This window comes from Bufo bufo, chromosome 2 (assembly GCF_905171765.1).
Source record: "Bufo bufo chromosome 2, aBufBuf1.1, whole genome shotgun sequence".
NCBI lineage: Eukaryota > Metazoa > Chordata > Amphibia > Anura > Bufonidae > Bufo > Bufo bufo.
Genome location: NC_053390.1, coordinates 27,667,340 through 27,739,428, shown reverse-complemented (window position 1 = coordinate 27,739,428; position 72,089 = coordinate 27,667,340). Strand labels below are relative to the sequence as shown.

General features: G+C 44.5%; 1 pseudogene; it reads left to right on the top strand.

Annotated features, from left to right (window-relative positions):
• The first annotated feature begins 43,145 nt into the window (after positions 1 to 43,145).
• On the top strand, positions 43,146 to 64,927 carry LOC120991228 (annotated as a pseudogene).
• The last annotated feature ends 7,162 nt before the right edge of the window (positions 64,928 to 72,089 follow it).

Genomic DNA, 72,089 nt, shown 5'->3' with positions numbered 1-72,089 from the left:
GAGGACCCAGCACTGAACCAGGACCATTCTGAATAGAAATCATAAACACAACTCTCTGGACACGGTCCTTCAGCCAGTTTTCAATCCAATTACAAACTATACTTTCCAAGCCTATAGACCTTACATTACCTATTAACCACCTCAGCCCCCCTAGCTTAAACACCCTTAATGACCAGGCCACTTTTTACACTTCTGACCTACACTACTTTAACCGTTTATTGCTCGGTCATGCAACTTACCACCCAAATGAATTTTACCTCCTTTTCTTCTCACTAATAGAGCTTTCATTTGGTGGTATTTCATTGCTGCTGACATTTTTACTTTTTTTGTTATTAATCGAAATTTAACGATTTTTTTGCAAAAAAATGACATTTGTGACAAAAAATATAAAATTCTAGGAACTCACCATGCCCCTCACGGAATACCTTGGGGTGTCTTCTTTCCAAAATGGGGTCACTTGTGGGGTAGTTATACTGCCCTGGCATTCTAGGGCCCTAATGTGTGGTAAGTAGGTAAATGACCTGTGAAATCCGAAAGGTGCTCTTTGGAATGTGGGCCCCTTTGCCCACCTAGGCTGCAAAAAAGTGTCACACATGTGGTATCGCCGTATTCAGGAGAAGTTGGGCAATGTGTTTTGGGGTGTCTTTTTACATATACTCATGCTGGGTGAGAGAAATATCTCGGCAAAAGACAACTTTTCCCATTTTTTATACAAAGTTGGGATTTGACCAAGATATTTATCTCACCCAGCATGGGTATATGTAAAATGACACCCTAAAACACATTGCCCAACTTCTCCTGAGTACGGCGATACCAGATGTGTGACACTTTTTTGCAGCCTAGATGCGCAAAGGGGCCCACATTCCTTTTATGAGGGCATTTTTAGACATTTGGATCCCAGACTTCTTCTCATGCTTTAGGGCCCCTAGAATGCCAGGGCAGTATAAATACCCCACATGTGACCCCATTTTGTAAAGAAGACACCCCAAGGTATTCAATGAGGGGCATGGCGAGTTCATCAAAAAAAATTTTTTTTGGCACAAGTTAGCGGAAATTTATATATTTTTTTTTTTTTCTCACAAAGTCTCCCTTTCCGCTAACTTGGGACAAAAATTTCAATCTTTCATGGACTCAATATGCCCCTCACGGAATACCTTGGGGTGTCTTCTTTCCGAAATGGGGTCACATGTGGGGTATTTATACTGCCCTGGCATTCTAGGGGCCCTAAAGCGTGAGAAGAAGTCTGGAATATAAATGTCTAAAAAATTTTACGCATTTGGATTCCGTGAGGGGTATGGTGAGTTCATGTGAGATTTTATTTTTTGACACAAGTTAGTGGAATATGAGACTTTGTAAGAAAAAAAAAAATAATTTCCGCTAACTTGGGCCAAAAAAATGTCTGAATGGAGCCTTACAGGGGGGGGTGATCAATGACAGGGGGGTGATCAATGACAGGGGGGTGATCAGGGAGTCTATATGGGGTGATCACCCCCCTGTCATTGATCACACCCCTATAAGGCTCCATTCAGATGTCCGTATGTGTTTTGCGGATCCGATCCATGTATCAGTGGATCCGTAAAATCATACGGACATCTGAATGCAGCCTTACAGGGGGGTGATCAATGACAGGGGGGTGAAAAATGACAGGGGGGTGATCAGGGAGTCTATATGGGGTGATGACCCCCCTGTCATTGATCACCCCCCTATAAGGCTCCATTCAGATATCCGTATGTGTTTTGCGGATCCGATCCATGTATCCGTGGATCCGTAAAAAACATACAGACATCTGAATGCAGCCTTACAGGGGGGTGATCAATGACAGGGGGGTGATCAGGGAGTCTATATGGGGTGATCACCCCCGTCATTGATCACCCCACTGTAAGGCTCCATTCAGACGTCCGTACGTGTTTTTTGCGGATCCGATCCATCTATCAGTGGATCCGTAAAAATCATACGGACCTCTGAATGGAGCCTTACAGGGGGGTGATCAATGACAGGGGGGTGATCAGGGAGTCTATATGGGGTGATCAGTGGTTGATAAGGGGTTAATAAGTGACAGGGGGGGTGTAGTGTAGTGTAGTGGTGTTTGGTGCTACTTTACAGAGCTGCCTGTGTCCTCTGGTGGTCGATCCAAACAAAAGGGACCACCAGAGGACCAGGTAGCAGGTATATTAGACGCTGTTATCAAAACAGCGTCTAATATACCTGTTAGGGGTTAAAAAAATCACATCTCCAGCCTACCAGCGAACAATCGCCGCTGGCAGGCTGGAGATCCACTCGCTTACCTCCCGTTCCTGTGAGCGCGCGCGCCTGTGTGCGCGCGTTCACAGGAAATCTCGGCTATCGCGAGAGGACGCGTATATGCGTCCACCCAGAAGAGCAGGGCCGCCGCCAGGACGCAATCCTGCGTACGGCGGTCCTGAGGAGGTTAAACGTCTATGAGGGACAGTATCAAAAGCCTTTGAAAAATCCAGAAACATTACATCCACAGCCCCCGCTCTGTCCAGGCTCCAACTAACCTCACTACATCCACAGCCACCCCTCTGTCCAGGCTTTTACTCACCTCACAACATCCACAGTCGTCCATCTGTCCAGGCTTCTACTCACCTCCTCATAAAAACAAATCAGGTTAGTCTGACAACTTCTGTCCTTAGAAAACCCATGTTGGTTATCACTTATAATATTATTTACAGTAACATACTCCTGTATATAGTCCCTTAAGAGTCCTTCAAACATTTTCCCACAGCATAAGTTAAACTAACTGGTCTATAATTACCTGTGGAAGACCTAGATCCTTTTTTGAATATGGGCACATCATTTGCGCCAATCACTTGGCATTGTACCAGTACCTAAAAAGTCTTTAAAAATTGTAAACAGGGGCACTTTAAAAACTCTTGTGTGTAATCCATCTGGACCTGGAGCCTTGTTTTGTACATACTAGGGCTGCAACAATTAATCGACGTTATCGAAAATATTCGATAACAGGATTCGTTGTCAACGAATCCCGTTATCGAATAATCGGCCGATTCGTTGCTATGCGGGCGGGAGCGGGCGGTCGGGCGCTACGCCTGCGGGTCCTTGAACGTTAGATCACCGCATCTTTATTACCTTACAATGAAGCTCCAGTAACAGGCAGAGCGGGCGGCGGTGTAACGTCACTTACTCCCGTGACGCGCATGGTCCGCCTACTTCATTCATAAAGTAGGTGGAGTAGGTGTGTCACGTGAGTAAGTGACGTTACACCGCCGCCCGCTCTGCCTGTTACTGGAGCTTCATTGTAAGGTAAAAGAAGATGCAGTGATTTAAAGTAAAAGTTACTGCCGGTTAAGGAATACTGCTGTGAGCGGCGGGGCCGGGGCTGTTATGGGGAGGGGGATCTGTGTATGACACTGTTTTGGGGAGGGGGATCTGTGGATGACACTGCTATGGGGGAGATCTGTGGATGACACACATAGCATAAGATGCTATATAGTGTCATCCATAGATCCCCCCATAGCATAGTCATCCACAGATCCCCCTCCTCACAACAGTGCCATCCACAGATCCCCCTCCCCATAGCAGTGCCATCCACAGAACCCCTCCATAACAGTGCCACCCACAGAACCCCTCCATAACAGTGCCACCCACAGAACCCCTCCATAACAGTGCCACCCACAGAACCCCTCCATAACAGTGCCATCCACAGATCCCCCCATAATAGTGCCATTCACAGATCCCCCCATAATAGTGCCATCCACAGATCCCCCCATAATAGTGCCATCCACAGATCCCCCCATAATAGTGCCATCCACAGATCCCTCATAAGTGTCATCCACAGATCCCCCATAACAGTGTCATCCACAGATCCCCCCATAACAGCGCCATCCACAGATCCCCATCACAATGCCATCCACAGAACCCCTCCATAACAGTGCCATCCACAGAACCCCTCCATAACAGTGTCATCCACAGAACCCCTCCATAACAGTGCCATCCACAGAACCCCTCCATAACAGTGCCATCCACAGAACCCCTCCATAACAGTGCCATCCACAGATCCCCCATAACAGTGCCAATCACAATTTGTTTTAATATGGCCTTTGAACATAATTTTTCAAGTAAAATCATACAAAACCCCTTTTTTTGTCATTTTGGTGTTTTTTCCCGATTAATCGATGAAATTATCGACAACTAATCGATTATTCAAATAATCGTTAGATGCAGCCCTAGTATACAAAGCTTTTCCTTATCTTCAGTGACTAACTCCCCTTTACCATTATTTAGGGGGACCTACTTTTTTTAAGCATTTATATATTTAACCCCTTATGGACTGGGCTCATTTTCACATTAAGGACCAGGCCATTTTTTGCAAATCTGACCAGTGTCACTTTATGTGTGAATAACTTTAAAACGCTTTTACTTATCCAGGCCATTCTGAGATTGTTTTTTCATCACGTATTGTACTTCATGACACTGGTAAAATTGAGTAAAAAAAAAATTTTTTATTTATAAAAAAATTACAAAATTTACCCAAAATTTTAAAAAATTTGCTAATTTCCAAATTTCTATTTCTCTACTTCTATAATACATAGTAATACCTCGAAAAATAGTTATTAATTTATATTCCCCATATGTCTACTTTATGTTTGGATCATTTTGAGAATGCCATTTTATTTTTTGGGGACGTTAGAAGGCTTAGAAGTTTAGAAGCAAATCTTGAAATTTTTATGAAAATTTCTAAAACCCACTTTTTCAGGACCAGTTCAGGTCTGAAGTCACTTTGTGAGGCTTACATAATAGAAACCACCCAAAAATGACCCCTCAAGGTATTCAAAACAGATTTTACTAACTTTGTTAACCCTTTAGGTGTTCCACAAGAATTAATGGAAAATAGAGATAAAATTTCTAAATTTCACTTTTTTGGCAGATTTTCCATTTGAATCCATTTCTTCTAGTTACAAAGCAAGGGTTAACAGCCAAACAAAACTCAATATTTATGGCCCTGATTCTGTAGTTTACAGAAACACCCCATATATGGTCATAAACTGCTGTACCGGCACACAGCAGGGCGCAGAAGGAAAGAAATGCCATACTGTTTTTGGAAGGCAAATTTTGCTGGACTGGTTTTTTGACACCATGTCCCATTTGAAGCCCCCCTGATGCACCCCTAGAGTAGAAACTCCAAAAAAGTGACACCATTTTGGAAACTACGGGATAGGGTGGCAGTTTTGTTGGTACTATTTTAGAGTACATATGATTTTTGGTTGCTCTATATTACACTTTTTGTGAGGCAAGGTAACAAGAAATAGCTGTTTTGGCACCGTTTTTATTTTTTGTCATTTACAACATTCATCTGACAGGTTAGATCATGTGGTATTTTTATAGAGCAGGTTATTACGGACGTGGCGATACCTAATATGTCTACTTTTTTATTTATTTATTTAAGTTTTACACAATTATTTAATTTTTGAAACAAAAAAAATCATGTTTTAGTGTCTCAATAGTCAGAGAGCCATAGTTATTTCAGTTTTTGGGCGATTATCTCGGGTATGATTTTTGCGGGATGAGATGACGGTTTGATTGGGACTAATTTGGGGTGCGTATTACTTTTTGATCGCTTGCTATTATACTTTTTGTGATGTAAGGTTACAAAAAAATTGCTTTTTTTCCACCGTTTTTTTTTTTTTACGGTATTCACCTGAGAGGTTAGGTCATGTTATATTTTTATAGAGCAGGTTATTATGGACGCGGCAATACCTAATATGTGTAGTGCATTTTATTTTATTTTTTTTATCAGTGATAAATGTGTTTTTTTATTTTTACATTTTTTTCACTTTTTTTAAACATTTTTTTGACCCAGACCCACTTGGTTCTTGAAGATCCAGTGGGTCTGATGTCTGTATAATACAGTACAGTACACTATATAGTGTACTGTACTGTATTTTCACTTTACACTTAGTCTGATCAGACTTCTGCCTTTAGCAGAAGTCTGATCAGCACCATGGAAAGCCTGTGAAGGCGTCCGGTTGCTATGGTAACAATCACCCGCTGCCCCCTCCCTCTGTGATCCCGTCAAGAATCGGGGGTTGAAATGGCACAGCAGCCCCCGATGGGAGAGGGAGGGAGCTCCCTCCTTGTTAACCCCTTCCATACAGCGGTCCCTACGGACCGCGGCATGGAAGGGGTTAAACGGCTGACATTTTCCTTTGGGAAAATACAACTGGCAAGCATTCCCAATCATAACAAGTCTGTCCTCCTTCTCCTGGTCCTTTTTGTGGCAGCCAACCCAGATCCCCAAGCAATACAGTGTCCTTGTCATCATAATCATTACTGTCTTCTTCTCTTGCTAAGACTCCTCCTCTTCCTTGTCTTCTGCTCCATCGTGAGACGTCCGTAACAGAATGTTTGGCAATGAAAAAAAAAACTTTTCTCAACCGGCAATTGGCTTGTTTACAAGCTGAACCTCCACATGGCCAAGTTGCTGGTGGTGCAGTCGCACCTGTGCTTTGTATTCTTACGTGGCTTACATGGCCATTCCTTGCAATTCTCAGCGTGCAGCAAGCTGCAGATCACAGTGCACACCTGGAGTAGATGTTATGGGCAGGGACAGTACATATCTAGCACCCCAGCAACATGGGCAAGTCATTTTGATGCCCCCCCCCCCGCACTAGGCACTTATTCACCTCCTCCATAGACACGCTGCCATCCCCAACAGCAGCAGGGAACAGCGTTGCCCCCACTCTCCCTTCTTCCTATCACATGTGTCAAGTCACATGTGACAGCTACTACCTTGATCTACTACCTTGTATGTTCCATGCTATGCTGCCACTAATATTGAGGCCACATGCCACTATATCCGTAACCTTTCCAAATCCACATTGCACTGCTCCCAATTAAAAGGGAGAATTTTTATAGGCTTCTTCTGACAATCAACACTTGTCGTATGGGCAGACAAACAACGCGTGTTGTATGGGCAGGTGTTCAGACCCTGTCAAGGCATAATTTTTGAACGATTGGTCCTCCACCAAGCCACAGTTTATTCTTTAGTTTTCCCATAACACCGTGTGTGTTTAAACATCATCTGCTCCCGATAAGGAGGATAAAGAGCTGGGGGGGGGTCAAAAAATTATAAAACAAAAAGAGCAAAAAGAGATATGCTTTCCTAAAACTTCTGAGTCTTAGGAGACTAGAGGGTATTATATACCAATTTCCAGGGCAATTGGGGCCAATCTGGTTCGGTCCAGACTGAACTTTTTAAACAATTCAGCGAACCTGAACTGAACCTCGACAGGTTTGCTCAGTTGATTTATTTATTTTGTCTGCTCTGAGGTCAGCGGGTCTGCAATATGTGGGCACTGGCAGTGTGCACCCCACATCACGGATGCAAACCCATTCACTTGAATGAGTCCGTAATCCGGAGCTGCGGTGCAAAACGGAGGCACGGAACCCCACGGCACGGTCCCCAATGCACAGAACGGACGTGTGCATAAGCCTTAGCATTGGAGGTCTGAGTTATGGACTAATTAACATTGGGAGGTCTGACTGTTTTTTTTTTTTTATATTTTCTTCCTCAAAAACCTAGGTGTGTCTTATGGGAAGGTTCATCTTTTTGGGCAAAATATAGTATACATAGTGTGTTTATTTTAATTTATTTTGCTCCATAAAATTTTTGCGATTGCTAATAAATTAAACATTTGCTGTCCTGGTATACAGAGATGAGGCAGTAACTAATACTTGCCTGCTCCCCAATGCTCCTTTCCAGCTCCCTAGCTCTCTCCACTGGTCTCTCAGTTCCTGAGTAATGTGTGCTGCTACAGCCAATGACTGGCCACAGAGGTGACATGTCTACAAGTGACACAAGACCCAGAGGTGACATAATGCTTGTCAAAACTGAGACAAGTCATTAGATGCGGTGGCAAATATGACCACATCTGTCCCGGAGTTTACAGAATGGGGACGGTAAGACCACTCGAGGGAGCTGGAACAGAGTGTGTTCTGGCAGGGCTTAATAGGAGGAGGCGATAGCAGCCATGGGGGCCGTTAGCAGCCCCTGGCTGCCATAGTAACCATCATGTCACAAGGAGACGATGGCCTTGACACCTTTCCTGTGAAACCCCTTTTACGAGTGAAGATTGTGACTACAGGATCTAAGGGGTTAAACGGACAGAATCTGCATTGCAGTGACTGTGTATCACACATGGCTTCATCCCAATGTAAATGGTGGTCACAGCTTCTAGGTCATCCAATGAACATAACTGTACATCCATTTGTGGAAGGGGTTGAAAAACCTTGAAATTCACTTTCTCCATTCATGATTCCATACCTGTGATGACATCTCCTGCAATGTCCTCCTCCACCTCACTCCTACACAGGGGATCGCCCATCATCCTCTTTTCTTCATCCTCCACTTTAATATCAGTCAGATCTTCCCCCTGATTTGTCATCTGTAACAATTCAGTACAATAGGAAATCTAACAGATCCACATAAGAGACCCCCACAATCTATGACCCCTCTATGACTGCAGGACCCCCTATATAGATGTGTATAGGGTTCAGCTCCATCTACCTGAGGATTCCCTGGGACCTTCTCCTCTGGACAGTCCTGGGAATACAGAGGACGAGGACATCTCTCTGGTGGATTTCTCCTCCTGGATCCATCTGTGGAGACACAAGCACACAGTGACTGAATACATGGCCTCCTGTAGATCTGTCTATAGACCAGACACTTCTCTCAGCTCCTTCACTTCTAGGTTTAGATATCAGGGGAAATAACAATATTCTGCTCCTCATCACCTGTGCCGAGGTCCCAGCACCTAGCAGGCCATGAGTAACCTCTGTAGTATAAGAGCGAATGGCGGGCAGTCTGTCACGAATTTACTCAAGACCACCTGGATGGAGTTTGGAGCTGGTAGATCTGGCATCATGGTTTGAGGTTGCACTGTTGCCCATTATCTCGATACCATGTGATCACTAGATGAATAATGAGGTAAAGTTACTAATCCAGTCTACAGATGTGACGCATTAATCACAGTGGCTCAGGCTGAATGATAAATCCGCTGCACGTCTACTAAGTCCAAATCACCTAGTGATCGGCTGTTGTGTCACAGTGGTGCATCTTAATTTCCACCCCTGCAGAACTTGCCTGTTGTGTGCTGCTTCCCTATGGCAGAACCTTACAATCCCCGCGATGGACAGATTATAAGAGCAGCACAGATCAGCCACTGGTTATCTAAGAGCACGTTCACACATGGCAGATCAGCTGCAGACATTTCTGTGACTGTCCCGCTCCTCTGAATGTGGCTTGTAATAAGGGGGGGATCCGACCTCCTCCTCCAGTCACGTGTAGCAGGTTGTATCTTCTCTGCTTGTGGAGTGACTAGAGGATACCAGACATAAAGGGCAGGAGAACGACTGGAAAGTGACTATGATGGACTCTCCTTATAAAAGTAAGGACCTGTTCACACCACGTCTGAGCCTCCAGCAGAACATATGTGCGTAGGGTTTCCCAATATCTCCCTCTGACAGAATCTCCGACATCAGGCTCTATACAGCCCCACAGGGGCGGACACTGCCCATAAGCACCATGTATGATCTACAGTCGTGGCCAAAAGTTTTGAGAATTACATAAATATTGGAAATTGGAAAAGTTGCTGCTTAAGTTTTTATAATAGCAATTTGCATATACTCCAGAATGTTATGAAGAGTGATCAGATGAATTGCATAGTCCTTCTTTGCCATGAAAATGAACTTAATCCCCAAAAAAACTTTCCACTGCATTTCATTGCTGTAATTAAAGGACCTACTGAGATCATTTCAGTAATCGTCTTGTTAAGGCCTCTTTCACACTACAGTATGTCCATTTCAGTGTTTTGCGTTCCGTTTTTAACGGATCCGTTGTTCCGTTTTCTTGGTTCCGTTGTGTTTCCGTTTCCGTTCCGTTTTTCCGTATGGCATATACAGTATACAGTAATTACATTGAAAAAATTGGGCTGGCCATAACATTTTCAATAGATGGTTCAGAAAAAACGGAACGGAAACGGAAGACATACGGATGCATTTCCGTATGTGTTCCGTTTTTTTTGCGGACCCATTGACTTTAATGGAGCCACGGAACGTGATTTGCGGCCAAATATAGGACATGTTCTATCTTTCAACGGAACGGAAAAATGGAAATACGGAAACAGAATGCATACGGAACACATTCCGTTTTTTTTGCGGAACCATTGAATTGAATGGTTCCGTATACGGACCGCAAAAAACGGACCGCAAAACATAAAAAAAAAACGGTAGTGTGAAAGAGGCCTAACTCAGGTGAGAATGTTGACGAGCACAAGGCTGGAGATCATTATGTCAGGCTGATTGGGTTAAAATGGCAGACTTGACATGTTAAAAGGAGGGTGATGCTTGAAATCATTGTTCTTCCATTGTTAACCATGGTGACCTGCAAAGAAACGTGTGCAGCCATCATTGCGTTGCATAAAAATGGCTTCACAGGCAAGGATATTGTGGCTACTAAGATTGCACCTCAATCAACAATTTATAGGATCATCAAGAACTTCAAGGAAAGAGGTTCAATTCTTGTTAAGAAGGCTTCAGGGCATCCAAGAAAGTCCAGCAAGCGCCAGGATCGTCTCCTAAAGAGGATTCAGCTGCGGGATCGGAGTACCACCAGTGCAGAGCTTGCTCAGGAATGGCAGCAGGCAGGTGTGAGCGCATCTGCACGCACAGTGAGGCCAAGACTTTTGGATAGGGATGAGCGAACCCGAACTGTATAGTTCGGGTTCGTACTGAATTTTGGGGTGTCCGTGACACGGACCCGAACATTTTCGTAAAAGTCTGGGTTCGGGTTCGGTGTTCGGCGCTTTCTTGGCGCTTTTTGAAAGGCTGCAAAGCAGCCAATCAACAAGCGTCATACTACTTGGCGCCAAGAGGCCATCACAGCCATGCCTACTATTGGCATGGCTGTGATTGGCCAGTGCACCATGTGACCCAGCCTCTATTTAAGCTGGAGTCACGTAGCGCCGCACGTCACTCTGCTATGATCAGTATAGGGAGAGGTTGCAGCTGCGACGTTAGGGCGAGATTAGGCAGATTAACTCCTCCAAAAGACTTCATTCTGTGATCGATCTGCATCTGTGGATCATTGAAGTGCTATTTTTGACTTGCTCACTTTTTTGAGGCTGCCCAGAGCGTTTTTAGATCACTTTTTTTCTGGGGTGATCGGCGGCCATTTTGTGACTTGTGGTGCGCCAGCACGAGCTATCACCAAGTGTATTTAACCATCGATAGTGTGGTTATTTTGTGCTATATCCTACATCAGCTGCAGGCTGAGCCTGTGTCACCCAAGTGCATTTAACCATCAACAGTCTGGTTATTTTGTGCTATATCCTACATCAGCTGCAGGCTGAGCCTGTGTCACCCAAGTGCATTTAACCATCAACAGTCTGGTTATTTTTTGGCCATATACTACATCTGGTGCAGGCTGAGGCTGTGTCACCCAAGTGCATTTAACCATCAACAGTCTGATTATTTTTTGGCCATATACTACATCTGGTGCAGGCTGAGCCTGTGTCACCCAAGTGCATTTAACCATCAACAGTCTGGTTATTTTTTGGCCATATATTACATCAGGGGCAAGTTGAGCCTGTCAACCAGCGCCTAAAAAATAGACCTGACCTTTCTATTCAACCAAATCTGTACTGTTTTAGCTGGTCAAGTTATTTGTATTGACCGTAAAAGCACACTTTTTTTTCTGGGTTGAAAAAGCATTCCCAAATTTGCCATTCTCAAAATAACTAGTTTCTGGTATTTGAGGCCTACTTGAAATCTATCCCAAAAAGAAAATCTTACATTGAAGGTATTGATAGTGTCATTCAGAAAAACCTAAGACACACGCTAGCGTGCTGATAGAAGTGTGATTCTGTGATTAAACCTATACCTGTCACACAGCGCAAAAAAAAACAGGTCTCACATCTCTATTCAACCAAATCTGCACTGTTTTAGCTGGTCAAGTTATTTGTAGTGACCGTAAAAGCACACTTTTTGTTCTGGGTTGAAAAAGCATTCCCAAATTTGCCATTCTCAAAATAACTAGTTTCTGGTATTTGAGGCCTACTTGAAATCTATCCCAAAAAGAAAATCTTACATTGAAGGTATTGATAGTGTCATTCAGAAAAACCTAAGACACACGCTAGCGTGCTGATAGAAGTGTGATTCTGTGATTAAACCTATACCTGTCACACAGCGCAAAAAAAAACAGGTCTCACATCTCTATTCAACCAAATCTGCACTGTTTTAGCTGGTCAAGTTATTTGTAGTGACCGTAAAAGCACACTTTTTTTTCTGGGTTGAAAAAGCATTCCCAAATTTGCCATTCTCAAAATTGTGGTGAACGGGAACAATGAGGAAAACATCTAATAAGGGACGCGGACGTGGACATGGTCGTGGTGGTGTTAGTGGACCCTCTGGTGCTGGGAGAGGACGTGGCCGTTCTGCCACAGCCACACGTCCTAGTGAACCAACTACCTCAGGTCCCAGTAGCCAGCAGAATTTACAGCGATATTTGGTGGGGCCCAATGCCGTTCTAAAGATGGTAAGGCCTGAGCAGGTACAGGCATTAGTCAATTGGGTGGCCGACAGTGGATCCAGCACGTTCACATTATCTCCCACCCAGTCTTCTGCAGAAAGCGCACAGATGGCGCATGAAAACCAAGCCCATCGGTCTGTCACATCACCCCCATGCATATCAGGGAAACTGTCTGAGCCTCAAGTTATGCAGCAGTCTCTTATGCTGTTTGAAGACTCTGCTGCCAGGGTTTCCCAAGGGCATCCACCTAGCCCTTCCCCAGGGGTGGAAGAGATAGAATGCACTAACGCACAACCACTTATTTTTCCTGATGATGAGGACATGGGAATACCACCTCAGCACGTCTCTGATGATGACGAAACACAGGTGCCAACTGCTGCGTCTTTCTGCAGTGTGCAGACTGAACGGGAGGTCAGGGATCAAGACTGGGTGGAAGACGATGCAGGGGACGATGAGGTCCTAGACCCCACATGGAATGAAGGTCGTGCCACTGACTTTCACAGTTCGGACGAAGAGGCAGTAGTGAGACCGAGCCAACAGCGTAGCAAAAGAGGGAGCAGTGGGCAAAATCAGAACACCCGCCGCCAAGAGACTCCGCCTGCTACTGACCGCCGCCATCTGGGACCGAGCACCCCAAAGGCAGCTTCAAGGAGTTCCCTGGCATGGCACTTCTTCAAACAATGTGCTGACGACAAGACCCGAGTGGTTTGCACGCTGTGCCATCAGAGCCTGAAGCGAGGCATTAACGTTCTGAACCTTAGCACAACCTGCATGACCAGGCACCTGCATGCAAAGCATGAACTGCAGTGGAGTAAACACCTTAAAAACAAGGAAGTCACTCAGGCTCCCCCTGCTACCTCTTCTGCTGCTGCCGCCTCGGCCTCTTCTGCTGCTGCTGCCGCCGCCTCGGCCTCTTCCTCCGCCTCTGGAGGAACGTTGGCACCTGCCGCCCAGCAAACATGGGATGTACCACCAACACCACCACCTGCGTCACCAAGCATCTCAACCATGTCACACGGCAGCGTTCAGCTCTCCATCTCACAAACATTTGAGAGAAAGCGTAAATTCCCACCTAGCCACCCTCGATCCCTGGCCCTGAATGCCAGCATTTCTAAACTACTGGCCTATGAAATGCTGTCATTTAGGCTGGTGGACACACACAGCTTCAAACAGCTCATGTCACTTGCTGTCCCACAGTATGTTGTTCCCAGCCGCCACTACTTCTCCAAGAGAGCCGTGCCTTCCCTGCACAAACAAGTGTCCGATAAAATCAAGTGTGCACTGCGCAAGGTCCACCTAACCACAGATACGTGGACCAGTAAGCACGGCCAGGGACGCTATATCTCCCTAACTGCACACTGGGTAAATGTAGTGGCGGCTGGGCCCCAGGCGGAGAGCTGTTTGGCGCACGTCCTTCCGCCGCCAAGGATCGCAGGGCAACATTCTTTGCCTCCTGTCTCCTCCTCCTCAGCTTCCTCCTCCTCTTCTTCCACCTGCTCATCCAGTCAGCCACACACCTTCACCACCAACTTCAGCACAGCACGGGGTAAACGTCAGCAGGCCATTCTGAAACTCATATGTTTGGGGGACAGGCCCCACACCGCACAGGAGTTGTGGCGGGGTATAGAACAACAGACCGACGAGTGGTTGCTGCCGGTGAGCCTCAAGCCCGGCCTGGTGGTGTGCGATAATGGGCGAAATCTCGTTGCAGCTCTGGGACTAGCCGGTTTGACGCACATCCCTTGCCTGGCGCATGTGCTGAATTTGGTGGTGCAGAAGTTCATTCGCAACTACCCCGACATGTCAGAGCTGCTGCATAAAGTGCGGGCCGTCTGTTCGCGCTTCCGGCGTTCACACCCTGCCGCTGCTCGCCTGTCTGCGCTACAGCGTAACTTCGGCCTTCCCGCTCACCGCCTCATATGCGACGTGCCCACCAGGTGGAACTCCACCTTGCATATGCTGGACAGACTGTTCGAGCAGCAGCAGGCCATAGTGGAGTTTCAGCTGCAGCACGCACGGGTCAGTCGCACTGTGGATCAGACCCACTTCACCACCAATGACTGGGCCTCCATGCGAGACCTGTGTGCCCTGTTGCGCTGTTTCGAGTACTCCACCAACATGGCCAGTGGCGATGACCCCGTTATCAGCGTTACAATACCACTTCTATGTCTCCTTGAGAAAACACTTAGGGCGATGATGGAAGAGGAGGTGGCTCAGGAGGAAGAGGGGTCATTTTTAGCACTTTCAGGCCAGTCTCTTCGAAGTGACTCAGAGGGAGGTTTTTTGCAACACCAGAGGCCAGGTACAAATGTGGCCAGACAGGGCCCACTACTGGAGGACGAGGTGGAGGAGGATGAGGATGAAGCATGTTCACAGCGGGGTGGCACCCAAAGCAGCTCGGGCCCATCACTGGTGCGTGGCTGGGGGGAAACACAGGACGATGACGATACGCCTCCCACAGAGGACAGCTTGTCCTTACCTCTGGGCAGCCTGGCACACATGAGCGACTACATGCTGCAGTGCCTGCGCAACGACAGCAGAGTTGCCCACATTTTAACGTGTGCGGACTACTGGGTTGCCACCCTGCTGGATCCCCGGTACAAAGACAATGTGCCCACCTTACTTCCTACACTGGAGCGTGATAGGAAGATGCGCGAGTACAAGCGCACGTTGGTAGACGCGCTACTGAGAGCATTCCCAAATGTCACAGGGGAACCAGTGGAAGCCCAAGGCGAAGGCAGAGGAGGAGCAAGAGGTCGCCAACGCAGCTGTGTCACGCCCAGCTCCTCTGAGGGCAGGGTTAGCATGGCAGAGATGTGGAAAAGTTTTGTCAACCCGCCACAGCTAAGTGCACCACGACCTGATACGGAACGTGTTAGCAGGAGGCAACATTTCACTAACATGGTAGAACAGTACCTGTGCACACCCCTCCACGTACTGACTGATGGTTTGGCCCCATTCAACTTCTGGGTCTCCAAATTGTCCACGTGGCCAGAGCTAGCCTTTTATGCCTTGGAGGTGCTGGCCTGCCCGGCGGCCAGCGTTTTGTCTGAACGTGTATTCAGCACGGCAGGGGGCGTCATTACAGACAAACGCAGCCGCCTGTCTACAGCCAATGTGGACAAGCTGACGTTCATAAAAATGAACCAGGCATGGATCCCACAGGACCTGTCCCTAATCTGCATCCCTTGTGCAGATTAGATATTAACTACCACCCCTTAACAATATATTATTCTACTCCAGGGCACTTCCTCATTCAATACTATTTTTAATTTCATTTTACCATTATATTGCGGGGCAACCCAAAGTTGAATGAACCTCTCCTCTGTCTGGGTGCCGGGGCCTAAATGTGTGACAGTGGCCTGTTCCAGTGGTGGGTGACGTGAAGCCTGATTCTCTGCTATGACATGAATACAGATTCTGCGCTGACATAAGGCCAGATTCTCTGTTACGGGACCGCTCTCCTCTGTCTGGGTGCCGGGGCCTAAATGTGTAACAGTGGCCTGTTCCAGTGGTGGGTGACGTGAAGCCTGATTCTCTGCTATGACATGAATACAGATTCTGCGCTGACATAAGGCCAGATTCTCTGTTACGGGACCTCTCTCCTCTGCCTGGGTGCCTGGGCCTAAATGTGTGACAGTGGCCTGTTCCAGTGGTGGGTGACGTGAAGCCTGATTCTCTGCTATGACATGAAGACAGATTCTGCGCTGACATAAGGCCAGATTCTCTGTTACGGGACCGCTCTCCTCTGTCTGGGTGCCGGGGCCTAAATGTGTGACAGTGGCCTGTTCCAGTGGTGGGTGACGTGAAGCCTGATTCTCTGCTATGACATGAATACAGATTCTGCGCTGACATAAGGCCAGATTCTCTGTTACGGGACCTCTCTCCTCTGCCTGGGTGCCTGGGCCTAAATGTGTGACAGTGGCCTGTTCCAGTGGTGGGTGACGTGAAGCCTGATTCTCTGCTATGACATGAAGACAGATTCTGCGCTGACATAAGGCCAGATTCTCTGTTACGGGACCGCTCTCCTCTGTCTGGGTGCCGGGGCCTAAATGTGTGACAGTGGCCTGTTCCAGTGGTGGGTAACGTGAAGCCTGATTCTCTGCTATGACATGAATACAGATTCTGCGCTGACATAAGGCCAGATTCTCTGTTACAGGACCTCTCTCTTCTGCCTGGGTGCCTGGGCCTAAATGTGTGACAGTGGCCTGTTCCAGTGGTGGGTGACGTGAAGCCTGATTCTCTGCTATGACATGAAGACAGATTCTGCGCTGACATAAGGCCAGATTCTCTGTTACGGGACCTCTCTCCTCTGCCTGGGTGCCTGGGCCTAAATGTGTGACAGTGGCCTGTTCCAGTGGTGGGTGACGTGAAGCCTGATTCTCTGCTATGACATGAATACAGATTCTGCGCTGACATAAGGCCAGATTCTCTGTTACGGGACCTCTCTCCTTTGCCTGGGTGCCTGGGCCTAAATGTGTGACAGTGGCCTGTTCCAGTGGTGGGTGACGTGAAGCCTGATTCTCTGCTATGACATGAAGACAGATTCTGCGCTGACATAAGGCCAGATTCTCTGTTACGGGACCGCTCTCCTCTGTCTGGGTGCCGGGGCCTAAATGTGTGACAGTGGCCTGTTCCAGTGGTGGGTGACGTGAAGCCTGATTCTCTGCTATGACATGAATACAGATTCTGCGCTGACATAAGGCCAGATTCTCTGTTACGGGACCTCTCTCCTCTGCCTGGGTGCCTGGGCCTAAATGTGTGACAGTGGCCTGTTCCAGTGGTGGGTGACGTGAAGCCTGATTCTCTGCTATGACATGAAGACAGATTCTGCGCTGACATAAGGCCAGATTCTCTGTTACGGGACCGCTCTCCTCTGTCTGGGTGCCGGGGCCTAAATGTGTGACAGTGGCCTGTTCCAGTGGTGGGTAACGTGAAGCCTGATTCTCTGCTATGACATGAATACAGATTCTGCGCTGACATAAGGCCAGATTCTCTGTTACGGGACCTCTCTCCTCTGCCTGGGTGCATGGGCCTAAATGTGTGACAGTGGCCTGTTCCAGTGGTGGGTGACGTGAAGCCTGATTCTCTGCTATGACATGAAGACAGATTCTGCGCTGACATAAGGCCAGATTCTCTGTTACGGGACCTCTCTCCTCTGCCTGGGTGCCTGGGCCTAAATGTGTGACAGTGGCCTGTTCCAGTGGTGGGTGACGTGAAGCCTGATTCTCTGCTATGACATGAATACAGATTCTGCGCTGACATAAGGCCAGATTCTCTGTTACGGGACCTCTCTCCTTTGCCTGGGTGCCTGGGCCTAAATGTGTGACAGTGGCCTGTTCCAGTGGTGGGTGACGTGAAGCCTGATTCTCTGCTATGACATGAAGACAGATTCTGCGCTGACATAAGGCCAGATTCTCTGTTACGGGACCGCTCTCCTCTGTCTGGGTGCCGGGGCCTAAATGTGTGACAGTGGCCTGTTCCAGTGGTGGGTGACGTGAAGCCTGATTCTCTGCTATGACATGAATACAGATTCTGCGCTGACATAAGGCCAGATTCTCTGTTACGGGACCTCTCTCCTCTGCCTGGGTGCCTGGGCCTAAATGTGTGACAGTGGCCTGTTCCAGTGGTGGGTGACGTGAAGCCTGATTCTCTGCTATGACATGAAGACAGATTCTGCGCTGACATAAGGCTAGATTCTGTTACGGGACCGCTCTCCTCTGTCTGGGTGCCGAGGCCTAAATGTGTGACAGTGGCCTGTTCCAGTTGTGGGTGACGTAAAGCCTGATTCTCTGCTATGACATGAATACAGATTCTGCGCTGACATAAGGCCAGATTCTCTGTTACGGGACCTCTCTCCTCTGCCTGGGTGCCTGGGCCTAAATGTGTGACAGTGGCCTGTTCCAGTGGTGGGTGACGTGAAGCCTGATTCTCTGCTATGACATGAAGACAGATTCTGCGCTGACATAAGGCCAGATTCTCTGTTACGGGACCTCTCTCATCTGCCTAGGTGCCTGGGCCTAAATGTGTGACAGTGGCCTGTTCCAGTGGTGGGTGACGTGAAGCCTGATTCTCTGCTATGACATGAATACAGATTCTGCGCTGACATAAGGCCAGATTCTCTGTTACAGGACCTCTCCTCTGCCTGGGTGCCTGGGCCTAAATGTGTGACAGTGGCCTGTTCCAGTGGTGGGTGACGTGAAGCCTGATTCTCTGATATGACATGAAGACTGATTCTGCGCTGACATGAAGCCAGATTCTCTGCTATGGCATGAAGAGACTGATTCTCTGCTGACATGAAGCCAGATTCTTTGCTATGGCATGAAGAGACTGATTCTCTGCTGACGTGAAGCCAGATTCTCTGCTATGGGACCTCTGTCCAATTGATATTGGTTCATTTTTATTTTTTTAATTTTAATTTTAATTCATTTCCCTATCCACATTTGTTTGCAGGGGATTTACCTGGGCTGTTTTACTGCCTTTTTAGTGCCCAAAAGTTCGGGTCCACATTGACTTCAATGGGGTTCGGGTTCGGGACGAAGTTCGGATCGGGTTCGGATCCCGAACCCGAACATTTCCGGGAAGTTCGGCCGAACTTCTCGAACCCGAACATCCAGGTGTTCGCTCAACTCTACTTTTGGAAGATGGCCTGGTGTCAAGAAGGGCAGCAAAGAAGCCACTTCTCTCCAAAAAAAACATCAAGGACAGATTGATCTTCTGCAGAAAGTATGGTGAATGGACTGCTGAGGACTGGGGCAAAGTCATATTCTCCAATGAAGCCTCTTTCCGATTGTTTGGGGCATCTGTAAAAAGGCTTGTCCGGAGAAAAAAAGGTGAGCGCTGCCATCAGTCCTGTGTCATGCCAACAGTAAAGCATCATGAGACCATTCATGTGTGGGGTTGCTTCTCATCCAAGGGAGTGGGCTCACTCACAATTTTGCCCAAAAACACAGCCATGAATAAAGGATGGTACCAAAACACCCTCCAACAGCAACTTCTTCCAACAATCTAACAACAGTTTGGTGAAGAACAATGCATTTTCCAGCACAATGGAGCACCGTGCCATAAGGCAAAAGTGATAACTAAGTGGCTCGGGGACCAAAACGTTGACATTTTGGGTCCATGGCCTGGAAACTCCCCAGATCTTAATCCCATTGAGAACTTGTGGTCAATCCTCAAGAGGCGGGTGGGTGGACAAACAAAAACCCACTAATTCTGACAAACTCCAAGAAGTGATTATGAAAGAATGGGTTGCTATCAGTCAGGAATTGGCCCAGAAGTTGATTGAGAGCATGCCCAGTCGCATTGCAGAGGTCCTGAAAAAGAACACTGCAAATACTGACTCTTTGCATAAATGTCATGTAATTGTCGATAAAAGCCTTTGAAAAGTATGAAGTGCGTGTAATTATATTTCACTACATCACAGGAACAACTGAAACAAAGATCTAAAAGCAGTTTAGCAGCAAACTTTGTGAAAACTAATATTTGTGTCATTCTCAAAACTTTTGGCCACGACTGTACACTGTATACGCTGCGGAACATGGATTTTACAGGACGTCTCTGATAGAGCAGTGTAGTCTACTATACCGGTCCGACGGAGGCAGAAGGACACGCTCCCATCATGTGACTGGAGCTCTATGGATATGACTGACATATAAAGAACACGGAGCCTCTCATGTAATGTGAGAAGAAACTGTGGAGCTCCTCCATTACATGTCACTGCACACACGTGTACACACTGCACATGACGGCTCTTACCTTGTGATATAAGAGGCTGGTGCTCCTCCATTACATGTCACTGTACACACGTGTACACACTGCACATGACGGCTCTTACCTTGTGATATAAGAGGCTGGTGCTCCTCCATTACATGTCACTGCACACACGTGTACACACTGCACATGACGGCTCTTACCTTGTGATATAAGAGGCTGGTGCTCCTCCATTACATGTCACTGCACACACGTGTATACACTGCACATGACGGCTCTTACCTTGTAATATAAGAGGCTGGTGCTCCTCCATCATGGCCTCCTTGTACAGATCCTTGTGTCCTTCTATATACTCCCACTCCTCCATAGAGAAATAGACAGTGACATCCTGACACCTTATAGGAACCTGACAACACAATGACACCGTCATCACCCAGACCCCTCCAGTGCTGTTACTGGAGAATTTCCCAGCATTCCCAGCAGTGTCACCTCTCCAGTCAGCAGCTCCATCATCTTGTGGGTGAGTTCTAGGATCTTTTGCTCGTGTATCAGGGGGTGAGGGGGAGGCTCTGTGATGGGGTGAGGGGTCCTGCTCCGCCCTCCTGACTCCTGGAGATGGATGATGGGAGTCACACAGTCCCCCGATGTCTTCTTCACTATTGTGTACTCCTGTGGATGGAGAGTGACACTTAGAGAATAAACCCTTCAGGGGCCATGTGCTCTCCCCCGGCCCTTTCCTCCTGGGTACAACGTGCCTACTTACCTTCTCATGGCTCCTACAACATGACTATTGGTCACTGGTCACATGATACATCACTCACCATATTGGGGGCTGATCTTCAGGTTCCCCATCATTTGGAAGGTCTGGAGGCCGTTCTACAGGACCCTGGACTCTTCCTATCATTTCCTATGATGGATTCTCCTTCCCGATGTATGACTTGTTACAGAATACAATAAAGAGGAGAGAAATCTAGAAACGTTTACCTCTCCGCTCAGCAGGGAGATGATCTCCAAGGTGAGGTCTAATATTCTTCTGCTGATCTCCTTCCTGTCCATCCTTGGTGGCTCATTCAGGAGAAGAGGAGAGAACTGGAGGAGCTGGAGGCTTCTAGTACTGAAGGCGCCTTTATGAGAAGAGGAGAGGAAATCATCCAGGGGACAAGACCAGATGTCACCTCCAGAACCACACTCCCTGAGCCTGGAGGGGCCCCGCTTCTCAGAGCCTCCACCACATGGATTCCAGGGGCCCCAACATATAGATTTCTGGTGGATCCACAGGAGATCCATAAATGTCTGATAGATGCAGGTCCCACCCATCTCCATTCATTCTTCTCCTGGTTGCAGGGACCCATTACCAGGAAAGTTTCAGCGGCAGCGCTGGGCGGCCTAGCTATGGCCATCCCAGTGCCACAGGCTACGTGCTGGACGCTATGCACCAGAGCGTGTCAACATATTTGTTTGTGTTTGTATGTGTCCACAGCGCTCCTGATGAATTGGTGGCACCGCTAATAGCCACCAAAGTAACTCGTCGAGCGGGCTAGGCTGCTCATCCTTAACTACAGAGGGGATAGCCTCAATCTGATAGGAGACACATTTAAGTAGCCGATCTTTATAGCCTTAAAAGGGTGTGCAGACCAATACATGGTGTTGTTGGGTGACTGATTACCAGCTGGGGTAGATGGAGGAGTGTACACTACAATAAATCCATCCCCCCTATGTTCAGTCACTGTTCTGCTCCCCTGGCTCTATACACAGTCCTGGGTTTGGCCGGTACCATACTCATATCTGAAGTTTGTCCCACCCTGGACAGTCTATATGTCTTGTTTGTACATGTAGTTGAGAATCTCCACAATTTTTAAATGATTTAATAAAAGTTACATTTTAGCGACGACATTTGTAATAGTGAAACGTTATCGGCCAGGTAGTCACCTACAACGCACAATACTATTTAGTGACCCCTCATCTGGACAGTCGGGGGCCACCGAATGATGACAACCCCCACTATACCCCATCCACTGCCCCCTGTACCCCATCTGCTCCTCTCACACCACCACTGACTGTGTCTACATATGTCATGTGATTTCCCGCCGATTTAACCCTTTACATCACAATTCATATTCGCCACTTAATAATGGAAGAAATCCCTTTCTAAGGAACACTTTATCACCTACAAATTATCCCTCCTCAATTTCAAGTCGGCACTCGCTGCTGCTCCCGAACAGGCCTACTGCACATCTCTCATATCTTCCCTGTCTCACAACCCTAAACAACTTTTTAACACATCTCTTTTCTCCAACCCCTGGTGCCCCTTTCCCTCCTCACCTCTCATCTCAGCTGAGGACTTTGCCACATACTTCAAACAAAAGATGACATCAGAAAAAGGCTCTGTGGAAAGGGTTAATGATCACACAGAGACCTTTTAGCTAGTAATGAGAAGTTAATAATTTTGCACAGCTACCATAAGGTTTAAAGAGGAGCAAGAATTGTTTACCCCCAAAACCAGACAGACTGACCTTTTGAATTCCAGGTGTAGCTGGCCAGCTAAGACTTGTCCTAGGTTGCTAATATAGCTTATATGTATATACAGCTAAACCTGCTAATAACCTTAATACAGTTCCTATGTTTGTGTGGTAAAGACAAAAGCAGAGTTATTTACAGTGACTTCATGTTTGGATGTCATATAACTGTTAAATAGATTGTGTTCACAGAAGCAGAAAAGATAATATGTCTTTAAGATTCATTATATGAATGTGAGGTAAGCTCAATGCACAGCAGAAACAACAGAAAGCATAGAGTTAATCTGTTGTTGCTGGGCTGGAGTCTAGACCAATCACAGCCAGCCTCACACAGCTCAGGAGTTTTGACCAATCACAGCCAGCCTCACACAGCTCAGGAGTTTTGACCAATCACAGCCAGCCTCACACACAGCTTGTGTGGGAAATCCCCTAGCAGGAGCTGCTGGAATCATTATTCACCAGGAGAGAAGCTGAACAGACATACACTCCACTAAGAGCTGTGTTTTATGGAAGCAGAGAGGCCAAAATGTGTATTTAAAACAGTTATATAATGTTCCTACTGTTAGTATAGTGATAAGAACTGTATACTGAACCAGTTATATGTGTGTTTACTTACAGTTCCACCAATTGCAAATACTATACAATTGCAAACCACAAATTCAATTGCAAACTACAAAGTTCACAATCCAAATTCAAATTCCATATTGCAATCCAAATTGCATACAACCATACCAGATCATACTCAACCAATCTGCAAATAGTTACTGCTAACTGCATACTGCAAATTGCGACCAAATTCAGCAAGTAGAACTATTACTTAGACTTCAGATATACCTCTCAGAGCGATCATAAAGTGCTTAAATAACTTAAAGTGAGAGAGCAGATACTGAAGAGAGAAATATATCCACCATTTTATGTTGAATGACAAGATTGAACAGTTGAACCACCATCTTATGCATACTGCCATTTTGTCATATATTTTCAACACATGTTTTGTACATGGACTATCTGCTGCGGAGGCGGCAGTGTTATATATGAAGAAAAGTTGAAGTTAATAAAGAAGTTATTTCAAGCATTTGTTGTGCTCTTTAAACCTACTGTTTCCATAGAACGGCGCTAGAGGAAGTACAGAGTAATAGACAGTCTGGTTAGACTAAAAGTCAGAGATATCAAAATTCTTCTAATGCCATAGCGCAAAAGGCACTTCATAGTGCTGACCTGCCACACCAGGTGCTGCTATGTTATTATGTCGGCACAATTTTCTGGGCGCAGTGATTTTAGGGTACTGTGTGCCAATAATTATTGAAGGGCACTATCTGTGTGGTACTAGTATTATCAGGGGGTTTATCTGTTTCTGCAGTATAGTATTGGGGAGCACAGCGGAACAGTATTGGGGGCGGTAGGATGATTTGTCCAGAAGGTGGGAGGATGATGGAAAACTAGGAAAGATGTCTTTTTGTCAAACTGCAGAGACAAGAGATGGGTCAAAAATCATCATGGTGGTCTGGTCTGAATGGAGAAGACGAGGAAGAGAACATGTACATCAAAGGAGACGTCACTGGATAGAGGTATGTGGCGCTGTATTACCCTGTATGTTCTGTAGTGATATATGTTATGTTAGGAGGGAAGGGGTTAGGTTGAGAATTTGGTATGGGGTGTGTGTGTGTGTGGGGGGGGGGGCTGTTTCAATTTTCGCATCGGCGGCAGAAAGGCTAGGTGCACCCCTCATGCTAACTGGCAAAGCCAAATAACATTGCTCTGTCCTCCTCGATCTGTCCTCTGCCATCTGCATTATTCTGTCCTCCTCCTTGACTTATCCTCCGGCTTTGACACCATTGACCACTCCCTTCTGTTACAAATTCTCTCATGTCTTGGAGCCACAGACTTGGCCCTCCTCTGGATCACCTAATACCTTGCGGACCGGACATTTAGTGTCTCCCATTCACATACCACCTCCTCATCTCCTCTGTGTTGGTGTCCCTTTAGGCCCTGTCCTAGCACCCCTTCTCAATCCACACCTTTGGCCTGGAACAGCTCATAGAGTCCCATGGCTTTCAGTATTACTTCTATGCTGATGTTATGGAAACCCTCTGTTCTGGAAATTGGGAGAGACTTTAAAGGGCCTCCAAGTCTGTCAGCGTGGCTCAAATTAAGTCCTTTATGATGCACCAAAGAGAAAGAAGAACATAGATACGATGTTTCCAAGTATCTTTTCTTGGGGAACAATGTCCTGCAGAGTATTTTATTATCAGCAGACGTGATTAGGCGGATTATATTCCTCAAATCAGTGTAAACCAGAACCGCACCGGACATGATGGAAATGACATCAGGTACAGGAAACATTGCACATATATGTCCATCCAGAAGTTCTTCTGGCCCCCAATACTATACCAGTATGAACTGGTTTAGGCTACTTTCACACTAGTATTTTTGATGGATCTGGGAGGGTTCAGCAAAAACGCTTCCGTTCTGATAATACAACCATCTGCATCCGTTATGAACGGATCCGGTTGTATTATCTTTAACATTGCCAAGACGGATCCGTCATGAACTCCATTGAAAGTCAATGGGGACGGATCCATTTTCTATTGTGTCAGAGAAGACGTCCCCATTGACTTGCATTGTGGGTCATGACGGATCAGGTTTGCCCCGCATCTCATGACGGAAAGAAAACCGCAGCATGCTGCGGTTTGCTCTCCGGTACTGGAACGCAACCAAATGGAACGGAATGCATTTTGGTGCATCCTGTTCTGTTCCGTTACGTTTTGTCCCCATAGTCAATGAATGCGGACGCTAGTGTGAAAGTAGCCTTAGTCCAGTTTGAACCATCCTATGAACAAAGCTTATGAACAACCCTACAATAAGAGAGATGAAAGGGATTGTGTGAGATGTAAATGCGGAACTCATGTTAATCATTGACAACGCACAAATGTACCTTTCTGGCCCAGATATCACCTCCTTACTATCCCGAATCCCACAATGCCTATCTTCTATATCGTCCTCCTTCTCTTCTCTCTTTTTAACACTTAACATAGAGATAACAGAATTTATCATCTTTCTGTCATCTTACTCATCCACCCCATCAGATACATCCCTTCAAACCACACATCCAAGCCCTTTCCACCTCCTGGCTGCTGCTTCCAATTTAAAAATAGCTCCAGGATCTGCTCATTCCTCGAGCAGGAGTTTGCAAAAATGCTTGTACATGCCCCCATCTTCTCCTGTCTAGACTACTGTAACATCCTCCTCTGTGGGCTCCCATCTAGCACTCTTGCTCCCCTCCAATCTATCCTCAACTCTGCTGCCTGAGTTTATCCACCTCTCACCCCATTACTCCTCTGCCAATCCCTTCACTGGCTCCCCATTGCCCAGCAAATTCAGTTAAAAATACTAACAAATACATACAAGGCTGCCCACAACCTGTCCCCTCCCTACATCTCTGAGCTATTTTCCCGATACATCCCCACACGTAATCTCCGATCCTCACAAGACCTCCTTCTCTCCTCTTATCACCTCTTCCCACAATCGCTTCCAAGATTTCTCACGTGCATCCCCCATACTCTGGAACTCGCTGCCCCAACATATCAGTCTCTCATCTACAGTGGAATCCTTCAAAAGAAACCTGAAAACCCACCTCTTCAGACAAGCCTACAACCAGTGACCCTGCTGCCTCTATACCGCCATGACCAACTTTCACCTACTGTGTCCTCCCTTATCATTTAGATTGTAAGCCCTCCGGGCAGGGCCCTCTCTCCTTCTGTACCAGTTTGTAACTCGTCTTGTTGATGCTTATTGCAGTTGTCTGTATTATGTATGTATACCCCTTATCATATGTACAGTGCTATGGAATGAATGGCGCTATAATAATAAATAATAATCCTAAACTGAGGAGCGGAGAAGGATTCCTTGTGTGTAATGGAGGAGAATCTCCAGAGGTGACATGTCTGAGCTCTCCACCACACTGTCTCCTCACAGCTCATCTTACCTGCAGGCTGGAGGAATGGCTGATACCAGAGAGAACAAGAGCCCTGACTACCGACCAGGACCTGCCCAGTATCTGCTGCACTGCCAGAGCTGAAGGACCTGCGGTGACGTCACCGGCATGTGATCAGTGCAGGGGGCGGGGTCAGCAGTAAAAAGGAGAAGAGGTGGTGAAGGACCTGGGGTGATGTCACCATCATGTGATCAATGCAGGGGGCGGAGCTCAGAACTAGAGAGCATAAGAGGTGGTAAAGGACCTTTGATGACATCACCATCATGTGATCAATGCCTCAACTGCCTAGCTCCGCCCCTGAACTGATCACATGATAGTTACATCATCAAAGGTCATGCACCATCACTTATTTTCTCCATGACTAAGCCCCGCCCCCTGCACCGATCACATGACGGTGACATCATCCCAGGTCCCAGTGCAGCAGATACTGGGCAGGTCCTGGTCGGTAGTCAGGGCCTTTGTTCTCTCTGGTATCAGCCATTCCTCCAGCCTGCAGGTAAGATGAGCTGTGAGGAGACAGTGTGGTGGAGAGCTCAGACATGTCACCTCTGGAGATTCTCCTCCATTACACACAGGACATCCTCATCATTTCTATTATTATAGCGCCATTCATCCCACGGCGCTGTACATATGAGGAGCGGTGCACATACATAATATAAATATAAAGCATGAAGAAGACGAGTTATAAACTGGTAAAGAAGGAGAGAGGGCTTCCAATCTACGAGGTATGGAGGAAGGACACAGTATTGGAGGGTGAAGCTGGTCATGGCGGTATAGAGGCAGCAGGGTCACGGGTTGTAGGCTTGATAAGATGATAAATTCAGAAGCCAGTTAAAGAGGGAGCATGAAGAGAGATGAGAGGACAGTTCAAGGTGAACATGATGTTCAAGTAACTTTAAGGCATATAGGAGAAGTGATATGGGGCGATAACTGGACAAAGAAGATGGGTCAAGGGAAGACCACCAGTGGTTAGTGAGAGGTTGAAGAGATGGGTTAGGGGTAAACACTGTGGTGAAGTTGGTGATGAGATGGGATTGGGTCCAGTGCCCAGGTGGTTAGATGTGATCTGGAGAGTAGGGTGGAAAGGTTTTCCTCTATAATGGTGGAGAAACATAGAATGTGTCGGCAGATAAGAACCATTTGGCCCATCTAGTCTGCCCAACGCAGGTTTTGGGGAAGAAGATTGAAGCTTTGTGTAGAGGGCTGTGGGTACTGTAGGCTGAAACTTTCTCTAATGTCAATCTTTTGTTTGAAGTATGTGGCAAAGTCCTTGGCTGAGATGGGGGGGGGGGGGGGGCATCAGGGAACGGCAAAGAGAGAGAAGTGTTAAAAGTTGTTTGAGTTGGATTGTGAGACAGGGAAGATATGAGAGATGTGAAGTCTGCAGCAGCAAGCGCGGACTTAAACTTGAGAAGAAATTGTTTGTATGTGACAAATTGCTCCTTAGAAAGGCATTTCTTCCATTATTAAGTGGCGAATATGAATTGTGATGTTAAGGGTTAAATCGTCAGTAGAAGGTCTGAAATCACACAACAATTGTAGACACAGTCAGTGGTGGTTTGAGAGGAGCAAATGGAGTACAGGGGGCAGTGGAGGGTGGCGTAGTAATGGTGAAAGTGGGGGGTTGTTAACATTCGGTGGCCCTTGACTGTCCAGGTGAGGGACCCCTGGAGGGGAATGAGTGCAGCAGGGGCCCGGCCTGAGCTCAGCTCTCTCCAGTATCTTCTCTAGGAGTTCTGGACACAGCTGAGCACAGCCCAGAGGTGGGACCTGCATCTATCAGACATTTATCTCCTATGGATCTACCAGAAATCTCCATGTTGGGGCCCCTGGAATCCATGTGATGGGGGCTCTGAGAAGCGGGGCCCCTCCAGGCTCATGAAGTGCGGTTCTGGAGGTGACATCTGGTCTTGTCCCCTGGATGATTTCCTCTCCTCTTCTCATAAAGGCTCCTGCAGTACTAGAAGGCTCCAGCTCCTCCAGTTCTCTCCTCTTCTCCTGAATGACCACCAAGGATGGACAGGAAGGAGATCAGCAGAAGAATATTAGACCTCACCTTGGAGATCATCTCCCTGCTGAGCGGAGAGGTAAACTTTTCTAGATTTCTCTCCTCTTTATTGTATTCTGTAACAAGTCAGACATCGGTAAGGAGAATCCATCATAGGAAGTGATAGGAAGAGTCCAGGGTCCTGGAGAATGGCCTCCAGACCTTCCAAGTGATGGAGAACCTGAAGATCAGCCCCCAATATGGTGAGTGATGTATCATGTGACCAGTGACCAATAGTCATGTTGTAGGAGCCATAAGAAGGTAAGTAGGCACGTTGTACCCAGGAGGAAAGGGCCGGAGGAGAGCACATGGCCCCTGAAGGGTTTATTCCCGAAGTATAACAGTACACATCAGGTGATCATCCCTCCCTTCTTCTAGCTTGTGGGCCAATGAGAAGGCTTTGTCACAGCTTAGCAACATCCCTAGCAACCAATAGAAAAGTTGCCTACCCCACGCCGGTATTTTGCGGGCATTAGGCGAATAATACATTGCCGATTTTCGTAATTAAGTATATTATCTCGAATTCACGAATATATGACGAATATTCTACAAAATTATCGCGAGTTTGAATATTGCACCTGCCGCTCATCACTGGTAGGCACGTTGTACCCAGGAGGAAAGGGCCGGAGGAGAGCACATGGCCCCTGAAGGGTTTATTCCCTAAGTGTCTCTCTCCATCCACAGGAGTACACAATAGTGAAGAAGACATCGGGGGACTGTGTGACTCCCATCATCCATCTCCAGGAGTCAGGAGGGCGGAGCAGGACCCCTCACCCCATCACAGAGCCTCCCCCTCACCCCCTGATACATGAGCAGAAGATCCTAGAACTCACCCACAAGATGATGGAGCTGCTGACTGGAGAGGTGACACTGCTGGGAATACTGGGAAATTCTCCAGTAACAGCACTGGAGGGGTCTGGGTGATGACGGTGTCATTGTGTTGTCAGGTTCCTATAAGGTGTCAGGATGTCACTGTCTATTTCTCCATGGAGGAGTGGGAGTATATAGAAGGACACAAGGATCTGTACAAGGAGGCCATGATGGAGGAGCACCAGCCTCTTATATCACAAGGTAAGAGCCGTCATGTGCAGTGTATACACGTGTGTGCAGTGACATATAATGGAGGAGCACCAGCCTCTTATATCACAAGGTAAGAGCCGTCATGTGCAGTGTATACACGTGTGTGCAGTGACAAGTAATGGAGGAGCACCAGCCTCTTATATCACAAGGTAAGAGCCGTCATGTGCAGTGTATACACGTGTGTGCAGTGACAAGTAATGGAGGAGCACCAGCCTCTTATATCACAAGGTAAGAGCCGTCATGTGCAGTGTATACACGTGTGTGCAGTGACATGTAATGGAGGAGCACCAGCCTCTTATATCACAAGGTAAGAGCCGTCATGTGCAGTGTATACACGTGTGTGCAGTGACATGTAATGGAGGAGCACCAGCCTCTTATATCACAAGGTAAGACCCGTCATGTGCAGTGTATACACGTGTGTGCAGTGACATGTAATGGAGGAGCACCAGCCTCTTATATCACAAGGTAAGAGCCGTCATGTGCAGTGTATACACGTGTGTGCAGTGACATGTAATGGAGGAGCACCAGCCTCTTATATCACAAGGTAAGAGCCGTCATGTGCAGTGTATACACGTGTGTGCAGTGACATGTAATGGAGGAGCACCAGCCTCGTATATCGCAAGGTCAGACCCGTCATGTGCAGTGTGTACACGTGTGTGCAGTGACATGTAATGGAGGAGCACCAGCCTCTTATATCACAAGGTAAGAGCCGTCATGTGCAGTGTATACACGTGTGTGCAGTGACATGTAATGGAGGAGCACCAGCCTCTTATATCACAAGGTAAGAGCCGTCATGTGCAGTGTATACACGTGTGTGCAGTGACATGTAATGGAGGAGCACCAGCCTCTTATATCACAAGGTAAGAGCCGTCATGTGCAGTGTGTACACGTGTGTGCAGTGACATGTAATGGAGGAGTTCCACAGTTTCTTCTCACATTACCTGAGAGGCTCCGTGTTCTTTATATGTCGGTCATAGCTATAGAGCTCCAGTCACATGATGGGAGCGTGTCCTTCTGGCCTCCGTCGGGCCGGTATAGTAGACTACACTGCTCTATCAGAGACGTCCTGTAATATCAGTGTTCCGCAGCGTATACAGTGTAGATCATACATGGGGCTGATGGGCAATGTCCGCCCCGTGTGACTGTATAGAGCCTGACGTCGGAGCTTCTGTCAGAGGAAGATATTGGGAAACTCTCCGCACATATGTTCTGCTGGAGGCTCAGACGTGGTGTGAACAGGGCCTTACTTTTATAAGGAGAGTCCATCATAGTCACTTTCCAGTCGTTCTCCTGCCCTTTATGTCTGGGATCCTCTAGTCACTCCACAAGCAGAGAAGATACAATCTGCCATACGTGACTGGAGGAGGAGGTTGAATCCCCCTGCAGCAGGTGCATGGATTATTACAAGCCACATTCTGAAGAGCGGGACAGATAAGATTAGTAAATCTGTCTCATTGTTCATTAAGTGATTGCAGGTGTAGTGCTCTGGTTTGAGGTGGCTCCAACGCTACGCTGGGTCCCCCGAAAAACCTTCAAGGTGTCAACAAGGGTTGCTGCTTTCTGGAATGGATGGTAAGGCATGGTGCATCCCAATGGGCATTAAAGGGAACCTGTCACCAGGATTTTGTGTATAGAGCTGAGGACATGGGTTGCTAGATCGCCGCTAGCACATCCGCAATACCCAGTCCCCATAGCTCTGTGTGCTTTTATTGTTGAAAAAACCCGATTTGATACATATGCAAATTACCTTGAAATGTGTCCTGTCCCTGACTCATCTCACGTACAGGACTCATCTTGTTTCCTGAGGCGATATGAGGTAATTCAACAAACTTTATTCAGACACAAACAATATGACAAAGGTTAACAACTGTCATATCTATATAGCCTACAGGTGGCAGTAAACATGTTAACATGTATAACTCCTAACATCCTCCCTTTCTTGTGAAATCAAGTAATATATAACATAAGATGATTGGATACCACAATACATTCCAAAGGTGACAATGTTTTTTTTATAATGCATCTAGCATACAAAATCCTTATATCTTGTTGGTGTTCTAATAACCCTAGTTCTAGTACGTCTTAGTGTGGCAGGAGCTTCACATTGTTGCATATGATCATCCATCCCTGTTTCTTCGGGAGTTGTCTCATCTGGAGATGTACCTGGTGTAATCACTTCACTTATTTCAATGTCAGATTTGTCATCTGCCGTCCTCAGAAACTTCCTATTCCTTCTGTACAACTGTCCATTTGCTTCCACTTTATAAGATCGTGGAGCAACTTTCTCCAAACAAATACCTTGTCGCCAAATTTCATCTGTTGACGACGGCGATGGTTGTATTCGCACTGGCTGACCAATGCTTAGTTCAGGAAGTTCCTTGGGTCCTTTATCATTATATGTTTTTTGGTTTTTTGCGTCTTTCAGTTAGGTTCTCGACCACTCCTTTTATAACCTTTGGAAACAGCAGTTTCTGAGCAGTCGGAAGTAAAGTCCTGGTCCTTCTTGACATTAGCCGTTGTACAGGACTACTGCTGGTGCCTTCTAATGGGGTATTTCTCCAGTCAAGAACCGCTTTCCAGATATCCTTGTCATCTCGTTTAGCTTTCTTTATGAGTGTTTTTGCTATTTTTACAGTAGCTTCAGCTTTACCGTTGGACTGACTGTGATATGGGGATGAGGTAAGATGTTCAAATTCCCACTCTCTACAAAATCGTGCAAACTCTGAGCTGACAAACTGTGGTCCGTTATCTGTAATTACAGAATCAGGGATTCCATGTCTGCTAAAATGTGCTTTGCAACAATCTATAATTGTTTTAGAGGTGGTATCAGAAACTAAATTAATTTCCCAGAAATCTGAAGAATAATCAACAATTATTAAGTAATCTTGTCCTGTTAAGGAAAATAAGTCCATGTCTAGTTTGCTCCAGGGTAGAGTGGGCAATTTGTGAGTCATCAGAGGTTCTTTTGTTTGTTTACGCATATACTCATTGCAAGTATTACAGTTCTTTATTGCCTCTATAATCTCTGGGCCCATGTGTGGCCAAAAGATGACATCCTTGGCCTTGCGAAGGCATGCTTCTATTCCTAAGTGGCTAGAATGAGTCCTCGCTATCATTTCTGGGCGCATGTTTTTTGGTATGATGACTCTGTGTCCTTTATACAGAATTCCATTTTGTATGCTTATCTCATCTCTAAAGCCCCAGTAGTCCCTGATACAAATCGGTATTTTTTCTTTTTGGTCTGGCCATCCTGTAAGGACAGTAGTTTTTAATGCTTGCAAGACTTCATCTTGTTCTGTGAACTTCTGAATTTGTTGTAGTCGCAAATCAGACACTCTTAGATATTCTGCAAAGTTTATCTCTTCCAGTTCCTTAGAAAAGGCATCCTCTGATTGCATCAAGAAAATCTCATAATCTGGGGTGTCCTTGTCCATTGTTTTGTGAGGTAATGCTGCTCTTGATAAGAAGTCTACAATATACATTTCTGATCCTTTTTTGTAAACCACATTAAGGGTCCATTCACACGTCCGTTTTTTCTTTCCTGATCTGTTCCGTTTTTTCAGGAACAGATCTGGACCAGATCTGGACCCATTCATTTTCAATGGGTCCTGGAAAAAATCAGACATTGAGCTGTCCGTTTTTTTCCAGGACCCATTGAAAATGAATGGGTCCAGATCTGGTCCAGATCTGTTCCTGAAAAAACGGAACAGATCAGGAAAGAAAAAACGGCGTGTGAATAGACCCTAAGGTTGTATTTTTGCAACTGTAGCATCATGCGCTGTAGACGTTTTGGTGCTACTAGGAGAGGTTTTTAAAAAAATGCTCTCTAGAGACTTATGATCAGTCTCAATGTTAATAATATATTTTCCATGTAAGTACTGATTAAACTTCTGGCATGCATATACAATGGCAAGACATTACTTTTCAATCTGGGCATATCTTTGTTCTGTTGAAGACAGTGTACGTGATGCAAATGTCACTGGCTGACCTCCTTGCAAAAGTGTTGCTCCAAGACCTTTTTCACTGGCATCACATTGGACTGTTACTTCTTCATTGACATTGTAGTATCTCAAAACTGGATGTTTAGTAACAATATCTTTAATTTGCTTGAGGGCTTCATCATGGCTGGATTTCCAGGCCCACAAGCTGTCTTTGTCTGTCAGTCTGCGTAGTGGTTCACATACATCCGAAAGATGTTGTAAGAATTTTGAAAGGTAGTTTACAAACCCTAGCAGTCTCTGAACTGCTTGTACATTGTCAGGCTTTGGTACCTCTAAAATTGCTCTGACTTTTTCTGGATCCGGACGCAGGCCTTCTGCTGTGAGTAAATGTCCCATGTATGGTACCGAAGATAGCCTCAATCTCAGCTTCTTTTTATTGAATTTTAGGTTCAGCTTTCGTGCTCTCTCTAAGAGTCCAATCAAATTCTTGTCATGATCCTTTGTGGCCTCCTCTGTAGTGTCACCACAGCCATACACCAATATATCATCTGCAATAACTTCCACTCCGGGCAGGTCTTCTACTGCTTCATGTTGTCTACGTTGATATTCTTCTGGTGCAGTAGCAATCCCAAAAGGCATGCGTAGCCATCGGTAACGCCCAAAGGGAGTCCAGAATGTAGTGAGATAACTGCTTTTAGTGTCCAGTTTTACTTGCCAGAAGCCATCCTTAGCATCTAAGACAGAAAATACTTTTGCATTTGTTAAACTTGGTAGGATTTCCTCTATAGTGGGCATCGGATAATGTGAGCGTTTTAGTGCTTTATTTAAGTCTTTGGGATCAATGCATATTCGCAGCTTGCCTGGTTTCTTAACAGCAACCATACTACTTATCCATGTTGTAGGTTCTATGACCTTTTTTATCACTCCCAGTGTCTCTAATCTCTCTATTTTCGCCTTTAAGTCTGCTTTAAGTGGAGCCGGCACTCTACGTGGTCGGTGTTGAGCAGGAGGTATTGCTTCATCTATTTCTAGGTGATACTCTCCAGGTAGACACCCTAGTCCTTTGAAAATGTCTCTATATTCAGTTGTGATCATTTCATAAGAAAAGGGTGAAGTTGTAGTTGTTTGCTGGTCATCATGTAATAATACATTATGTTCTACATTCAGGGTAAGGAGGTCCATTTTCTGACATGTTTCTGCTGAGAGAAGTGGTTTGTGTTTACCTTGGACAACTTGGAATTGCAGTGTATATGTTTTATCTTTATATGTACAATTTAGATTACATTGGCCCATAGGTATCATATAGGTATCATTGTACCATTTTAGTTTGACATTACTCTTCTGTAATGTTGGCTTTCCTTCTTTAACAATTTTGCAATAGTCTTTGTATGTCATAAGGTTGCAGGTGGCCCCACAGTCTAACTGACAGTGTAACCTTTCCCCTGCTTCTCTGTCAGTGCTGAGCTCTAGTGGTACAAACCACTGTGATCCTGGACTGCTTACTGCAGTGAATACTGATTCTTCTGAGCTGCTGCTCTTGATCTGTGCAGCCATATGTATTCTGCCATTTGCTTTCTGCCTGCATACTCTAGAGAAATGGTTTTGCTTTTTGCATTTACTGCAGGTTTCTCCATATGCAGGACAGTGGTCTCTGCCCCAGGGGTGGTTGTTTCCACAGTATCTACATCTGATGGTTTTTACTTTGCTTTCTTTCATGGGCTTTTTATATGTTCTAGCAGTATAATGTACAGCTTCTACACATATCAATGGCTCTCTGTAGGTTCAGGTCTGGTACTCTGAGCATTCTCTTTCTAGCATTAATGTCTTTGGATCCCAGAACTATTCTGTCTCTGATAAGTTCATCATGTAATACTCCAAACTCACATGTAGCGGCGAGCTGCCTCAGTCTAGTCACATACTGATCTATAGTTTCCAATGGGCCTTGGTTTGTGGTATTGAATATGTAACATCATTTATGAGAGGTACGTGAAGGCATAAAATGGCTCTGTAATGGATCCAGAGTTTTCTCTATGTCCTGCTTGTCGGCATCAGAGAGTGAGAGGTGCTGTAAATACGCAGACCGTCTCTCCCCATCACTGAGCGCAGTGTCGCTGTCCTTACCTTTACGCAGACCGTCTCTCCCCATCACTGAGCGCAGTGTCGCTGTCCTTACCTTTACGCAGACCGTCTCTCCCCATCACTGAGCGCAGTGTCGCTATCCTTACCTTTACGCAGACCGTCTCTCCCCATCACTGAGCGCAGTGTCGCTGTCCTTACCTTTACGCAGACCGTCTCTCCCCATCACTGAGCGCAGTGTCGCTGTCCTTACCTTTACGCAGACCGTCTCTCCCCATCACTGAGCGCAGTGTCGCTGTCCTTACCTTTACGCAGACCGTCTCTCCCCATCACTGAGCGCAGTGTCGCTGTCCTTACCTTTACGCAGACCGTCTCTCCCCATCACTGAGCGCAGTGTCGCTGTCCTTACCTTTACGCAGACCGTCTCTCCCCATCACTGAGCGCAGGGTCGCTATCCTTACCTTGGGGTCTTTCTTATCAAGTTCAGTTGCCGCCTCATAATCTTCCCACTGGCATTTGAAATATGTCCAGTTAACTGCCAGGTCCCCTTTACAGTCCATGGGAGACGGCACAGGGAAGTTGTTTGCAGCCATTTTCTGTAACGCTGTGTGTCTCTTATTAATAAATTACCAGAGAAACTATTCTTGTTGGTCTTTCGTTCTGATATTAGGACTTTAGTGGTTTCTAAAACACCAAAGCCCTCTCCACTTCTGACACCGTGTTTCCTGAGGCGATGTGAGGTAATTCAATAAACTTTATTCAGACACAAACAATATGACAAAGGTTATAAACTGTCATATCTATATAGCCTGCAGGTGGCAGTAAACATGTTAACATGTATAACTCCTAACACATCTCAGGTTAATTTGCATATGTATCAAATCGTTTTTTTTACACAATAAAAGCACACAGAGCTATGGGGACTGGATATTGTGGATGTGCTAGCGGCCATCTAGCAACCCATGTCCTCAGCTCTATACACAAAATCCAGGTGACATGTTCCCTTTAAGTCCAGAGAGTCAGGGGTCGCAGTAAACCAGTGTGCTTCTTTACTGGAGTAACTAAAGTGCAAAACAATACAGGCATTGCACTGAGATGGCTTCTCAACAAGGGTTTGATGCTGAGGAAAGGCCTGAGCTACGGTAGCTGTGTCAGAAGGCTGGCACCCTGGCCAAAAGCTGGTGACTATTGATGAGCGAGCATGCTCGGCCTGACTGCTGTTCGGCTTGAGCATCACTATGCTCGGCAGATCCTAGTGCTCGGCTGAATAATTCGGGTGCTCGAATACAATTTAATACAATGGAAGTCAATGAGAGAACCTCAGGCACCCCCTGCTCGGAAGAAAAGAGGGTGTCTGGTTCATAAAAAAAAAAGGTTAGAAATTGATGGAAACCCCATCAAAATGGTTTGGCAACAGCATTATGAGAATAGCTGGATGCGTCTTAGACTCCTATTATGTACGACATACAATAGAACACCACACAAAGTTTATATGCCAAAAGCCAGGTATGTACAAGCCATCCATCTATCCATGAGACAGATAACAGCCAGCACACCTTACAATGGCAGCCTTGTGCACTATGAGATATTCCAAACCAGGTCTCATCTGACTGAGAACCAGTAAACCTCAAAGTTATTTTGCATCTGTTGGATGGCTTGGGTGGACCCGCACACCTAGATCAATATCATTAGGGCGACAAAGTTTTCCATTGTCCAAACATAATATTCAATAAACTTTCTATACAGTTTTGTCATGTAAAAACTCATTTGCATAAACATGAACATATGGGAAAGACATGCAAATGAGCAGAATCTGCCTTGTTTTTCAGCTGTCATAAGACTATGAAAACCAATAGATGGCGCTATTAAGTTATGAACAGCGCCCTCTATTGGTTTCATAGTCTTATGACAAGAGAAATATTTGTCACGTCCTGCCCTGTGAGTGATCTGAGAAGATCTGTCAGACTTGCTGCACGTGAATCTATCTGACAGATTGCTTTGTTGTGGCTTTGGGCTGGATCCCACCTCCTCACAGGTTCTGCTCATTAGTTAGTTAGTGATGCTATTTATTCCTGCCTCTCACTATAGCCCTTGCGGTTTATAGTTTCTCCTGGAGTTCTCTGCTGGTGTTTTGTGGATCTCCTGCTCCCAGTTCGTCTTCAGTTAAGTCCTCCTTCTTTCTCTTCTGTTGTTTGTATTGGCTAGGCCTTAGGTAGACGCTGGTTCCTTCATCTTGTGCAAGGAACCGGTTATCTTTTCGCCTGCTCCCTAGCTGAGGGTTTGTGTCAGTTGCAGCAGGGCCTAGGTTGGTGTGCATGAACACTTCTACCATCGAGATTTGTTCATGTTGGTAGCAGTCAGGGAAAGGCTCAGGGATTGTTAGGAGGTGACCTTTCCCTGTTCCCTAGCTGTGGGGCCTAGCCTGCTGTTTTGTTTTATTTTGTTGTTTGGTTTGCTTCCCTTCCCTCACCTACCGTGACATTATAAATCGCCCATACCATCATTTTTTTCCCTTGCTCTGTGCAAAAAGGAAGCTATTGATGGTGGATCGCATGCAGGGATTGTCTTTGGAGGTTGCTGACCTCCGCATTTCAATTGCACTGTGTCAGAAATCTCTGGCGTCTGGCACCGCTGGTGGGAACCAGGTCAACCTTGAACCAAAGGTCGCTCTCCCAGATAGGTTTTCCGGGGGAAGTGATAACTTTGTTCGGTTCAGGGAGTCTTGTAAATTATATTTTCGCCTGCGTCCGATTTCATTTGGAGACAAACTTTTCAGAGCCCTGGGCCTGATTTATGATGGCCCAGACCGGGTCTCTCTGGCCGAATCTAAGCTGCGTAGCTTGTGTCAGGGAGAACATACTGCTGAGTCATGTTGTGCTGAATTTTGAAGATGGGCGACTGAGTGGAATGACCCTGCGCTCCGTAGTCAGTTCTGTCAGGGGCTGTCTGAGAAACTAAAAGACCCCCTTGCGTTTCATGAAAATCCTGATTCTTTGGAGGAGGCCATGGCTCTAGCCATAAGGATTGATAGACGTCTGAGGGAGAGGTGCAAGGTTCCCCTCAGGCAGGAGGCACTGTCATTTGGGGAATCTGTCCCTCGGGGTACAGTGACACTTGAACCAGGGACTGGAGAGGAACCTATGTAGTTAGGTCAGGTCTCTTCTTGCATTGGTAATAGGAACTCTAGAGTGCAGAGAAGGCTGTGTTATTTCTGTGGTAAAGAAGGACATTTTGTTAATGTGAGTCCTTTTATTAAGCCTTAAAGGGGTAACGAAAAACAAAAGGGGGGTTCTTTTAGAGAAAATACAAGTTCCCTTACTCTTTGTAGCGTGAATAAAGAGTCAGAACAGGTATACTTGTATTCTACCTGCAGTACCCGATTCCTCCTGCCTGCCATGGTGGCGCTAGACTCTGAAATTATTGAATTATAAGTATTTGTTGACAGTGGTGCAGGGGTTAATCTTGTGGATTATCGATTTGTTCAGAGTCATGGTTTTAGAACTAGCGCTTTAAGCAAAGAGATATCAGTGTTTGCTATAGATTCCGCTCCTCTGTCGCAAAAATGTCTAACTCATATTGTGCAGGATATTCATTTGAGGGTGGTGATTCTCATGTTGAATCCATTTCTTGTTTTGTTCTTAAAGGTTTGCCTGCTCCACTGGTTCTGGGTTTACCATGGTTGACCAAACATAACCCTACCATTGATTGGCAAACTAGACAAATCAGTAAGTGGGGTATCCACTAAGGTGTTACCTCCGTTTCTTTCTGATTTTTTTTGGACGTATTTGCGGAGGATGGAGATCAGGAGTTTCCCCCCCACCGAGAGTATGATTGTCCGATCAATCTTATTCCCGGAGCTAAATTGCCAAAATCTCGGTTATATAATCTTTCCCAACCTGAAAGAGTAGCTATGCGGGAGTATATTGCCAAGAGTTTGATAAAAGGACATATTAGACCATCTAAGTCACCTATGGCAGGGGCTTCTTTTTTGTAAAAGACGGGTCCCTGAGATCGTCCCTAGATTTCCAGGAATTGAATCTCATTACTGTCCGTGACCCTTATCCCCTTCCCTTGATTCCAGATCTATTTGATCAGATTGTTGGTGCCAAAGTGTTTTCTAAGTTGCATTTAAGAGGAGCTTATAATCTGATAAGAATCAGGGAAGGGGATGAATGGAAGACGGCCTTCAATACACCTGAGGGTCACTTCGAGAACCTGGTTATGCCCTTTGGTTTAACTAATGCCCCGGCAGTCTTCCAGCACTTTTTCAATGACATTTTTCATCATTTGGTGGGGAGGTTTATCGTTATTTACCTCGATGACATACTGATTTACTCACCCAATATGGAGACTCATCAGGATAATTTAAGACAAGTTTTGTTGATCCTTCGGGAGAATAAATTGTATGCTAAGTTGGAAAAATGTGTGTTTGCTGTTCAGGAACTGCAGTTTCTGGGTTACTTACTTTCTGCCTCAGGTTTTCGCATGGATCCCGAAAAGGTCCGTGCGGTACTAGAATGGGACCGGCCGGAGAAGCAGAAAGCTCTGATGCGGTTTTTAGGATTTACTAATTACTACAGGAAGTTCATCCTGAATTATTCCACTACTGTTAAACCTTTGACTGATATGACTAGGAAGGGCGCTGACTTCTCTCTATGGTCGGAAGAAGCATTACAGGCTTTTTCTGCAATTAAGGAATGTTTTGCTTGCGCTCCCATTCTGATGCAACCTGATGTGTCTCAACCCTTCATTGTGGAGGTGGACGCATCAGAAGTGGGAGTCGGAGCAGTTTTGTTGCAGGGTCCCTCTCCTAACAAAATGGCATCCGTGTACTTTTTTCTCTAAAAAACTCTTTGCCGCTGAAAGAAATTATGATGTTGGGAATAGAGAGTTGTTGGCCATCAAATTGGCCTTTGAGGAATCTCATCATTGGCTAGAAGGAGTGATTCATCCGATCACGGTAATTACTGAACATAAGAATCTAGCCTACCTGCAATCAGCAAAGCGTCTGAACCCTAGGCAGGCCAGATGCAGGGCTCCAGACTAAAAAAATATCAATTTCTAACCTTTTTTTTATGAACCAGACACCCTCTTCTCTTCCGAGCAGAGGGTGCCTGGTTGTCTCCCATTGACTTCCATTATACTCAGGTGCTCAGCCGAGCACACACATATATAACAATGTGTTCGGGCCAAACACCCGAATCCTTTGGTGCTCGCTCATCACTACTGGTGGGTGAGCCATGGTCTGTGTCTCTGCATCCCCATCTCAGCGTCTTCTTCCGGTCGCTCATGCAGTCTGCCAGAGTCTCTTCTTCTAAGCACTGATCCCTAACTAGGGGATCTGACTGCTTTCCTTATATACAGTTTCTATCTAAACTAAAACATTCTAGGGGGAGGGGTGTAGTGGAGAAACTCCGCACAAACAGATACAATGTTACAATTCCTCGTATCTCATAGACTTTCATTATAACTTTAATGATACTCAATGGGAATGCCGAAGCAGTTTTTCCAGACAAAAACAAGTCTTCAGACATAATAACCTAGCAGCACCTGCCATTTAAAAGGTCAGTCTGTCTGGTTTAGTTGGTAAACAATTCTGGCTTTTACCCTCAAAACAGGCTCTTCTTCTACTCTTAGGGTAACTGTAGAAAATGACTAGCTTCTCATTATTAGCTAGAAAATCCCAAAAGTCTCTCATTATTCATTAACCGTTTCCACAGTGCTATGCAAATACAGTGCAAATGAGCAGGATATATGTGATGACATGCATCTAAAATGCAGTTACACAGTATTAAACAGTATAAGCCAATGCAAGTTTTCCCTTTAAAGTGTAATAAAGTAAGCAGTTGATGAGGGGAAATAGGGGCAAATGTCCAGACTTCTAAGGTCTCCTGCTCCAGGGCACTACACATGTGCCCCCTCCATCAGCTTCAAATCATGCTTGATCCACCAGCCCTGCACCATGATGCCCCCCATCCAGGTGGTCTTGAGTAAAATTGAGACAGACAGCGGCTTCCTTTCTGATAATTTTTCATGAACCCCATTTTTTGGTATTTTTCTGATATTGGACACATGGACAGAGGTTTCTGCAGTTTGGGGTAGGTCTGAGAGCCTTCTGCTGTTACACCTGGGTTCTTTCTTCACCTCTTTCAGGATTGTCTGTTAACAGGAAGCTTGTTCCTAGGGAGAGCAGCAGCAGTCCTGGATTTTATCCATTTTATAGATAATTTGTGTAACTGTGGATAAATGTATTGTGTAGTTCCCTCTCTCTGACCTGTTGAGGCATGGACACTTTCACCCGTATTCCTGCTTCCAACACATCTACTTGAAGAATAAAAGAATTAACTGTTTACTTTCTGCCTGATATCTCCCATCCCCGACAGACGTCATTTTCTGCAGATAATCAGTGTTATTTACTGCATCTGTCAGCGGTATGAATGTTATGGCTGATGGGTGTATATACTGAGAAGGGCATAATGGATCTTCATTCAGAGGAGAATGGGGGTTTCAGTGATCTCAGAGGTTTCTGTTCCTGTCCAGCAGGGCGGCAGTCTCTCTCTCTCTCTCTCTCTCTCCCTCTCCCTCTCCCTCTCCCTCTCCCTCTCCCTCTCCCTCTCTCTCCTTTCATGGGCTCTCAGCAAATATCCAATAAATATCATCAGATATTTTTCTTTTTTCCCCGTTCACCATAACAGCTCCTTAGGAGAAAGGAATTGTCTTCCCAGGAAAAAGGAAACTTGGAGGGGAATATAGATGTAGCATTTTCTCCGACGAGGAGACTGGGAGTAGTTGTTTTATTCCTCCATGTATTTTATCTGACCGATAAAGGTCTTCACTGTGGGTTCTCTCTCTACTTCATAAGCAGAGGTGTCATTATTCCGGGACAATGCTCTAACACCTCTTTGGTTGGTAGGGTGCTGCAGGACGCCCCTAGCACTTGACACTTATAACTGTATCCTCATCCTCCCGCCATTCACTCTCATAGACCAGATATTACTTCAGTCTTGTGGCCTGCTAGGTGCTGGGACCTCGGCACAGGTGGTGAGGAGCAGAATATTGTTATTTCCCCCCGATAACTAAACCTAGAAGTGAAGGCGCTGAGAGAAGTGTCTGATCTATAGACAGATCTACAGGAGGCCATGTATTCAGTCACTGTGTGCTTGTGTCTCCACAGATGGATCCAGGAGGAGAAATCCACCAGAGAGATGTCCCCGTCCTCTGTATTCCCAGGACTGTCCAGAGGAGAAGGTCCCGGAGAATCCTCAGGTAGATGGAGCTGAGCCCTATACACATCTATATAGTGGGGTCCTGCGGTCATAGAGGGGTCATAGATTGTGGGGGTCTCTCATGTGGATCTGTTAGATTTCTCACCTGTCTGCTGTATTGTACTGAATTGTTACAGATGACAAATCAGGGGAAAGATCTGACTGATATTAAAGTGGAGGATGAAGAAGAGAGGATGATGGGTGATCCCCCGGGTAGTAGTGAGTTGGAGGAGGACATTCCAGGAGATGTCACCACAGGTATGGAATCATGAATGGAGAACATGAATTCCATGTTTTCTCAAGTCCTTCCGCAAATGGTGGTAGTTACGTTCATTAGATGACCTCGAAGCTCTGACTCCACTATTACCAGCCATGTGTAATACACACAACCACTGTAATGGCAGAGAGCAGCAGTAACACAGATCCTGGCCATTTAACCCCTTAGATCCAGTAGTCACACTCTTGAGGTGTAAGGAGTTTCACAGGAAAGGTGCCAGTGACATCGGCTCCCTGTGACCTGATGGCTACTATGACAGGTGAAGGCATGGTAATGGCCCATATGGCTGTGATCTTGGTCCTGTTAGGCCCTGCCCAGAACACACTCTGTTCCAGCTCCCTTGAGTGGTCTTTCCGGTCCCCGTTCTATAAACCTCTGGACAGATGTGGTCACGTTTGCCACTGCATCTAATGACTTGTCTCAGCTTTCACAAGTAGTCTTATGTCCTTTGGGGGCACATCATCTCTGAGGCCAGTTGTTGGGCCACAGGATAGGGAATAACTATTAGAACAGTGGGGTCCTACCGCTGGGACTACCACCGATCACAAAAACAGAAGCCCCCATAAAATGAATGGAGCAGCTGGAATTTTGACTACATGTACACTAGACAGTTTGTGTGTTGCCCGTGTAAATTTGTGAATTGTACACAACCCACATCTATTACACACAGAAAAGTTGTTACACAGAAGGCACTGTGCAAGATCCCTGAAAACCATCCACCAGCGCCCTCTTAACAGCTAAGCCTTTCAGACCATTTGAGCTCACAATCATTTCTGGAATTATCTTTCCAAAACTAGTCCTTTACCTTTTTTGCCTGCTCTGTCTTGTTTAACTTGCATCGGACCAGAGGAGTCTTACGCTCGGGTTCTTTCTCACCTCGCTGTGCTTTCGGAGTGATCTTAACAGGAAACTTGTTCCTAGGGAGAGCTGCAGCAGTCCTGGATTTTATCCATTTGTAGATAATTTGTGTAACTGTGGATAAATGCTTTGTGTAGTTCCCTCTCTCCAACCTGTCGAGGCATGGACAACACCTGACCTATGAGGTGTCCTGTGGTATCAGATCCTGCAAGTTGCTCGGTGCAGTCTCCATGGATCATCAAACTTGTTTTCCAGCACATCCCAGAGTTTAAAATCCTATTGAGATCTGGCGATTTGCAGAAAAGTCACCACCTTGATCATATTATCATGTTGCTCATTCCTGGACAGTTTTTGCCATGTGGCCGACAGAGGGCACTGCCAATAAGGGGGCAATGCTGCCATGAAAGGGGACAACGTGGCTGTACAGTGTTTAGGTATTACATGTCACATGCACATGATCCAAGGAACCCAAGATTTCTAGCATAACATTGCCCAGGGCATCACACTGGCTCCTCTGACTTGTCTTTTTCCCATAGTGCATCCTGGTGTCATCTCTTCCCCAGGTAAGTGATTGCTGCCTGATATATACCCCTCCAAAAAAAAATCCAGACAGACACAAGATATTAAAACCCATTATGGCTGGTGGGTGTATACACTGAGAAGGGCATAACTGTCCTTCTAATGAATCTTCCTACAGAGGAGGATGGGGGTGACCTGCTAGGTGCTGGGACCTCGGCACAGGTGGTGAGGAGCAGAATATTGTTATTTCCTCCGATCACTAAACCTAGAAGTGAAGGAGCTGAGAGAAGTGTCTGATCTATAGACAGATCTACAGGAGGCCATGTATTCAGTCACTGTGTGCTTGTGTCTCCACAGATGGATCCAGGAGGAGAAATCCACCAGAGAGATGTCCCCGTCTTCTGTATTCCCAGGACTGTCCAGAGGAGAAGGTCCCAGAGAATCCTCAGGTAGATGGAGCTGAGCCCTATACACATCTATATAGTAGGGTCCTGCAGTCATAGAGGGGTCATAGATTGTGGGGGTCTCTTATGTGGATCTGTTAGATTTCCCACCTGTCTGCTGTATTGTATTGAATTGTTACAGATGACAAATCTGGTGGAAGATCTGATTATTATTAAAGTGGAGGATGAAGAAGAGTGGATGATGGGCGATCCCCCGTGTAGGAGTGAGGTGGAGGAGGACATTGCAGAAGATGTCACCACAGGTATGGAATCATGAATGGAGAATTTCAAGGTTTCTCAAACCCCTCTTCAAATGGATGTACAGTTATGTTTATTGGATGAGCTAGAAGCTGTGACTCCACCATTTACAGTGGCATGACTCTGTGTTTAATTGACAGCCACTGTAATGGCAGAGATCAGCATGTAATGCAGATCCTGGCCATTTAACCCCTTAGATCCCGTAGTCACAATCTTGACGTGTAAGTGGTTTCACAGGAAAGGTTTGAAGTCAATCGGCTCCCTGTAACATGACGGTTACTATGGCAGCCGGGGGCCTGGTAATGTCCCCCATGGCTGCTATCTTGGTACTCCTATTAGACATGCATCTAATGATTTTTCTCAGCTTTGAGAAGCAGTATGTCACTTCTGGGTCTTGTATCGCTTGGGACATGTCCTCTCCATGGCCAGTCATTGGCTGCAGCAGCACACGTTACTCAGCTCGTCCAGAAGTTCAAACCATGGGGACTGAATGACCAGGGAAGAGAGCTAGGTAGCTGGATACAAGCTTCAGGGAGCAGCCAATCTACAGGACAGGGGATAACTATTAGAACAGTGGAGTCCCCCTTCCTGAATGGGATCCCCATACCCCGTGGAGCCCCTGAACTGAATGGAGAACTTGGTCGGGAATACACGCAGCTGCTCCATTCATTTCTGTGGAGATGGCTATTGTATGCCTAGACCATCATGCTTAGACCTGCATCAGGTTCATCACAGGTGCTCGGGCTGGATGATAAATGTGGTGCCGGGCTGGATGATAAATGTGGTGCAGGACTAGACACTTTTGTTTCGCTGTGCTCATTCCTGCAAATTCCACCACTTTTCGAGCATATCGAAAAAGAATGTGTAGAAATCCTAGATGTGTCACTGCATCACTCCATAGACCGATTTTGTGCAGAAACACTAGTAAACCTGGGCTGTTGAATCTTTTTAGATCTGGACGGTCGCTATGATCAGATTGTCCAGGACAATGTTAAAGAGGATCTCTCACTAGATTTCACAATACAAACTGCATGCAGTATTAGATAGATATATCCTGTTGAAGCAGATGTACTTAGTTAATATTAAAATGTGCCTTTTTACGAGTCCAGATAGAGAGTGAGAGCGCTTGTGAGTCCTGCATTTATGAGCTGTACTCCTCCTCCTCCTCTGGCCACCTGTAGCTTGTAGTAGGATCCCCTAACATGGTACCTCACATATTGTCTGTGAGCTTGAAATCTTGAGGTTCCCTCTGGGGGAGAGGTAACATTGTGGCCCGGGGAAGACACGGCCCGGATGCCTGGTATGTTAACGAGGCCTTCTGAGGAGCTTCTCAAGCTTTCTCATTATTTACAATAAACTCTGGAACTTGCCCTTACAGATTAAGATTGAAATTCATCCAATTACATTGTGCTCTGAGGGCTTGCCTCCAATCAGAATTTGACAACAGTATATGCATAAATATATTAGTGCAATGCATAAATCAAATCTACTTATGTAAATGATTGACACCTACGTGCATACATGACCTTTAGATGAAACATATGTGCTCACAGCTAGATACTTCTTTGAGATGTAATTTTTGATCCTTTATCCATTTACGAAGGACTATCTGTGGTAACATACAGGTTAGATGATATCAGGAGAAGAAGAAAATATGTTCAACCGTGTATGGTCTGTTTAACCACTTATACCCCACTCGGGTATAAGTTTCCCTTCGACCTCAAGGTTCACCTTTTCCAGCTACATTTACTCTTCTGAAGAGCAGGGCAAAACCATTGACCAGAAAAGACCCCCCCCCCCCCCCTTCACGAAACACACTTGACCTGAGTTGTGAACACTTGGCACTGCCTGAGGAGGTTTTCCTTCGAGGATTACCGCAATGAATTCAAACATCAACAGAATTTAATCCATGGAATTCGAGACCCCCTTTCCCCATTAGTGCGGGAGTTCTCATTAGGATGTGAGAGCCTGTGTGGTCCAGGGTTAATGACAACCAACTAAGCCCTTCAGGCCATTTGAGCTCCCAATCATCTCTGGAGTTATCTTTCCAAAACTCCCCTTTTTACCTTTTTATCCTGCTCTGTCATGTTTAACTTACACGAGACCAGAAGAGACCATGTAATGACAGCCCTCAGGACCTACAAGCTGGCACATCCCTCCCTGGGATTCAGTCTAGTGTTGATCGCAAATTTTTATCGTGAATATCAGCACTTCGAGAATTTGCGAATATCTAGAATATAGTGCTATACAGTATCTACGTAATTGCGAATATTCTAGATTTTTATTTTTTTTGTCATCAGAGTCCATGATCCCTCACTGCTTCTTGCTTGTGGGCCAATGAGAAGGCAGAAATTTCTTTGACTTTAGAAGTAGTGTTGAATTTTTATTGTGAATTTTCCAATTGCCGTTTTTCGCAATCAAGAAAATAATGATTGGAGATCAAATTCGCGAATATATGATAAATTTATGCCCAAATATTTGCAAAATATCGCGAATTCAAATATTTCCCTTGCCGCTCATCACTGATTCAGTCAAATAATGTTAATAATAATGTCGGTTAATTACTATTACTAGTTGCCCCGTAATAGTAGAAGTGATAGTTCAGTCGTGGACAACATGTTCTATAACGTTGTCAAACTGTCCTGGCGATTTCTCTATGTTTTGTGCAATCCCATAAGTTTTTGTGACAGCCCGACTTTCTATTTCCATGGTACGTGTATTTGGGACAGCGTCATCAGTTTTTTGGGTCCCTTCTATACAGCACATGCCTTGCCAGGGTACATGACTGTATGAGGCAGCAATTTATAAATGCTTCTTCTATAGTGTCCTAACATGCCACCCATATCAACCAAATTTAGGATGTTACGAAACAAACACCACCGTTCGTCAGATTTATTTCACATGGGGCTATGGTACCATCTACATTCACAAATATTGCAAAAATAGTTCACACTTTCCCCAGGGTCTCGGATTCCTCCCCTCTTGGTGCAGGACTCCTTTTTCCCCATTGCAAAATTGGATGCCCACTTCCAGTTGCGGTCATGTACCATTTGACACAACCATCCCATGAAACATGGGGGACTTCAAACCTTATTACAACACACAGCCTCAGAAACATAACCATGTGGGAGTGTCTGCTTAACAAACATCAAACCTACAAAGATGCTCCACAGAGGAGCACAAAGACACCATGCCCGATGTAATATTTAAATATATCATCAATTTATTAAATAGGCAATCAAAAAATGATGATTAAAACATAAAGATGGGACAAACATCAAAAAGGGTAACATTGACCACAATAGCTTTACCGAATCACTAACCACTGGTTTCGGTGCATCCAAAAAAGATGTAAAACATGTCAAACATACCAAGGGGAAAAGAAGGAAGTATATCAGTATAAAATCCATGTGAGAAAGAGAGGGGGACATCCTACTCGACCCTCCAAATACCGTAATTTATGAAGCCACATCAATATCATACCCAAAAAAACTCCCACCAACAAAAACCCACCTGTAGATAAGATCGGGGAAAAGAAACATATAGTGGTCAGAGTAAACCTAGTGACTATTATCAAAGTGCAATAAAAACATAGCTACGAAATGACAGTAATCAAAGTGCAATAACAACATGACTACCTCATGTGCCGATGATTAAAAACAATGCCAATAAATATGGCATCCATAATTAGATACACTGCCTGTCCGAAAAAAAAGTCACCACCTGGATTTAACTAAGCAAATAGTTATCAGCCTCCTATTGGATAATTACTGCATGGGCGATTATCTTTCAGAAACAAGTTATTTAACCCCAACTGGTGCAATGAGTTGCTTCTCATTTCTTAACCCTTTCCCGACACATGACGTACTATTACGTTGTGGAAGCCACTGCGTTCCCGCAATTTGACTTAATAGTACGTCATGGTGATCAGGTGGGCACCTGAGCTGTGCGTGCGCGATCACTGCAGGGGCCCGGCAGTCCCTGGTAGCCGGGCCCCTGCTGTATCCGCCGGCATTGCTGTAAAAGCCGATGCCCGCGGATTAACCCCTTCTATGTCGCGGTCCGAGCTGACCGCAACATAGAAGGGGTTTGTGTCGGGTGAGGGAGCGCATCGAGTCCCAGCGCTGCTGTGGCGAGGACCCGATGCATGACAAGGCAGCCCGATGCCGTGCAGAGGCTGCCCAATGCCTTGCACGGCATCGGGACCTGCCTTCTACGGTAGCCGAGGAGATCCAGCCTCAGGCCCGTCTCCTAGGCAACCTGTTAGTGTATTACTCTGTGTAATACACTAACAGGCAATGCATTACAATTACAGATGTATTGTAATGCATTGCAGAGGGGATCAGACCCCCAAAAGTGAACATCCTAAATAAAATAAAGAAAAAAAAGTTTAAAAAAGTGTTATTAATTTTATGAAAAAAGGAAAAAATACGCCTCTTTCCCCTTATTTTGCAATAAAAAAAAACAGGGGAAAAAACCCCCACACATATTAGGTATCGCTACGTACGTAAAGACCAGCTCTATAAATATATCATTACATTATCCACCCTGTCCGATGAACACCATAAAAAAAAAAAGCCATTTACATCACAAAAATTGCAACACCAAGCGATGAAAAAGGCATATACCCCCCAAAATAGTACCAATCAAACCGTCACCTCATCCCGCAAAAAATGAGTCCTTACCTAAGACAATTGGTCAGAAAATTTAAAAGCTATGGCCCTCAGACTATGGCCCTCGGTTTCAAAAAGGCTATTATTGTGTAAAATTTAAATAAGAAAAAGTAGACATATTAGGTATTGCTACGTCCGTAACGATCTGCTCTATAAAAAAGTCACATGACCTAATCCCTCAGGTAAACGCTGTAAAAATAAATAAATAAAAACTGTGCCAAAACAACCAATTTTTTGGTCACCTTGCGCCATAAAGTGTAATAATGAATGATCAAAAAATCATATGTACCCAAAAATGGTACCAATAAAAACGTTAACTCTTGAGCCCCTGCACAAGACGATAGGGCTTTCAGAAAATGGAGATACAAAAACCTAATTTTTGTTTCCAAAAATGCTTTATTATGTAAAACTGAAACAAACATCAAAGAAAGTAGACCTATTTGATATCATTGCGTCCGTTACAACCGGCTCTATAAGAATAGCGCATGATCTAACCTGTCAGATGAATGTTGTTAAAAATAAAAAATTAAAACGGTTCCAAAATATAAATTTTTTTGGGTTACCTTGCCTCACAAAAATCTTAATATAGAGCAATTAAAAATCATATGTACCCCAAAATATGTACCCCAAAACTGGCACCTTATCCCATAGTTTCCAAAATGTGGTCACTTTTTGGAGTTTCTACTGTAGGGGTGCATCGGGGGGCTTTAAATGGGACGTGGCATCAAACAACCAGTTCAGCTAAATCTGCCTTCCAAAAACCATATGGCGTTCCTTTCCTACTGCGCTTTGCTTTGTGCCGTTACAGCAGTTTACGACCACATGTGGGGTGTTTCTGTAAACCTCAGAATCAGGATAATAAATATTACGTTTTGTTTGGATGGTAACCCTTGCTTTGCTACTGGAAAAAATTGATTAAAATGTAAAATCTGCCGAAAAAGTGAAATTCTGAAATTTCATCTTCATTTTCCATTAATTCTTGTGGAACACCTAAAGGGTTAACAAAGTTTTTAAAAATCAGTTTTGAATACCTTGAGGAGTGTAGTTTCTAAAATGGGGTCATTTTTGGATGGTTTCTATTATGTAAGCCTCACAAAGTGACTTCAGACCTGAACTGGTGCTTAAAAAGTGGGTTTTGGAAATTTTCTGACAAATTTCAGGATTTGCTTCCAAACTTCTAAGCCTTCTAACATCCCTAAAAAATAAAATGCCATTTTCAAAATGATCCAAACATGAAGTAGACATATGGGGAATGTAAAGTAATAACTATTATATAAGGTATCACTATCTATTATAAAAGTTGAGAAATTGAAATTTTAAAATTTGGGAATTAAAAAAAAAATGTTTGGTAAATTTTGAATTTTTTCACAAATAAAGGTGAAATATATTGACTCAAATTTATGACTATCATGAAGTACAATGTGTCACGAGAAAACAGTCTCAGAATGGCTTGGATAAGTAAAAGTCTTCCAAAGCTATTACCACATAAAGTGACACATGTCAGATTTGCAAATAATGGCCTGGGCAGAACAGTGAAAACTGGCCCGGGGTAGAAGGGATTAAACAACCATGTTGAAAGACACATCTCGTGGTCGTGGAAAATATGTTAGTCTGTTTGAGAAGGGTCAAATCATTGGCATGCATCAAGCAGAGAAAACATCTAAGGAGATTGCAGAAACTACTAAAATTGGGTTAAGAACTGTCCAACGCATTATTAAAAACTGGAAGGATAGTGGGGACCCATCGTATTCGAGGAAGAAATGTGGCGGGGAAAAAATCCTGAATGATCGTGATCCGCGATCACTTAAACGTTTGGTGAAATCAAATCGAAGAAAAACAGTAGAACTCAGGGCTATGTTTAATAGTGAAAGTAAGAGCATTTAAAAAAAAAAAGGCTTCAATTTGCTAGGGAGCATAAAGATTGGACTCTGGAGCAATGGAAGAAGGTCATGTGGTCTGATGAGTCCAGATTTACCCTGTTCCAGAGTGATGGGCGCATCAGGGTGAGAAGAGAGGCATATGAAGTGATGCCCCCATCATGCCTAGTGCCTACTGTACAAGCCTGTGGGGGCAGTGCTAGGATCTAGGGTTGCTGCAGTTGGTAAGGTCTAGGTTCAGCAACAGTATGTGCTCCAAGAAAGAGGTCAGCTGACTACCTGAACATACTGAATGACCAGGTTATTGCATCAATGGATTTTTTTCTTCCCTAATGGCACGGGCATATTATAAGATGACAATGCCAGGATTCATCGGGTTCAAATTGTGTAAGAGTGGTTCAGGGAGCATGAGACATCATCATCACCCATGGATTGGTCACCACAGAGTCCAGACCTTAACCCCATTGAGAATCTTTTTTTTTTTTTTTTTGGGACAGGTAGTGTATAATACAAATATTATACTTAAAGTGGCAGTGAAAAAAGAACCGTATACATGACTACAAAAAACCTTAAGCATAATTAAAAAGTGCAAAACGTGACAATTTTTATATATATATTTTTTTTACAATTATGAAAGGTGATAAATATGATGAAAACCATTAATTCATATCAGTCCATATGCTAGTGAATTCCTAAAAATCCCTGTGGTCAGGTTATGAATAGTCTCCATGCCATTGTTTTTAATTGTCCGGATAATAAATATCTTAATCTTCGACCACTATCTCTAACGGTCCTATGATTATACCCTTTAGACCATATCTTATTATCATACTGTAATTAGTGGATGAGCTTTCCCATAAGCCTCTTGACGGTCGGTGTTCCAAAAATATAGATATATCTGCCTCAAAATATTCCCAGACAAAGGATGACATCAGGATTCAAAAAGGACAAAACTAAACTAAAATAAAAATAAACAAAATATGTAAAAAATTTAATCAGCAACATAAAAAACGCTTCACAGAAAGGATTTGAAGCTGAGGGCCTTATTTAGCCCTTTAGGAGCCACTGTATTGAGCAATACAGTCAGGTCCATAAATATTGGGACATCAACACAATTCTAACATTTCTGGCTCTATACACCACCACAATGGTTTTGAAATGAAATGAGCAAGATGTGCTTTACCTGCAGACTGTCAGCTTTAATTTGAGGGTATTTACATCCAAATCAGGTGAACGGTGTAGGAATTACAGCAGTTTGCATATGTGCCTCCTACTTGTTAAGGGACCGAAAGTAATGGGACATAATAATAATAATCATAAATCAAACTTTCACTTTTTAATACTTGGTTGCAAATCCTTTGCAGTCAATTACAGCCTGAAGTCTGGAACGCATAGACATCACCAGACGCTGGGTTTCATCCCTGGTGATGCTCTGCCAGGCGTCTACTGCAGCTGTCTTCAGTTCCTGCTTGTTCTTGGGGCATTTTCCCTTCAGTTTTGTCTTCAGCAAGTGAAATGCATCGGATTCAGCTCAGGTGACTGACTTGGCCATTGCATAACATTCCACTTCTTTCCCTTAAAAAACTCATTGGTTGCTTTTGCAGTATGCTTTGGGTCATTGTCCATCTGCACTGTGAAGCGCCGTCCAATGAGTTCTGAAACATTTGGCTGAATATGAGCAGATAATATTGCCCAGAATTCATCCTGATTTTGTCAGCAGTCACATCATCAATAAATACAAGAGAACCAGTTCCATTGGCTGCCATACATGCCCACACCATGACACTACCACCACCATGCTTCACTGATGAGGTGGTATGCTTAGGATCATGAGCAGTTCCTTTCCTTCTCCATACTCTTCTCTCCCCATCACTCTGGTACAAGTTGATCTTGGTCTCATCTGTCCATAGGATGTTGTTCCAGAACTGTGAAGGCTTTTTTAGATGTTGTTTAGCAAACTCTAATCTGGCCTTCCTGTTTTTGAGGCTCACCAATGGTTTACATCTTGTGGTGAACCCCCTGTATTCACTCTGGTGAAGTCTTCTCTTGATTATTGACTTTGACACACATACACCTACCTCCTGGAGAGTGTTCTTGATCTGGCCACCTGTTGTGAAGGGTGTTTTCTTCACCAGGGAAAGAATTCTTCGGTCATTCACCACTGTTGTCCGTGATCTTCCGGGTCTTTTGGTGTTGCTGAGCTCACCTTCTGTTCCAAACTGTTGTTTTGGCCGCGCCTAATGTTTTTGCTATCTCTCTGATGGTTTTGTTTTGTTTTTTCAGCCTTGCTTCACTGATAGTGACAGCTCTTTGGATCTCATCTTGAGAGTTGACAGCAACAGATTCCAAATACAAATAGCAGACGTGAAATGAACTCTGGACCTTTTTATCTGCTCATTGTAATTGGGATAATGAGGGAATAACACACACCCGGCCATGGAACAGCTGAGAAGCCAATTGTCCCATTACTTTTGGTTCCTTAACAAGTGGGAGGCACATATGCAAACTGTAGTAATTCCTGCACCGTTCACCTGATTTGGATGTAAATACCCTCAAATTAAAGCTGACAGTCTGCAGTTAAAGCACATCTTGTTCGTTTCATTTCAAATCCATTGTGGTGTTGTATAGAGCCAAAAATGTTACAATTGTGTTGATGTCCCAATATTTATGGACCTGACTGTACCATCCAGCTTATTTCTTTTGGAGAGACACTTCTTAGTGTCCCCTCCTCTAGCCCCCAATCTCACCCGATCGATTTCCCTGAAAGAAATCCCTTTCGGATTGCTTTTATGGGCCTCCCTAAGATGCTTTGCAGTGGGCTTTAGTTTTTTCAATTTATCAGACTTGGTGATCACAACATTTCCCCCTGCCCCAATCAGCTGGCGTAATCACCACATTCTTCATGTTTTTGAGTTCATTAAGAGCATTTCTTTGCTCCTTATCCAAATTATCTTTAAATCTACTATTCCATATTTCGTCGTGTGAAGCCCTTGCCCGTGCTATGGACCGAAAATTGCGGTCCACAATGCACGGGCACCATCCGTGGGCAGGCGCATGGGGATCTCAGACCCATTCACTTGAATGGGTCTGCGATCCTTCCGTTCTGCAAAAAGATAGAGCAAGTTCTATCTTTTTGTGGTGCAGAAGCACGGAACAGAACCCCAGAAAGCACTCCGTAGTGCTTCCATAGTGTTCCGCTCCATTCTTCCGTTCCGCATCTCCGGATTTGCGGACCCATTGAAATGAATAGGTCCGCATCCGTGATGCAGAATGGCCACGGAACGGTGCCCGTGTATTGTGGATCCGTGTAATGCGGCAATGGGCAGCACACGTTAGTGTGAACGAGCCCTCAGGCTACATGCACACAGCAGTGAAAAAAAACGTCCGTTAAAAACTGACACACTTTTTTTCAGTTTTTCATGGCCGTTAAAAACAGACCTGAAAGATTATTGGCAGTTATTTCTAGACCCATTCTTCTGAGAACACCCACAGGATGGTAGGTCCCCAGCTAAAATAATGTCCCCCATGGTGTAGAATTTTTATTTACTTTTTACTGTCCCCAGCTTTAATAATGTCCCCCATGTAGTCCCCCTGGTAAAATAATGTCCCCCATAGTGTATGATTTTTTTTTTTTTTTACCGCCCCCAGCTTTAATAATGCCCCCAATGTATTTCCCCATCTTAAATAATGTCCCCCATAATGTATGAATTATTTTTTAATGTCCCCAGCTTTAATAATGTCCCCAATGTAGGGCCCCATCTTAAATAATTTCCCCCATGGTTTAAATAATGCCCCCATAATGGCCCACCACAGTTTTTTTCTTTTTTTTTTGTGTTGATTTTACAAAAAAAACCTCTTCACTGCAGCAGTCTCTTCACTGAACGGGACCTGCCGAAGGTGCGCAATGACGTCACTACGCGCTCCCACGTGGTTACGTCACCACGCAGATAGCAGGTCCTTCTGTAGATCCTGCTCAATGAAGAGAGCAAGTGTATGAAGTGAGTTTTTTTTTATTTTTAGCCCCTCCTGGGTAAAGTGTACCCGTTTTTAATGGGTGCACTCCTGTCAATCGGACGTTAAAAAACGGTCCCATTGATTTCAATGAGTCCATCTTACGGTGAAATCGTCCAAAAATAGGACATGTCCTATTTTTGGATGGACGCTCTGCACTGGCCATTAAAAGAACGTCCATGTGAATAGCCCCATAGACTTTCATTGGTGCTAAAAATGGCTGTGTGACGGCCGTTACTTAGACGGCTGTCACACGACCATTATTCACTGTCGTGTGCATGAGGCCTAAGTCTTGTTTAACAAGCTTGACAAAAATTTCTACTACTGGACAAGATGCCAGCGGAGGCCAAGGCTGTGGCGGTGCAGATGTATGTAGAATCCACTATCTCCTGTTCCTCCAACAATGATTGAAGATCTTGTTTTGTTTGTAATTCTAGGGGGGGGGGGGGGGAAACTCCCCTATTTTACTAAAATGTTTTTTTGAATAGTAATTTTCTTGCGAAAAGTTCTAAATCTCTCACCAACGAGAAATAGTCAAACCTTTCTGCTGGGGAGAAAGTTAGACCTTTCCGCAAGACTGACCTTTGAGATGCCTCCTGGAAGTTAATCTTCACATTTGGATCACAGGTATCCCCTAGGGCAGTGGTGGCTAACCTCCAGCTGTGGTGAAACTACGATTCCCAGCATTCTCCATTAATTTGTATGGAGTTCTGAGAACAGCCAAGCAAGTATGAATCTTGGGAGTTGTAGTTGTTCCACAGTTGGCGTGCCGGAGGTTAGCCATCAACTCAAGGCCCTAGGGTAAGGAAACTAACATGACCAGACCTCCTATCTCTTTAATCTCTCTTCGAAGGATTTCCTTTTCTTCCTATTCTCTCAGTTGGGAGAGAAACACCAGCATTCATCCACTTATTTCCAACAGTCTGACGTCATTAACGCTTCATCCGTAAGGGGACTAGAGGGGTTGGACTTTACAGGAATCACTGAAAAGTTGTCACTGTATGCAGATGACATGCTGGTTAACTTTGGGGACCCAGGACCGTCTCTTTAGAAACTACTTGATGTGGTTGATGACTACGGTGCTTACTTTGGATTGCGGGCTAACGGGGGGAAATCTGTAATCTTTTTGGGGGATGAAATTGACTGTGATGCAGTCTCCCAACGCTCAAAGCTATTAATCGTAGGTAAATATAAATATGAAGGAATTGAGATACATAAAGATGTTCAACAGTTTCATTCTCTTAATGTATTATTCACTTGCCCACAAGCGGAAGGCCTGGGTGAGCCTGCCTCTTTCCCTGGTTGGCCACATTAAAGGGGTTGTCTAATCATAGACAATGGGGGCATATCGCTAGAATATGCCCCCATTGTCTTATAGGTGTGTGCGGATCGAGAACGGAGCCCTGCAAGGTGGTGGCTGGAGGACTCCGCTCCCATTCATTTCTATGGGGTCGACAGAAATAGCCAAGCCAGCGCTCTGCTATTTTTGTCGGCCCCATAGAAAATGAATGGAGGGCGGCTGCGAATGCACAGTGCGCCTGCCTTCACTTGTGGGGCTCCGTTCTCGATATAGGTGTGGGACCCGCACCTATAAGACAATGGGGGCATATTCTAGCGATATGCCCCCATGGTCCATGATGAGACAACCCCTTTAATATGTTTAAAATAGTACTGTTGCCCAAACTGCTATACCTCTACAGAGCAACCCCAACAGCCTTGCCTAAATCTCATTTTATTGCGATTGAAAAATTGTTGACTCCATTTTTGTGGCCCAGCACAGTTCCTAAATTGGCTAAAGATGCTCTAAAGGCACCGTATATCTGTGGAGGTCTGGCTCTCCTGAATACCTGGAATCTGTAAATGTATTAGCAGTTGTACCCTCAGCCGTCTTACTAGCCTGAGCGAGTGCTTTCAGCCCTGTCTCCTGCACTGAGCTTGCTGAAGGGAGTGGTTCTTGCTTGTCAACATCACCTTGAGTAGTGTTTTATAACGTGAATTTGGCGATTTGAGAATAAATAGGCTTAACAGGCTTAAGCCTTGTTCACACGTCAGTTATTTGATCAGTTATTTCCATCTGTTATTGTGAGCCAAAACCAGGTGCGGGTCAGAAACACAGAATAGTTGCAGATCTTTTCATTATACCTTATCTCTGTGTAGCCTCCACTCCTGGTTTTGGCTCCCAAAACTGATGGAAATAACTGATCAAATAACTGATGTGTGAACAAGGCCTTAGTGATAAAAATATTCAGTAAGTGTGATTAAATATAAGGAAAAACAGACAAATCGCATACAAAATAAATAATAATCATGGCCTGTACAATACAATATGGGGGGGACTACAGTCACCATGTCGTAGCACATGGCCGACACGCCATAGTGGTACAAAAGATAGGAATAGTGTTTCAAATCAATACATCCTACCTGGATGATGTTCCTCAATGAAGTGCCAATTACCTGTCTGTGTGTACCAGGTTTATACCTTTCAGCCCCTCCCCTAGTGTGCAGCATGCATGTCTCTGAGAAAAGCACCTAGGAATGTGACCTTCTCAGCACAATGGGGGTTGGGTATGCTATCTAACTATCCCTAACTCACTACATTACAGGGAATATCATTACATAGAATATAGAAGGTAATATAAGAGAGGACAGAGTTGAAGGGGACAGAACCTATCAGTACTTAAAAATACCCTTACAAAACAAGTAGTGACTAGGGATGAGCGAACCTGGTGAAATCTGGGTTCGGCCGAACTTCAGGACTTGAACTTGAACCGAACCCGGACCCCATTAAAGTCAATAGGGACCTGAACTTCACTTTATTATTTTCCGTTATAATGGAAAATAACAGCTATCTTAAGACGAATGCTAAATAAATGGCCATTGAGGGGTTAAAAAGAATTTAAAAAAAACTCACCTCATTCACTTGATCGCACAGCCGGTCAGGACCTGCAATGACGTCACCGCGTTTACCACGTGGTGAGCACGGTGACGTCATCGCAGGTCCCGCTAATGAAGATAGAAGGATCTGAAGAAATAAGAGGATACCGGCTGCGCGATCAGTGGATGAGGTGAGTTTTTTTTTTTTTTTTTTACTATTTTTAACCCTTCAATGGCCATTTTATTAGCGTTCTGTCTTAGAATGCTATTATTTTCTGTTATAACGGAAAGTAATAAATCACCGAAACACCGAAACCGAACTTCAGTGAAAAAAGTCCTGGGTCGGGTCCGGGTACCCGAACAGGCAAAGTTCGGTGCGAACCCGAACTTTGCAGTTCGGGGTTCGGCTCAATCTAATAGTGTCAGAATAACCTGTCCGATATGAACCATCTTTGAAGAACCTGGAGCCATCTAACCTGTCCTTTCACCAGAATGGGTATCTCTGTGTGTCTCTTCTGCCTTTTCCCATTGTTTTTCAAAGCGCTTTGTCTCTCCTGCAATCTCGTCTTCTACTTCCTTCATAACACAATATCATTTTTCTTAATTTTCTGATTGTAGATTCTTTTTATCCTATTTCCAGAACATAAGTATCAGGCAGCCATCTTACCTGAGCTTTTCTTAACAGCATTTACAGATATGCTTTACAGCAGCCACATGGGCCATAGATGCAATGATCTGGAGCTGACCTCATTGACTTCTTTTGGGCATGCTCTGTGACCTGTGCAGAGGTCAGGAGGGAGCAGATAAGCTGTGATATCACCTACTGTGTATGGTGGATTCTGTGCTATCTGTCATTCTAATCCTGCCTGCAGTTTTAAGGAGATGACTGTAGGAAGGTGACCTGTATAGACCAAGAAGTGACTCCTACTATTTTGCTTACTGGTCTATGCAAAATTTGATGGATTTTAGGATTATTTTTTTTAAATATACAGTTGCAAGAAAAAGTATGTGAACCCTTTGGAATGATATGGATTTTTGCACAAATTGGTCATAAAATGTGATCTGATCTTCATCTAAGTCACAACAATAGACAATCACAGTCTGCTTAAACTAATAACACACAAAGAAGGAAATGTTACCATGTTTTTATTGAACACACCATGTAAACATTCACAGTGCAGGTGGAAAAAGTATGTGAACCCCTAGACTAATGACATCTCCAAAAGCTAATTGGGAGTGAGGTGTCAGCCAACTGGAGTCCAATCAATGAGATGAGATTGTAGGTGTTGGTTACAGCTGCCCTGCCCTAAAACACACACCAGTTCTGGGTTTGCTTTTCACAAGAAGCATTGCCTGATGTGAATGATGCCTCGCACAAAAGAGCTCTCAGAAGACCTCGATTAAGAATTGTTGACTTGCATAAGCTGGAAAGGGTTATAAAAGTATCTCAAAAGCCTTGCTGAACACAGTCCACGGTAAGACAAATTGTCTATAATTGGAGAAAGTTCAGCACTGCTGCTACTCTCCCTAGGAGTGGCCATCCTGTAAAGATGACTGCAAGAGCACAGCAGAGACTGCTCAATGAGGTGAAGAATAATCCTAGAGTGTCAGCTAAATACTTACAAAAGTCTCTGGCATCTGCTAACATCCCTGTTAGCGAATCTATGATACGTAAAACACAAACAAGATCGATTTCATGGAGGATACCACAGAGGAAGCCACTGCTGTCCAAAAAAAACTTTGCTGCACGTTCACAGTTTGCACAAGAGCACCTAGATGTTCCACAGCAGTACTGCAAAATATTCTGTGGACAGATGAAACCAAAATTTGAGTTGTTTGGAAGAAACACACAACACTATGTGTGGAGAAAAAAGAGGCACAGCACACCAACATCAAACCTCATCCCAAACTGTGAAGTATGGTGGTGGGGCATCATGGTTTGGGGCTGCTTTGATGCGTCAGGGCCTGGATGGATTGCTATCATCGTAGGAAAAAAATTTATTTCCAAGTTTATCAAGACATTTTGCAGGAGACTTAAGGCCATCTGTCCACCAGCTGAAGCTCAACATAGAAACATATAGAAACATAGAATGTGTCGGCAGATAAGAACCATTTGGCCCATCTAGTCTGCCCAATATATCTGAATCCTATTAATAGTCCCTGGCCCTATCTTATATGAAGGATAGCCTTATGCCTATCCCATGCATGCTTAAACTCCTTCACTGTTTTTGCAGCTACCACTTCTGCAGGAAGGCTATTCCATGCATCCACTACTCTCTCAGTAAAGTAATACTTCCTTATATAACTTTTAAACCTTTGCCCCTCTAATTTAAAACTGTGTCCTCTTGTGGTAGTTTTTCTTCTTTTAAATATGCTCTCTTCCTTTACCGAGTTGATTCCCTTTATGTATTTAAAAGTTTCTATCATATCCCCTCTGTCTCTTCTTTCTTCCAAGCTATACATATTAAGGTCCTTTAACCTTTCCTGGTAAGTTTTATCCTGCAATCCATGTACTAGTTTAGTAGCTCTTCTCTGAACTCTCTCTAGAGTATCTATATCCTTCTGGAGATATGGCCTCCAGTACTGCGCACAATACTCCAAGTGAGGTCTCACCAGTGTTCTGTACAGCGGCATAAGCACTCTTTCTACTGCTTATACCTCTCCCTATACATCCAAGCATTCTGTTGGCATTTCGTGCTGCCCTATTACATTGTCTTCCCACCTTTAAGTTTTCTGAAATAATTACTCCTAAATCCCTTTCCTCAGATACTGAGGTCAGGACTGTGTCAAATATTCTATATTCTGCCCTTGGGTTTTTACGCCCCAGGTGCATTATCTTGCACTTATCCACATTAAATTTCAGTTGCCAGAGTTCTGACCATTCTTCTAGTTTTCCTAAATCCTTTTCCATTTGGCGTTTCCCTCCAGGAACATCAACCCTGTTACATATCTTTGTGTCATCAGCAAAAAGACAAACCTTACCATCGAGGCCTTTTGCAATATCACTTATGAAGATATTAAACAAAATTGGTCCCAGTACAGATCCCTGTGGAACCCCACTGGTAACATGACCTTGTTTTGATTGTGCTCCATTGACTACAAACCCTCTGCTGTCTGTCACTCATCAGAAGATGGGTGTTGCTACAGGACAACGACCCTAAGCCTAGTGAAGTAATCAACAACAGATTGCCTTAAACAGAATAAGAATAGCTCCTTCTGGAGTGGCCTAGACACGTCCTGACCTCAACCCGATTTGAGATGCTGTGGCATGACCTCAAGAAAGGCGATTCACACAGACATCCCAAGAATATTGCTGAACCTGATCAGTCTGTATAGAGGATGGTCAAGAATTACTCCTGCCGTTGTGACACGTCTGATCAGCAACTGCAGGAAAACCGTTTGGTTGAAGATATTGCTGCCAAAGGAGGGATCAACCAATCTAAGGGTCACATACTTTTTTCACCTGCACTGTGAATGTTTACATGGTGTGTTCAATAAAAACATGGTAACATTTCATTCTTTGTGTGTTATTAGTTTAAGCAGACTGTCTATTGTTGTGACTTGGATGAAGATCAGATCACATTTTATGACCAATTTGTGCAGAAATCCATATCATTCCAAAGGGTTCACATACTTTTTATTGCAACTGTAGATAATAAGGAAAATAAAATATAACACTGTCAACAATTCTTTTTAGAATATGTTTAACATAAAAACTTAGGGGGGCATTTATTAAGGCCGGCGATGTATATGCTGGTCTTAATCCCTCTGCGCTGCCAGTGGATGCACCAAAGTTATGTAGAGACGCAAGCCTGTACATAACTTTGGCTCTTGCTGCCATCGGCTGTGTGACATGATTTAAAGTATGCCAGCTCCCTTTAAGGCCATTTTCCACACCATAAACTGGCGTGGAAAATGATGAATGAGGCAGGCCGGCCCTCTTGCCTACCCATGCCACTCCCCTTTTTCCCGCCACATCAGAAAAGTGACGTGAGTGGTGTAAAGGCACAGATCTGTGACCTAAATATGCCACAAAGTGTTGTAAAGGAAACAATAAATTGCGACCTTTTTCTGAGTCTAAGACTATGTCGGTAGCCTTTTGCTTAGGCCTCAGTTCTAGTTGGCTCTTTAACTAGTCCTAACTATATTTCAGAGTTATAACAATACAAACATAAAACAGACAAGGGCCCATTTGAGAGCCCCTCAGGTGAAGAAGTATTGCTCATGAGACTAATCTGTTTGTTAGAATCAGTTCACTTATCTCTACTTATAGGTTTATCTTCTCTATAGTTTGGAAAAAAACACAAATTTATTTATTTTTTCTTAACAGAAAATCCCAGTAATAATTTTGAGGAGAACTTCATGTGGCCACTAAATTATAAAGCAGAAGATGAAGATATCATGCAGAACTCTTCAGGAGAAAACCTTAACTTACATCCTGGACTTTACAGTACAGATCTGTTATATAATACGTCTAATCATCAGGAACTTTTTTCTGACCAATCAGAGATTGTTACCACAAGTACAGGTCAGGAAGGAGGTAACATGTTTCAGTTCACAAAGAGATCAAGTCTTTCTACACACATAAGAATTCACACAGGGGAGAAGCCATACTCCTGTTCAGAATGTGGGAAATCTTTTGCATATAAATCACATCTTGTTATTCATGAGAGACGCCACACAGGAGAGAAACCATATTCATGTTCAGAATGTGGAAAATGTTTTACAGATAAATCAAATCTTGGTACACATGAGAAAATTCACATAGCAGAAAAGCCATTTTCATGTTCAGAATGTGGGAAATTTTTTGTACAAAAAGCGGGACTTGTTAACCATGAGAGAATTCACACAGGAGAGAAGCCATTTTCATGTTCAGAATGTGGGAAATGTTTTACACGGAAATCAAAACTTGTTAAACATGTGAGAATTCACACAGGGGAGAAGCCATATTCTTGTTCAGAGTGTGGGAAATGTTTTGCACAAAAAACAGGGCTTGTTAAACATATGAGAATTCATACAGGAGAAAAGCCTTATTCATGTTCAGAATGTGGAAAATGTTTTTCACAAAAATCAATTCTTGTTAAACATGTAAGAATTCACACAGGAGAGAAACCATATTCATGTTCAGAATGTGGGACAGTTTTTTCAGGAAAAATCAAGTCTGGCTAAACATGAGAGACGTCACACAGGGCCAAAACCTTATTCCTGTTCTGTATGTTGGAAATGTTTTATAGATAAATCACATCTTCTTATACATGAGAAAATCCACACAGGAGAGAGACCATTTTTCATGTCAGGAATGTGGGAAATGTTTTATAGATAAATCAAGTCTGGTTAAACATCAGAGATTTCACACAGGAGAGAAACCTTATTCATGTTCAGTATGTGGGAAGTTCTTTTCAGATAAATCACATCTTGTGAGACATGAGAGAAATCACACAGGGGAGAAGCCATATTCATGTTCAGAATGTGGGAAATGTTTTAAACAAAGATCAGAACTTGTTAAACATCAGAGAATTCACACGTTAGAGATGCCATATTCATGTTCAGAGTGTGTGAAATATGTTAGACAAAAACCGGACCTTGTTACACTAGATATAGCCAACACAGAGGAGAAGCCAAATTCATGTTCACAGTGTGGGAAGCACTTTTTAGAGAAATCAAATCTTGGTATACATGAAAGAATTGACACAGCAGAGAAACAATTTTCACATATTTTAACATATATTTAATTGACCTTTAAAGAGATTTTCCGGGAATAGCTAACTTGTAAGTGATACCAGAGCCTGCCTCCACTTGAAAGAGTCATAGTTACCTGCTCCCTAGTCCTGCACCCTGGCTCCCGTGTGTCCATATTTCGATCATTGGCTTGTTTACTTCCAGCCAGGTATAGTTATCTGCTCTGCTGCAGCCACCCACTAGCTATATCAGTGACATGTCCGTAAGCGACTTGTCACTGCTAATGCCAGTGGTTGGCAAATATAGTTTTTTGGGTAAAGATTCAGTAAAACTTGCAATTTATGGATTTAAATGTCTGCTTTTTTTCTAAATTCAGTTGGACTGAAGTCATTTTATCAGTGATAGATAGCACTTACTGTGTAAGCGTGTATTAGAGATGAGTGAATCGACTCTAAACTAATCAGATTCATTGAGAAGTTTCACAAAAATTCATCTGACAAACTAATCGAGAGTTTTAGTTTTTTTATATTCGTTCTGGACAAATTGACCAAAACCATTTAATGGGGAACAAAATTTGCTGGACAAACGGGGGGAAGGAATGAAGGATGACATGACACGGGGGAGGGGGGGAGGGCATGTCCTGATTGGCTCAGAGGCTGACAGCCTTATCAGCCAATCAGGGTGCAGTATTCAGACAGGTCCTTCTGCTGAAAAGGAAGAAACGGCATTTTGTGCACAGCTAGGGATGTGAAAGCATGTGCAGTGGCTGTGTCTAACACAAAAACGATTGCAGGGACACAGCCAGTAATCTACAGTCGTGGCCAAAAGTTTTGAGAATTACATTAATATTGGAAAAGTTGCTGCTTAAGTTTTTATAATAGCAATTTGCATATACTCCAGAAAGTTATGAAGAGTGATCAGATGAAATGCATAGTTCTTCTTGCCATGAAAATTAACTTAATCCCAAAAAAAACTTTCCACTGCATTTCATTGCTGTCATTAAAGGACCTGCTGAGATCATTTCAGTTAATCGTCTTGTTAACTCAGAAGAGAATGTTTACGAGCACAAGGCAGTAGATCATTATGTCAGGCTGATTGGGTTAAAATGGCAGACTTGACATGTTATAAAAGGAGGGTGATGCTTAAAATCATAGTCTTCCATTGTTTAACCATGGTGATCTGCAAAGAAACGCGTGCAGCCATCATTGCGTTGCATAAAAATGGCTTCACAGGCAAGGATATTGTGGCTACTAAGATTGCACCTCAATCAACAATTGATAGGATCATCAAGAACTTCAAGGAAAGAGTTTCAATTCTTGTTAAGAAGGCTTCAGGGCGTCCATGAAAGTCCAGCAAGCGCCAGGATCGTCTCCTAAAGAGGATTCAGTCTGCAGGATCGGAGGGGGGGGGGGGGGGGGAGTTTCACACCAGTGCAGAGCTTGCTCCGGGATTGGCAAGCAGGCAGGTGTAGGCTGCATCGGCACGCACAGTGAGGCGAAGACTTTTGGAAGATGCCTGGTGTCAAGAAGGGCAGCAAAGAAGCCATTTCTCTCCAAAAAAAACATCAGGACAGATTGATCTTCTGCAGAAAGTTTGGTGAATGGACTGCTGAGGACTGGGCAAAGTCATAATTCTCCGATGAAGCCTCTTTCCGATTGTTTGGGGCATCTGGAAAAAGGCTTGTCCGGAGAAGAAAAGGTGAGCGCTACCATCAGTCCTGTGTCATGCCAACAGTAAAGCATCCTGAGACCATTCATGTGTGGGGTTGCCTTCTCATCCAAGGGAGTGGGCTTCACTCACAATTTTGCCCAAAAACACAGCCATGAATAAAGAATGGTACCAAAACAACCCTCCAACAGCAACTTCTTCCAACAATCCAACAACAGTTTGGGAAGAACAATGCATTTTCCAGCACGATGGAGCACCGTGCCATAAGGCAAAAGTGATAACTAAGTGGCTCGGGGACCAAAATTTTGGGTCCATGGCCTGGAAACTCCCCATATCTTTAATCCCATTGAGAACTTGTGGTCAATCCTCAAGAGGCGGGTGGAAAAACAAAAACCCACTAATTCTGACAACTCCAAGAAGTGATTATGAAAGAATGGGTTGCTATCAGTCAGGAATTGGCCCAGAAGTTGATTGAGAGCATGCCCAGTCGAATTGCAGAGGTCCTGAAAAAGAAGAGCCAACACTGCAAATACTGACTCTTTGCATAAATGTCATGTAATGTCGATAAAAGCCTTTGAAACGTATGAAGGAGTGTAATTATATTTCACTACATCACAGAAACAACTGAAACAAAGATCTAAAAGCAGTTTCGCAGCAAACTTTGTGGAAACTAATATTTTGTCATTCTCAAAATCTTTTGGCCACGACTGAAGATGTACTAGGACACTATAGGGAACGAATAGGGAGATATAATTGTTTAGATTTTAGGGTTTTATCAGGGAGAGCAAGGGACTGGTCACTGTCTCAGAGTTGTGCGTTGTTTCATACAGCTTGCTGGCAAGTTGTGGATTACAAAATCCTGCAAGAAACAATTGTTTTTTCTGGACGAACAGCCAGTCACCAGCTTACTGCCAGCACCTACAGCATCATTAGCACTTATTCTGCTGGAAATCCTGAGTAATTATCCTCTTTTTTCTGAACACCAATTTCAATTTACGTTTGTAATTGGGCCATTTCAGTGCATTATACCTGTATTATTGACACATTGTATTACTGCAAGATACCTTTGAGTGTTTCAGTAAAGGCATTTACTGCACTAACGCCATAAGTATACCCGTGCTATTGATAGGTGTTGTATTACTATAAGATAACATATATAAGATAAAACTGCGTTATTATACCCGTGTTTACCATATGTGCTTTACTGTAAAAACTGCATTACTATACCTATGTTAGTGAAGGCATGTTACTGCAAAAATTGCACTAGTATACTATTTTTAGTGAATGTGTTGTATTACTTTGTTAATGGTGTATTTACAGCAAAAGCATTTACTGCAAAAACTACATTATCAGTTAAAACTGTCTATACCTGTGTGTACTGTGTTTTGTTTGTAGAAGGGAAGCGACATTTAATTGTTCCCTTTTTTTATTGCAGAAAAAAAACCTGCACTGTGCTAGTACCATTAATAATCTGTATACCCAGACTTTCATTTTAATAGCTTCATAATAAAATGTCTGGTGGCGAAAGATTCCATGCCTCGACATCCCAGAGTAATAATATGGGTAGTAGTGCACATAGCAGTAGAGGCACCAGCCATATGGCCAGTAGCAGCACACCACAGTTCTCCCTTATTTACAATTATTATTGAGGACAAAGAGGATGAGTTTGTGGACTGGATGGCTCACTCCTTTTCTCAGTCGCAGCAGCATGATGTCGATGTCACCTTTGAGTATGATACTATGCCTTGGAGCCAGAGATCACAGCATTCCTCTGGCTCCTCCTCCATGCTTGCAGCCCCAGAGAAGCCTCTCCGTTGTATCCTCTCAGTCTTCATTGCTCCCTTCTAGTGGGGCACATTCTTTTTCCCTAAGAAAAGGCAACACAAACCCCATGTGCTATGCAGGATGCTGAAGATGGGTCTTTCTGCTGATGACTGATGAGAAGTGTCAGCATTTGGACTGTCATGAGAATGTTCAGACACAGTTACCATGTATAGCTATGGAACTAATAGTAGTGGATTTTGTAGCCACACTGATGGCGGTAGGGGCAGTGGTAGCAACAGTGGCATTTGGACCAAATACAGAGGAGGAAATTGGTGGGGAGGCAAAGTAGCCTATGTTGACATATCACAGTCTAACAGATTAGGGTGCTGGGGAGAAGAGGTGGTAACATCCAAGGAGTAGGACATTGGGCGCAGGAGCAATAAAGACCAGAGGCAATATACAGCCAAAACCCCCCCAAAAAATTGGCAGGGTCAGATCTGCCTCTGTTTTATTTACCCCTGGAACTGTTGATACTGGGCACATGCTAAAAATATGCCAGTTCGAGGCAAAGTTTGGGCTGCCTCTAGCTCTGTGCGAGCATCTCCTATATGGTGGTTTTTCTCCATAAGGCCATCACACAAAACCGCTGCTGTGAGCAAGATCTGCAGGATTAAAATAAACTGTGGGCATTAAAAACACAAACATAGGTACCAGGGCTCTATTACAGCACATGGGGGGAAAATACAACTGGCCGCCATTGTGAATTGGAACAAGTCTGCCTTCCTTCTCCTGGTCTTCTTTGTGGCAGCCAGCCCGGATCCCTTAGCAGTACAGTGTACTTGTCATCATCACCATCATCAGTTGCTTCTCCTGCTCAGACTCCTTGTCTACTGCTCCATTGTGAGACATCCATAACGGAATGTGTGGCCATGAGAAAACTATTTAACTAAAACTCCCACCTGGCCAAGTTGCTGGTGTTGCAGTTGCTGCTATACTACAAAGTTGTAGTAATTGTGGCACAGAATCCCGTGCCTCCCCAAAATTGAATTGAGCAGGCATTGCTTTATTCCGTCCAGCTGTGCATAAAAACTTTTCTCATCATTCTGTAAATGTGGGCGCAGTTCCACACCTTAACCAAAATCTAATTCTGTATGATATTCGTATTTCTGGCCACTGTTAGTTTAAAAAGGATTGTTTATAATTGTCTAATTTTATAAATTACTTTACCCAATTATATAATAGGTCAGTTACTAACAGAAATTTACCTATTTTGGGGTATTCTGGCGCAGATTGCCAGCACAAAGGTTATTTGCGCCACAATCTATGACTTTTCACACAGGGGAAGGGGATGGCCGGGATTTCACGCAGCTTCAACTGAGGTCAATGATTAGAACTGACATTGCTGACGGTGGCTATTTATCACCGGCACCATCCCCATAGGCCAATGCCACTATCTGCCTGCCTACCATCATGTTCTGTACTTTATGGCTCCTGTAACCTCTGTAGCTGCTGCTCCCTGATGCTAATCATCCACTTCAGAGCCAAAATCACCCCATCAGATAAATCTACTCGCATTATTATCAATGTTAAAAGGGTTTACTTCTGATCACCTTTCATCTAGGTCATCAATAGCTGATCGTGGGGTCCAACACCCCAGACACCTGTCAATCAGCTGTTTGAGAAGGCACTGGTGCTCTGTGAGCGCCACAGCCTTCCCTCAGCTCATCAAGCACAGCTACGTTCATTTGATAGCGGCTGTGGTTGGTATCGCAGCTCAGCCCCATTCACTTCAATGGAGCTGAGCTGCACCTAGGCCATGTGACCAAAGAATGTGAAGTCACATAGCCTAGGGAAAGGTGGGAAAAGGTTGCAGTGCTACTGAGAGCGCAGGCACCTTCTTGAACAGCTGATCAGCAGAGGTCCCAGGAGTTGGAACCCCACTTAGCAGATATTGATTACCTAACCTGAGGATAGGTCATCAGTAGTAAAGTCTCAAATAAAAAACCCTTCGGTGGATTACTAACAGATAATCTACTTTACTTTTTTCTTCAGCAGTCATTCCTGTCTGTCCCCACCCTTTCTCAAAGGGGTACATGATCAATCACTCTAAACTTAAGTTGACTTACTGAATGTCCATATTTGGCAAAATGTCTGAAAAGAGAATAATTTACACACTCACAAGTGTTGTCAGAAGAAAGAATAGCTTGTTGTGAACAAGCCTAACGAAAATTCTGCCTTTTAATTGGGAGTGGCAGCAATTAAGTGTGGCTGTGGAAAAGGTTAGATATAGTGGCATGTGGCCATAATATTAGTGGCAGCAGTAGCAGCATAGCATGGAAGAGACAAGACAGTAGATGGGGCGGCGCGGTTTAGCAGTGATAGTAGTAGTATTAGTAAGGGCAATTGTGTAGTGGTAATAGTAGGGCAGTAGGAAGATTGGCAGCAGGGAGCAACAACTGTTAGCAGTATTTGCAGGCAGCCAGTCTGTACAGAACATGATAGTAGCCAGGCCAGACAGTCGGCAGTGGCATCTATACTGTGTAGAGCATGATGGTAGGCAGGTAAACAGCAGCGGTGGCATGATGGGGCACCATCAGCAAAGGCCGGATCAGATTTCCATCGGACCTCTGCAGAGGTGGTGTGAGAAAGTTCTCCATGAATCATCACTACTTCCTTTAGACTAAAATTGATGTTTTTTGTACACTGGTGATGGACAACTACACCTGTTAGGGTGGCACAATGGCCCGAGCGGCATTGAAACCCCCCTCTGAGATGACACTGAAGGCGGATGAGAGAGAAAAGAGAGAGAGCATCTTTGAACCACCTAGCGCCATTGTATAAGTCTGCCTGCCCAGAATTTCATGGGGTCGTGGGAACATGGTCATGCACCTAACAAAGGTCAGAGGCCAGGTAGGACTGAACCTAGTTGTTGAGGTGGTACGTTTCCGTTTGCTGATTTTGAATCAGTCTGGCGATGCACATGAAAAATTGTTCCATCATGTTGATACAGAACTGGCTGCTGATATTCTGCTGCTTGTGATAGTTGAGACAGCCGGAGGTGAGTGACTCTCCGGGTATGTGGAGGAGAGAGGCCTCCCAGTCAACACACAAGTGACAGTTGTCTGCTCGCTAAAACCTGAGGCAAGCTGCGTACATACTGTTTCCTGGTAATAAACCAATTTGGCATTTCTTTCGGCAACAAGAAAACATTCCCCTATTTTGCTTTGATGGCGAGGGTCTAAAAGCATGGCTATCCAGTGATCGTCAGACTGCTTGATTGTGAGGATATGGCCGTCATTATGTAAGCAATCATACAGTTGGCCATACTGGCCAGCGTGCCCAAGGACTCAGTTCTTACCATCTCTGCACGCCACTGAGATAATTGGGTGTCGTGATTGTCATTATCAGCAGATTCTTACTCATCTTCCACCACTGACTCCTCTTGCAGTGGTTATTCCTAATCCTCCTCCAGGGGACTTTCTCCACATGGGTCCCCAACAGCTACAGGGTGGCCATCAAAATCCATAAGCTGGTCTTCTTCCTCTGTCCCTTGTTGCATCAACATGAGCATCTGGCCTAAGGTAAATATTAGGGGAATGACATCATTGATGACAAATGTGGTGGCCTCTTCGAAGGGCCTGAGCACACGACAGGTGTCTCTGATAAGCTGCAAAACATACTACCTGCTAAAGTGGTTTGTTGTATGACAAAATTATTCATGGCTTTACGCTGCTTATACAGATGCTCTAGCACATGCAAGGTGGAATACCAGCGAATTGGACCATCGCAGATCAAGTGGTGCAATGGCAGATCGTTCTGTTTCTGTAAGTTCAGGAGGGTATTCCTTGCCAAATAAGAATGGCTGAAATGTGAGGACAGTCTCTGCAAGCCACTGTAGTTTTTCAAAAAGCTTTGCACGACTAAATTTATCACGTGTCATGCAGAGAGCATGTGTTATTTTCCCCCAAACGCAGTGCGGCCACAATGTTTT